Here is a 71,117-nt window from a genome sequence, read left to right on the forward strand (position 1 = left end):
GAAAAATCAGCTCAATTGAGAGGTTAATTGAGCAGGGACGAAATTATCATTTATTAAAAGCTTAGGGCAAAAATAGTAATAAACATCATGCACTAAAACAGTTTTGGACAGCAGCAGTAGGGTAACTTTGAAAAATCACTGTAAATTGTGAAAATCGAATTAGAGGATGAACAAAATATAGAATTAAAGCTTATTGAGTCTAGTTTCTCATAGAAGAAACAATTTAAGCAATGGAATTGTAAATCATGATATATAATAAATTATGAGTCTAGTTTTTGAATTGTAAATCAGAAAAGTAAAAAATTTCTTGAGCTAAAATTGGGCAACAGATTGGTATCTGAGTACGAAAGAAACTTTATTCAGTTGAGTAAATATGCTTGGGAATGGGTACAATCAGAAGCCAAGATGTGCAAGCGGTTTAAAGGACTGAATGAAGATATCAAGTTATTGATTGGAATACTTGAAATTCAGGAGTTTGCTACATTGGCTGAGCGAGCTTATAAAGCAGAGGAAGTAAAGAGAAGAAACAAGCTGAAAGGGAAGCTCGGGTTTTCAGCAAAGGACCGATGGGAAAATTTCAGTCATCTTTTGTTAAAAAGAAATTAAAGAAGTACTCTGATCGATCTACTTTTATGAAGGGCTATTTTGAAAAGGAACGGGGCTTCCAACATATTAACTTAAGATCTCTCATTTTGTTTGTGACTAGTATGGGTAGTGTCGGCAGTCCTAAGCCGAGATGCCAGTACAGTAATATAGCTCATTTTATATAATGCCAGCTGAAAAGTGGGGTAGACCACCTCGACCATCCTGTAATGTCAGTGGTAGCCGAGACGCTACGATAGATACTCCAAGCAAGCCTGAGGCACGAGCACCTGCTAGGACATATGCCATACGTGCCAGAGAAGATGCCTCAGCACCCAATGTTATTACTGGTACATTTTCTTTACTTGACACTGATATTACTGCAATAATATCAGTCCACTCGAACTTTACATCTTTCTACAATAATCAAGTCATCGGAGATGCTATCATAGAAAACCCCTGTACAAATCTTCGATAATAACCAGCTAAACCGAAAAAACTTCTCACTTCAGATACATTCTTCGATGGACCTCAATTACAATAACTGAGATTTTACTCGAATCTACCTTGATGCATTCGGCGGATACGATATGTCCGAGAAAACCCACTTCTTGAAGCCAAAATTCATATTTACTGAATTTAGCATATAACTGCTTCTCTCGCAAAATTTGCAACACAATTCTCAAATGTTTTACTTGTTCTTTTTCATCCTGAGAATAAGCCAGAATATCACCAATGAATACTACCACAAATCTGTCTAAGTACGGTCTGAATATCTCGTTTATCAAATCAATAAATACTGCAGGTACCATAGTTAACCCAAACGGCACAACCAGAAACTCGTAATGCCCGTACCTCGTTCTGAAGGCTGTCTTTGGCATATCTGACTCATTTACCCGTAATTAACAGTAGCTCGATCATCAATCTGAGGCAACGGGTGTTGTGGCATCTTCTCTGGCACAAATGGCATATGAACTAGGAGGTGCTCGCACCTCAGGCCTGCCTGCAGTATCTTTCGTAGCTCCTCGGCTACCATTGAATTTACCTGATGGTTGAGGTGGTTTACCCCTCGAAACTGGATTACTCGGTTTCGATATCTGCTTAGCTTCTTTTTCACCCATTTTTGGACAATCTCTAAAGAAACGATCATATAATCTGCATCGGTAACAAGCCCCACTTTTCAGACGGCATTCTCCAAAATGAGCTTTATTACAGTACTAGCATCTCGGCTTAGGACTGCCGACACTACCCATACTAGTCACAGACGAAATGGGAAATCTTGGGTTAATACGTTGGAAGCCGCGTTCCTTTCCAAAATAGCCCGTCATAAAAATAGATCGATCAAAATACTTCTTTAATTTCTTTCTAACAAAAGATGACTGAAATTTTCCCGTTGATCCTTTGCTGAAAACTCGAGCTTCCCTTGCAGCTTGTTTTTTCTCTTTACTCAATTCCTCTGCTTTATAAGCTCACTCAGCCAGTGTAGCAAACTCCCGGATTTCAAGTATTCCAATCAGTAACTTGATATTTTCATTCAGTCCTTTTTCAAACCGCTTGCACATCTCGACTTCTGATTCTACCCATTCCCGAGCACATTTACTCAACTGAATAAATTTTCTTTCATACTCAGATACCGATCCGTTGCCCAATTTCATCTCAAGAAATTTTTTTCATTTTTGATCAAGAAACCTCTGGCTGATATATTTCTTTTTAAATTCATTCTGAAAGAACTCCCAGGTAATCCCTTTTTTCAGAACTACCGAAGCTTTAGTGTTCCACCAATGATAAGCTGTATCTTTTAGCAATGATGCTGCACATTTTAAACACTCTTCAGGTGTGCAAGATAATTCCTAGAAAACCCGAGTAGTATTCTCTAACCAGAATTTAGCCTGTTAGGGATCATCATCAACTACTGCTTGGAATTCTTCGGCCCCATATTTTCGGATTTTATCAACCGAAACTTTTCCTTTTCTAGCAGATTCAGTACCTTTACCCTGTGGAATCTTGGGAACTGGTGGAGGAGCATGAGGGGGAGCTTGAGCTTGCTGCACTACAAGGTTAGTTCTTAAGTATTAACTAAACCATTAATTCATCATTTGAAAGAAGGCCAATTTAGCCTTTTCACCTTGGTCCTCTGTCTCGTACCTTCTACTACTAGTAACTTCGACTTCCCTGTGTGCCCGTTCTGGAGCAGGAGCATGACTTTCGGCTTCCTCAAGTTGAGCTCGGTCGGCAGGCATTTACTATAAGAAAAATACAATTTAAACGGTTAGGAGATATCACACTATCAATAATAATTTAAATGCCATGTATATCTAATCCCGTATTTACTACGTCGGTCTGTAAACTGACTAAACCGTAGCTTTGATACCAGTAAATGTAACACTCCTACCCGTAGTGTCGCTGGAATAGGGTACAAGGCATTACGAGAGTTTACCGAAATAATTTTCTGTCATTACGAGTTAAATATTATTCATTTACTGAAACATGTTATGACGTCCCATAGATGAGCCTCCGAAACCCAAAACATACATCGGGATCTGTAACGGGCTAATTTTTAGTGGTGTCAGAAACAATATTTTTGAGATTACTAAAACCGACAAGTAAGATTGAATAAGATAGTAATTTAATATTTATGAGTCAAGTAAAAATTTAGAAAAATTTGTGAATTAGTGAATTTAGTGAATTAAAAGAATTTATTTGGTCAAACGGGTCAAAAACGAGGTATCGAGACCTTAAATTTGAAAACCTAGCCATAAATATTTTTAGGAATATTTATGGAGTGTTATTAAGTTAGTATTAAAGTTTGGTTGAAAAATTTTAATGTTTGGGTAGTCAATTAAATAAAAAATACTAAATTGTAACAAATGTAAAATTTGCTGGAAGGATTAAATAGCTCAAGTGTTAAAAGAAAGATGATTTAAAGGGAAATTAAGCCTAAAAGTGAATAGGCTGGACGGCAAGGGCAAGAAAATCAGCAGAAAAATAAGGGAAATAAGGGCAAAGTTGGAAATTTCAAAATTTTAACATATAAAATAATGACAAAATTGAAAAATCTAGAGATCTTTTCATATTTTATCAGCCAAAACGCCATAGGAGGTCTGGATAAAGCTGGTTTTTTCATTTATTTACATGATGTGAGTTTAATTCTTGCCTTTTCTTGATAATTTTTATATTTTTATGACTTTTACAATTAGGTCCACTTATAGAATTCATTAGTTTTTAATTTGGTGGGTGAAACTGGAAGCTACCCTAGCTGAGTAGGGGAAGTTTGTGATGAATTATTATGAAATTGATGTTCTAATTTCATATTAAGGTGGTTCTATTAAGTGATTTTGATAGAAAATGGTATTTAGGACATAATTGTGAAAACGTTATGAATTAGAGGTTGGAGTTGAAATTCAGAAGATCAAAGGTTTTGAAATAGTTTATAATGATAAAATAAAGTTTTAATTGAGAAAATTAGTTCAATTGATGGGTGAATTGAGCAGGGACTAAGTTGTAAAAATTGTAAAATTTAGGATCAAAGTGCAGTTTCAAAAATTGAAGAGGATAAATTATGAATCAAAATATAAATGAAATAAATGCTAATGTGTGATAATATTTTACATTATAGATCAAGAATCCAAAGAAGAACGAGGAAAAGAAAAAGTTGTAGAATAGTCTTTAAATTTCAATATCTTCTACAAATTAGCCAGGTAAGTTCATATGATTGAATTTACATGTTTATTTGTGAATGATTGAATGATATAATGTGTTATTTTATATGACTTTGATATAGGATTGTGAAAATTATGTTAAAATGAAAGAATAAAGGTGGAAATTCAAATTAGGAAAAATGTAGGATTGAGTATGTTCGTATAGTGGCATGTGATGAATTGACGGATAAGACCATGGTTGATCCATGGCAAAGTGTGAAACATAAGGTATAATATTAACCATACTGAGTTATAAAACGTAGGTATGGTATCATCCATACCGAGTTGTGAAACATAGGTATGGTATTAATCATATTGAGTTGCGAAACGTAGGTATGGTTAATCGGATCATCACAACAAAGCTCACTATCCAGATCAATTCCGGTAGCTTTTGTTTTATGTTTAAAGATTTATATGACATGTATAGAGTTTAAATGAAATGAAGTAAAGATGTTATAAACTAGTTAACAATATTTTGCACTAAGATAGTTTTTGGTTAGTAGCAATAGTTCAAATTTGAAAATTCACCATAAATTAAGGAAATCTAATTAGAGGTTGAATAAGATATGAAATTAGTTCCTATTGAATCTAGTTTCACATAGAAGAAACGATGTAAGCAAAAGACTTTCATATTATGAGATACTTGAATTTTTGTGAGACAAGATCAGAGTGATTTCGAGCTCCCCTGTTCTAAATTTGGAAAATGATTAAAACTTTTACAAAAATAGTTATGGGTTATAATTTATATGCTTAAAATCCTTAATGAGTCCAGTTTTAAAATAAATAAACAAGAATATCACCCGAATTCCTTACTATAAGATAAATAATTTTTAGTTAAGAAAGGTCAAAACTGTTAAACAGCAAAACATGGGTAACTATGAAGAATAAACAGTACTTTTTTGCTAATCTATAAATTCTAAAATTTTTATGGTAGAAATATATATGAGTCTAGTTTCAAATTCTTTTTACGGATCTTAATTTAGAATTTTTTATCTTAAGCTATAAATAATTTAGTGACTATGACTCGAGTGGACAGATTTGATGTAAATATAAGTAAAAAATGGAATTTATGTGTAATTATTCCGTAAACTTTGGTAACATTTTGTAACCCTGTTCCGGCGATGGATGTCGGTTAGGGGTGTTACAATTATTGGTATCAAAGTTTTGGTTTAGTCGATTCTCGGAACGAATGTGATTCTAGACACTTTACACATCACATTCATTCCAAGAATCGACTAATTCGAAGCTCTAATACCAGTAAATGTAACACCCTTAACCCACATCCTTCACTGTAACATGACCCACATCCATCACCGTAACAGGGTTACAAGATGTTACTAAAGTTTACGGAATAATTACACATAAATTCAATTATTTACTTATATTCAAATCAAAGTTGTCCACTCGAGTCATAATCACTAAATTATTTATATATTAAGCTAAAAATTTCTAAATTAAGATCCGTAAAAAGAATTTGAAACTAGACTCATATATATTTCTACCATAAAATTATCAGAATTTATGGAGTAGCCAAAGAGTACAGTTTATTCTTCACAGTTACCACTGTCCTGTTGTTTGACAGTTTTGACATTTCTGTACTAAAAATTAATTATCTCATAATACGGAATTCGAATGATGTTCCCGTTTATTTATTTTGAAACTAGACTCATTAAGTATTTTAAGCATATAAATTATAACCTTTAACTATTTTTTGTAAAATTTTTAATGATTCTCCAAATTCAGAACAGGGGAGCTCGAAATTACTCTGACCGTGTCTCACAAAAATCCAAGTATCTCATAACATGAAAGTCTTTTGTGTACACCGTTTCTTCTATGTGAAACTAGATTCAATAGGAATTAATTCCATATCTTATTTCAACCTCTAATTCGATTTTCATAATTTCTGGTGAATTTTCAAAATCAAACTACTTCTACTAACCAAAAACTATTTTAGTGCAAAATATTGTTAACTAGTTGATAACATCTTTACTTCATTTCATTTAAACTCTATACATGCCATATAAATCTTTAAACATAAAACAAAAGCTACAGTAATTGATTTGGATAGTGAGCTTTGTTGTGATGATCCGATCTACCAACTTCCCTTTAATAAAAATATCAAACACAAACAAGTAAGCTTACTGATGCTTAATAAGTTCATAGGTTTAGTAATGCTTACCAAGCATAATATTTCCAAACAATAACAAAACATTTGTTGAAGTTCCCTGCCATTCACAGCCACTGTTATAATACTTCACATAGTTGAGCTCAACATTAACAACTACTCAATCACTTTTATTTGGTTCACTCCTATTGTATTACATATTATTAAATTAGAAAACGGCTTACGATATTGAGGACATCGTTGCTCAGTGCCACGATTCAGAACTCAGTATGATTTTCCTCATCGAAATGCCATACCTACATTTCACAACTCGGTATGGGAAATGTCATACCTACGATTCTTAACTAAGTATGGATAATATCATACCTGTGTTTCACAACTCAGTATGGTTGATACCATACCTATGTTTCACAACTCAGTATGGTTAATACTATACCTTACGTTTCACACTTTTCCATGGATCAACCATGGTCTTATCCGTCAATTCATCACATGTCACGATACGAACGTACTCAATCCTGCGTTTTTCCTAATTTGAATTTCCACATTTATTCTTTCATTTTAACATAATTTTCACAATCCCACAGTAAATTCATATATAATAACACATTATATCATTCAATCATTCACAAATAGACATGTAAATTCAACCATATGAACTTACCCGGCTGATTTGTAGAAGATTGAAATTTAGGAACTATTCTGGAACTTTTTCTTTTCCTCGTTCTTCTTTGGGTTCTTGATATGATGTAAAAATATGAAAAACTAGCTTTCTCTAGACCTCCTATAGCGTTTTGGCTGAGAAAATATGAAGAGATCTCTAGATTTTTCAAATTTGTCCTTATTTTATATGTTAAAATTGTAAAATTTCTAATTTTGCCCTTATTTCCCTTATTTTTCTGCTGATTTTCTTGCCCTTGTCGTCCAACAAATTCACTTTTAGGCTTAATTTCCCTTTAAATCCTCTTTCTTTTAACACTTAAGCTATTTAATCCTTCTAGCAAATTTTGCATTTGTTATAATTTAGTCTTTTTTATTTAATTGACTACCTAAACGTTAAAATTTCTCAACAACTTTAATACTAACTTAATGAATCTCCATAAATATTTCTAAAAATATTTATGGCTCGGTTTTAAAATCCGAGGTCTCGATACCTCATTTTTGACCCATTTGACTTAATAAATTCTTTTAATTCACCAATTCACCAATTCTTCTAAATTCTTACTTGACTCATAAATATTAAATTACTATCTTATTCAATCTTACTTGTTAGATTTAGTGATCTCAAATCATCGTTTCTGAAACTACTGAAAATTAGGCCGTTACAGGTTGATAGTGTGATATGTCTCTGACCGAATCCGACCTCCGAGCTCTTAATACTACAAAATAGGGAAAAAGGAAACAGGGTAAGCACTTTGTGCCTAGTAAGCTCATGTAACAAGAATTCATTTAAGAAGAATTATACTTACCTAATATTTTCAATACAATACAATAAATATTCATACATCTATTCAATTTATCATTTACCTATTACATATAAGCTCAACCAAAATATTAATCAAATAGCATCATATGAGTTCAATACAAAGATTAATGATTGATGAGATCATCAATTCCATGTTTTCTATTACCTTTATTCTTTCTCATATTTATCCCGTTGAATTTCTTGAAATTTTGATCGATTTTCAGAGGTACACTTTTAGTGTACAAATTCTGGGTCCGTCAATTCATATTCATGTACGCACATTTCCATTTCAGAGAGCACACTCCCGCAAACCTCATTCTTACAGTGAGATTACCACTCCAGACTAAATCGCCTGTAATATAAACTCATAGAGTATTGTCAAGATTACCAGTCGAGGCTAAATCCCCTACAACGAAAATATCAGGATAGGATCACCCGTCCAGGCTAGATCCTTTTTACTGTCAATTGATTTTTAGAGATCTATCGAATTTTCCTTCTAGTCAACCGGGATTTCTTCCCTTTTTTATCAAATATTTTAATGTTTCATCAATTTTCATATAATGAACATTCAAATCATATTCACATCAATAACATACATTTCAAGAATTTAAGAATATAATTCAAGTTACACGAACTTACCCCGATACTTGTTTGTATACAAAAATCTACTAATCTCGAACTTTTTCCTTTCCTTGATGTAGCTTCGTATTTGAATTTTTTGGATCTAAATAAATAAATTTAGTTATCAATTTAATAAATTTCATGTTCATATGTAACATTCTATACAATTCCACTATTATTTATAATTCATTCAAAACTATCTACTTGAGTCGTAGTCACTAAATTATTTATATCTCAAGATACAAAATTCCAAATTAAAAAAAGCTTGATGTTTCTGAAACTATACTCAAATACCTTTCTACCATAAAATTTTCAGAAATTTTGGTTCAGCCAATAAGTACAGTAAAATCTTCAAACTTACCCCTATTCTGCTGTCTGACAGCTTCAACCTTTCTTTGCTAAAAATTAACTATCTCTTAGTAAAAAAAATTGATGATGTTTCCGTTTGTTTCTATTGAAAATAGAATCATTAATAATTTAAACATATAAATTTTAACCCTTAATTATTTTTCTCCAATTTTTTTATGATTTTCCAAATTCAAAACAGGGGAACCCGAATTCATTCTGGCATTGTCTCACAAAATTTATTATATCTCATAATTTACAATTCCATTGCTTGCACCATTTCTTCTATGAGAAACTAGACTCAATAAGCTTTAATTTTATATTTTGTTGATTCTATAATTCAATTTCGACAATTTATGGTGATTTTTTAAAGTTAGCCTACTGCTGCTGTCCAAAACTATTTTAGTGCAAGATGTTTATTACCATTTTTCCCCTAATATTTCAATAAATGATAATTTCATCCCTGCTCAATTAACCTCTTAATTGAGCTGATTTTTCTCAATTATCACTTTATTCTATCACTTTAAACTACTTTATAACCTTTGGGAATCAGGATTTCAGCACTAAACTTTATTTCCAAGCTTTTTCACAATTAGGTCTTAAAAATCAATTTCTATTAAAATTACCTAATAAAATCATCTCATAAACAATTTAAAGCTTCAATTTCATGTTATTTCGTCATAAACTTACAGAACTCAACTATAGTGACTTTCAATTTCATTCATGAAATCAAAAACTAATGAATTTATTATTAAGAGGTAGTTGTAAAAGTCTTAAAAACACAAAAATTACAAAAAAAATGAAATGATTAACTCACTTGGTGCAAAAATTATGAAATATCAGCTTAAAGAACCCCTTCTATGGCGTTTTGGCTTATGAGAATGAAGAGAAATCACAAAAAATCTAGATAATTCCATATTACTCATTATTTTATTTATTTAATTATGCAACATTTCAATTTTGCCCTTAAATCATCCATTTTCTTGCTGATTTCATGCCCTTGCCGCCCAGCCCAAATAAATTTGGGTCTAATTTCCTTTTAAATCCTTTCTCATTAGACACTTAAGCTATTTAATCATCTCAGCCACTTTTACACCTTTTTCAATTTAGTCTTTTTCATTTAATTGACTATCTAAACATTAAAATTTCCTAACAAAATTTTAATACCACATTACTAACATTTCATAAATATTTATAAAAATATTTTTGACTCGGTTTTACGAGATCGAGGTCTCGATACCTTGTTTTTATCAAATTTCTTTTATAATTTCTTTTTTCTAACTAACCACTAAATCGGTAAAATTTTTCTATCGATATTTTCTTACGATTTTCCTATCATATCAATATTCATACGAAAATATTAAAATAAATTTCTCTTTAAATAGGATTTGTGGTTACAAAACCACTGTTCTGATAACCTTGAATTTAGGCCATTACAATATAAGTTTAATTTTAAAAACATAATTATTGATACAAGATTGAATTTTAATAAATAATATTTTAAAATTATTTTAAAATATAAATATTTTAATATTACATGGTGTGAAATTATATTTTTATATATAATTTTTATAATGTAAACACATTAGAAACTTGACGACCTTATAGTATGTAATACTAGATTGTAAACCCATGCGTAATTTTAAATATTTGTTAAGATATATAAAATTATTTCTTCAAGGAATTTAAATAAGTTTTGTAATATTTGGCAAATAATACTAAAAAATATCAATGTAGATGTTTAATTTTATAATTTTTTTAATTTCATAATATAATGTTTATTAAAAGAAACATAATTTTTTAATATATAAAAATAAAATTTAAGTAAAAAGTTAAAGTCTAAAGTGTGCAATACTTGAAAATAAAAGAAAATTAAGATTTATTTATTATTTACATTAATCGTTTTTTAAAAACAATTTAACTATTGTTATATTATTTTTTAAAATAATAAATTTAAAATTAAATAAATTCGAAATACCTTTAAAATTATTATAATATTAATTAAAAATATATTTAATTTGTTTTATTCTAGCTAACCATGTAATGAATATAAAATTACAAACAGTAGCAATTAGATTGTAATGCTATTGGAATGAAAAATTTTAATTGCTATAAATATGCATATCAATAATATTTTTTAAATATATTAATTACTAAGAAAGTAACATTAATTTTATTATAGGTTCTTATTATATCTGTTTTTTTTTCATACAATGACTAGAATTACTTATAGTTTCTTCCTAACCCTTAAATAAGAGGATAATCACTTTAACACACTCAAAATCATGTCCTCTTATACTCAAAACAATGCTTCCTAAAATCCGAAATCGACTCTACTCCAATAGACTCGTACCTATTTCTCTCCAACATATTAAAACGAGAAGCACTACAATCAGACCTACTTCAGTGTTATCTTTGTACTCAGCCCAATAAGGTGATTTCCAAATGGATCGAAATCGTTGTAAGCTAAAACCCAGACTAGTCTCAAAGCCAGCCCAAGATAATAGTCCAACCATATTGACTAATTGTAATTGGACGACAAATCCACTTTCTGTAGTATTGACTTTGGTATTTCTTTACTTCCAGAGTCACTATTAAATGGTGAAAGGGAAATTTACCAACCATTGTTTGGCCATATATGATAGGTTTGGCCATATATGATAATATACCTTCCCTTTTATTGTTCTATTTCACAGTCACCCAACTTAATTTTGATAATGTCAGCCGCCAATATTGTACAAAAGCTTCACATGTTTTGTCCTTCTCATTGCTGTAAGTAACCCAACTCCCACTACATTTACTAAAATACGCTTATTTTAATCTTTATACCTATTCTTATATATTTTAATTAAAATTTTTCAAATTTTTTTATGTAATTTTCAAGTTAGTCAGATTAAAGATAAGAAACAAAATGAAAACATAAAAGATTAATTTTTGATTAAAATCAAAAAATTAATTAAATTGGTTCAATCAATTTAGTTGATTTTGATTTAAATTCGTGCAGTTTTTTAGTTATGGGTTTGATTTTGGTAGTTATTTTTATTAGTTATTAATTTTCAAATTAATCTGATCAAAAGAATCAACTTAATTTAATATATTTTCAATTATTTATAATATATAAAATAAATATATATTATTTAAGTCCAATAACTAAAATCAATTAAGTTGATATTTAAGTTTTAATTTGATTGAATCAATTTTTATAAATTATAATCACTTAAATCGAATTAATAAAAAAAACTATTAAACCAACCGAAAAACCCAAATGCTGTGTAATACGGGGAAGCTAAGAAACCGAGTGCTGTAGTAGTTTGAGATTGTCTAAAACGAAGGCAGCTCATAGTTTGGAGTTTAGACCGATTGGCGCCTTTGCAAGCCAAAGCACTGCTCTTTTTTACCTTGCCTCCCACAATACCATGCGCTTAATGCAACGTACTCGTATTAGAAACTAGTCACGCTCTTCATGCGAGACTGTAGTTCTAAAAAGGATGGGAAAAAAAGGTAAATCAAAAGCTGGGTGCAAGATTGTGTACGGAATCGACCAGTAATATGTGACTATGACTAGTGTTACAACCAATCTAATACTTAAAACATTGTGTGCAAAATCATAGTTATGAATGAGAACAAAATGTTTTCTAATTTTATACATAATTTAATATTGGATTATTTGAAAATATTCAACCCACAAAATGGTATTCAAATCACAAATGATAACCTTAATTAATGCATTTGACATAGAAACTACTAAGCATTAGATTAAATTAAAGATATACTTGGCTAATCTGGATTCGATTGGGACCCCTCCCTTCAACATGGAAATACACCTTTATTCAACATTTGCACACCGCATTTTCAAGACAAATAAAGCTGCTTGTCAATCAGAAATTTTTTTTACAACACTTCACGACTAAAGCAACATAAATTGTCTTCTGCATTTTTAAAAAAATAAAGAAAAATAAAATCTGAAAATATAGTTTTCCAAATTATGAAAATTTAAGATAGACAATTGAGACTTTTGAAATTAGTCTTCATAGTCATTAGAGGTATAGATGAGTCCAGTCTGGCCGCCGAAAACTCGTTTGAAAATATTTTTAAATTAAAATTTATTTTTGGACCAATTAGGCTCACTTAAAAAATTAATTTTATTATTAAAAATTTCATAAAATATTTTAAAAATATTTTAAATGCTATTTTATATATTTTAATAATTAAATTTTAATTTTAAAATATTTAAATTATTTAAATTAAATTCAATAAAAATCTTTATTTAAACCTGACTTAACCTATCAGACCAAGTTGACTACCTAAACCTTAAACAGATCAAATTGTCATTATTGAGAATATTTATCGACTAAAAAAATCAAATCTAAATTTATCATTCACGAGCCACAAATTTAAATATTTTAATACTGAAGTAACTACAAACAAATGTCACGAGTCGCGAATTTTCTAGCCTCATAACACATACCTTAACTTTTTATTTATAAAATTGCTTGATATTGAATTTTTACTTTACCCAAAAAAAAAAAATTCTATACACAACGAGTTCGAGCTGAGTATATAAATTGTGCAAATGAAGTTAATGAAGCAAATTTTGACAAAAAAATTAATTAAATTCAAACCAGGATTCAAGTAATAACAAATTAAGTTGAAGCTTTCCACGTTCCAATTTGATTTGAGTGAATCATAACCCTAAAAAAACCTAAATGATCCTACACAAGAAGACGAGAATAAAAAAGGCAATCAAGTAATCAATTAAATTAAACCTTATCAAGTGCTCCTCTTGATGGAAGCTCAAATGAACAGAGAAATAACTCTTCCTTTCAGGTAAAGGAAGAATGGCAGTGCCTTCAACAAATAAATCAAGCATTGCATTTGGGAACTCTGCCAACCATTATAAGCAATCAACACATTAGAAAATTTGTAACCAAAACAAAATTTTTTTTACCGTAATTGTAACTCTTTCAGCAAGCTGAAATGAAGAGCACTTGAAACAAACTCTCTCTTATAAAGGGCTACCAGTCTGAACAGCAATTTATAATCTTATCGCTTATAACTTATGAGAATAAAATAAATATTTTTTCATAATTCCCATTTTTCTTTACATATTTTCATCATGCCTCAAAAAAACATTTTGAGGTCTCAATGGGGCATACCCTACAAAGCTCCTAAATTTCCAAATTCCTCAACACCATTATCATCCCCTGCAAGTATGTTCTCCACTATTTCAGTACCAGACATAAGGATATAACCCCCCCCCCCCCAAAAAAAAAAGTAAAAAGAAAAACAGCATTAAAGGCTACCTTTGTATCTGATAATGTTTTAAGGATCTAAAAGCAGGTCTATTTCTGCAGTTTAAGAAATTGCAGTTAGCAGCTAATAAATTCCTAAAACAATTAAAGTTGAAATAAAAATTTTTGATCAAGTGAAAGAACCTTGTTAGGAGCAGCATCAACGATACGGTAAGCTTCAGGCGTCAAGCCAACTAGCCATAACCCAGGAAAAACATTCTAAAGCATCCTCACAAGCAAAAACAAAGTTAAATTTTATGAAATGATGAAAAATATAAATTAAAACTTAGAAATATTTGCTTACATCAAGCTGTTTCTCGATGTTCTTGGGCCTTTTTTTGGGCCTTCTAGCGGGCCTTGCTCCTGTCAAGGCAAAGATATCTTCTTCAATTTCATCCTTCGATATAGCTATACGAAACTTTCTTTTCTCTTTCTTTTCTACAACCCCTCCATTTTCAGCCGAAACCCTTGATCTAGTTGACTTCGGGGCCGCTGTTTCAGTAATCTTTTCTGGCGGCACCGTTGTCGCTGCCGCCGCGGACGTCTCCACCATCACCATCTTCCTCGGCCTCAAATTCCAAGGTCGCTGTACTGCAACCTCCTCCCCTTCTTCGTCGGGCTTATTTTTTTGCGGCTCTAACGTTTCTTCTGCTCTTTGCTTTTGCTTTGCTTCTTTTTCTCCTTGGTCTAGTTTGATGGGTATCAGCGGAGGACAAAAGCTTAAGCGGTGAATGCGGGTAGAGCGTGATCCAACACGTTTCGGACGCAAACTGTTGTAGCCGGAATCGTATTCAGGTGAACGGCAGCGGTTTAAGTTGTGCAAGGGCCGTGACTTTATAGTTGCAGTTTCCATCGTAACAATAAAACGAAAAAAGAAACGTATGAAAAGAAACAACTTTACATAAAACGACGAGGCTTCCTAAACTCTAATACACTGACAGCAGCACGAAGCACACACGGTGGGGCGAGTGGCGGAGCAAACGCAGAGCATCGAAACAAGACGAAAATATCACATACGTTTGTTGAAAAATAAAGAGTATCATTTGCGTAGGTTATTTATAAGAAAGCGGGATCGCCCAGGGGATTTTACGTTATTACGAATTTGGCCTTTATCTTTTCTATATTCACATTTGTGTACCGGAAGGAAAATTAGTTTAATTATAGTTTTAGTCCCTTTATTGTATTGAAATCTGCTCTTCTTCTATGATATCATTAGCTGTTACACAAAATAATAACATGAATTTTTTTATTCGATCACGTAAAAATTTAATAAATTATATTTAATTAATAATAAATTTTCATATAAATTGGATGTTAATATTATTTTTTAAAGTTACGTCATCACTTTAATAAAATCATTTAATGGTATTATCAATTAAACCCATTAATAAATTATAAAAAAATCAAATTATGTAAATTAAAATAAAACAGCGTACTAAAATCATAATTAAACCAAAAGAAAATTCTATATTGTTGTTCTTTTTAACGGCATCATGACTTTTGACCTTAAACTGAGTACACATGTTAAGATCTCAATAAAAACAATAATTTTTTAAAATTAATATTGTTTCGTCGTTTTTTAAAAAAAATTAATCGCTAAATATGTTTTTTTCTAAATCTAACTATCAATTAAAAAAAAAATCAAGCACAAGCTAGGTGATAAGGAGGAAACATCTAAACTTGAGGTCTAGAGGCTTGTCCGGGACACCAAGTCTTATTTATTTCCTTTTTTATTCTATGACTATCTCTAATAATAATAGAAAGTAAAGCAAACAATAAAGTTAATGGAACATCAGAAACAGAAGAGGGTGCACGAGGACCCGAGCTAAGCTATGAGCCACCTTAAAATCCAAACAATGAATAAATTATTCAATTGAGGTTTAAAAAAATGACAGTTTTGAAATAGTTACCTAAACTTAAAATTATTATTTATAGTAGAGTGCAAGCAATTTACAAATAATCAGATTCAACGACGATAGAGTCAAAATTTAAATGTCGAAGCCAAGACAATGTCACTCTAACAACAAAGATATTCACCAAACGAGGCTACAGCTGAATGTTAACAAAGTGATATCGACACTTAATAAAATGACTCTTATTGTTTCGAAGTAAAACAATAAAAGAAGTGAAACCAACTTGCAGAAATGTCGCTGCATACACATTACACTTGATCGAACCAGGTGGAGGCTATGTTTATTTGTTATTTTCAAATATTACTAAAAAAAAATCAGTTAATAGATTTTACGATTATCATTTGCATTAAAATAAAAATTTGAATTTCAAAAAAAAAATGCCACTATAGATTATCCAATTAGTGAACATAGACTAAATTTATAACTTCACACATAATACAAGATTAATGACATAATTTTATCAAACAAATTTAACTATTACCAGTTGTCAGGACTAAAATTTTAAAATTTGAAAAATATAGGTGCTAAAATTGATTAAATTAAAGTACAAGTATAAAATCTATAATTTAGACAAAGTACAGGTCTAATAGCAGAAATTGACATGAACAAAAAGTACTGAGCTTGGGCTGCCTGGCCCTTCCGACTCGACCCGAAAACGCCGATTTCGCTTGCATTTTAATTTCAAATTTCGGTACATATTAATAGTAAAATAAAATAAATAAAATTTCTATCCCTATTTTTGTTTTCTAATTTTAAATTGCAGCTCAATTAGCCCAGCCCTAAGCCCTTAAAGGCTTGAAAACACTCTCAAACTTTACTCACTTTTTCCCAGGCAAATCCGTCACCAGAACTGAGAACTAAATGGAGAAACCGGAAATCAACGGTCCTCTTTTCCGTTCGAGCTCAATAAGCAATGGCGGCACCTTTAGGTCACCAACTCCCGTTCTTTCTCTTCAACCCAACTTCAGTAGCCAAGCCGTTCAGGTACTCTTCCCTAACTGTCTACTGCAAAAACCCTAGCGCCTTTACGTTTTTTTGGGTTTGACTTCTTAATTTTATTTTTGCTGCTTTGTATTGTTACTGTAATAAGGAAACTAAGCTCACATTTGCTTGCATAGAATCGGGCTTTACGAGCCCCTTTTTGTGTGTGCAAATACTAGGGTTTTAGGTTCAATTAAGTGGATTTATTCTTCAAAAAAAAGTTGGAAGTGAATATATAGCTGATTATTCAATGTTAGAATAAATTATAAATTTATTATATAGCTTGATAGTACTGTTTATTGGAGATTTTTAGTATGGGAAATTATATAAGTTTTTAATTTAAATTTCAGGAAGCTTTGGAACACTTGGCATCTATCGACCTTAGTGAGTTATTCAATGAGGCGAAAATTGAGTACTGTCGAGCAACTAGAGACTTAAGAAGCTGTAGTCGTTATGTACAGTATGCGTTGAACTCATGTGGACATGCTTCTCTTTGTGCGGAATGTACTCAACGCTGTGATCTTTGTCCAATTTGTAGAACCCCATTGATAAAAAGTGGTAACAGTAGACTTCGTCTTCGCCTTTTTGATGAATGCATAGATGCTGGCCTCATCTCTAGAAGATGTGATGAGAGGTTTCAAGATAAAGAAGATAGAGATAATCAACTCACTCCTGATGTTCAACGACTTTATTCGTTTTTTGATGTAGCCTTGGAGAATAACTTGGTTTCGTTGGTCTGTCATTGTATCCTTTGGCTATTTTACTTTTTGGGCACCTTTTAGCCTTGTAGGGATTTGCTCATATTTTAATAACATATCCTGAATACCGCTGCCTTGGTTGTGCTTTAGAAAGTCATGCTTCCTTTAACAGAAAACAACAGATGTTACAGATATATGTATGGATGAAACTGCTGTTTCCAGTGATGTTGTCACTGCTTTGTTGCTGGATGAGAAGGTTGTTAAGGATTGGGTCAAGCGGACATTTAAAAACATGGCAACAGAACTTCAGCGTATATGTATCCTTGAAAATTTATGAAATGCTCTGAGAGCTATGCTATTTTAGTAATTTGTATATACAATGCTTGTTGGGTGTTCCGTAACTGTTTTTATCAGATTATCTTGAGATAGAAGAGATGAAAAATCGGTTGGGTTTGCTTCTAAAATTTTCTGTACGTCTGACCAGTTTATCCAGTGTACTTGAAGTTTTGGAGTCTTCTTTCAAGGGCCGTCTTTCAGCACAGCTTCATGACTTGCACCACCTTCAAGAGAGTATATTGAAGACAAAGCAGGTTTGATTCAGTTAAGCGAATGGTTCATCATATTTTAGCATAATTTAAGAGCAATGTGATTTTGGCAAAGTCTCAGAACCTGCAATCATGAAAAGCAGCTGAGTAAAGATTAATAGCAGTTTGAGTTCAGAATTTGTGAGAAATTAATGGCTGTCATTTGATCATTGCTCTTATTTGAACTTCTTATGACAATGTTGCTATGTCCACCTTTTGTCTTATAGTACTGTACATTATTGTATCATTAATTTCAGACTCATTTTGACCTTTCACCGCGCAAAATAAACAAAATATAGAATTTTAAATATGTAATGCAATAATCACCATTTTCCACAATATTTGTTTTATTTTTCAGCATCTTGAGATCACAATATGGTGTATAAGGCACCACTTCTTGGAACAAGTGAGGTCTCGTCATGCTGATTTCACATCCTGGCGTAATCATGTCCGTGAAAGGAAATCAGCTGCAGTCGTGCGGGCGTGGCCTCCGGCTGATGTGTTAGATCTCTCAACCAACTCCACTGGACAGGAAGCTTCTCTTTTCATTGAGGATGCACTAGAAAATCTTGACATATACGAGGAGATAGGAGAAGAGTCAGATTTTGCATTTTTGAAGAAGAATGGCGCCTTGTCCTTTCTTCAGTCTAAAATAGGGGGAATTGCAGGATATTATCCATTTGAAAGTCTTCGAGTTGCTGTGGATATCCTCTTTCTACGTGGTGGTTCTGATTTGGTGGTTGCCAAGCAAGCGATTGTATCCTTCTCTTTCTAACTTGATTTTCCTTAAAGGTTTTTCTGCTGATTGGACTTTTTTTTCTTTTTTTATTGGGCACACTCCTTTAGGTTTTCTTAACTGAGATGTAGTTTGTGTATTACCTGTTTGATCGGCATTGGAGTAGGCCTAAGGAAGAATGGAGGGACATTGTTGATGACTTTGCAGCCTCCTTTGGCATCAACAGGCATTCCTTACTTGAGTCATTCATTTTCTGTCTTCTGGATGACCACTCAGATGAAGCTTTACTGGTAATTTCTGTATCTGTTCTTATAAAAGTTTGTTTAGGTCTAAGTTCCCACACTTACTTGCTGTGTGCGGATTTCAGATTAATTTTATAAATGTTTCCTAGGATGTTTGACCGTTAACTTCTCTGCCACTCACTACCTCATTAAATGGAGTAGTGTGATGATTACTATTGCTATTAAATTATGCTGTGGGTCTAGATTGGTAGGACTGTCCACCTTGCTTAAGAAAGTTTTGTTGAATCATATTGCTAAACAATTATAATTCTAACATGCATGCCTAAGTTTTGATGGAAATTGTACCTGTACTCATAAGACTTGTATATTGCAAAATGTTCTTACTTGCTATGCAGTGGATTTTACTGTCCATGGTAGGTTCTATTTTCACCCAGAATAAAAGGTTGTTTCTTTTTTTAATTGTGAGTGCTAACTTCTAATATATTAATATCTGAGTGAACTAATATAGTTCCTCTTAACTCCTCTTTGCTAAACCCAAAAGAAATGTTTGGAGTTTAAAGTACCCAAATGAATTATTTACCATATCATCGTGGTCCGTTTCTTGTGTGGAACCACCATACTTGTTTAATTTCAGGATGACAGTGAAACTATTGTCTGCCCTTCCAGGTTTGCTACTCACTTCTAATATAGTTCTGCATTTTGATTATTTTTTACAATCATATTTCTCAGGAATCTTGTCAACTTCTCCCTGAGATCTCTGGCCCAGAAACTCATCCAAAGATTGCACAAGTTCTGTTAGAAAGGCAGAATCCTAAGGCAGCGCAAATGGTGATACGCTGGTCTGGTTGTGATGGCGGATCACAGTTGGTTTCACTCAGTGAGGCTGTTACTATTGTTCGGGTGAAAGTGGAGTGTGGGCTTTTGACAGAAGCATTTACATATCAGCGAATGCTCTGTGCAAAAGTCCGGGAAAAGAAGTTCAAGTATGAACTTAGTGGCGATGCATTTGATGACTTGAAAGGTCAAAGCAGGTCCTGGATGGACTGGTTAGAAGCATTGGTCACCGAATTTTGTTGTTTATGTATTAGGAGGAATATGGTTGATCGAATAATTGAGTTACCGTGGAATGGTGAAGAGGAGAAATATATCCACAAATGCCTGTTAGATTGTGCCAGTGATGACCCGACAACTAGTATTGGAAGTCTCCTTGTTGTATTCTATCTTCAGGTAATGTATGGAGCTACGAGGATCAATGAAAGGATATCATCTTGTCTTATGTTATTTTAACTCGATATCCAGATACCATTGCATTAAATGGTAGAACATTTAGGTTTGGGCTTATGGTTACCGTATACAGTTGAGTACTTTGCCTATGTATAGGCCTTAAATTGTTATTGTGATTCTCATTTTTACTGTCAGATGCTCTATAATTCTCAATTTTGGGTTGATCCAATGGGTTCTAGCATCACTTTTAGGAGTATTTCCCTTCTAGGTTAAGTAGATGATTCTTTCCATGTATTAGTGTATTACCAGAGTTTATTTACTTGCTTTCTGTTACTAATCCAGCGGTATCGATATGTTGAGGCATATCAAGTCAATGTTAAAATTTGGAGCTTGGAAGAAGACTTCATTTCAACTCATTCTGGCGATGAAGAATTTCTAGAAGCTCTATCAAGAATGGAATCACATCGTCAGAGGAGAAAAAAATTGGTTGTAAGTCTGTTTCACTTCGACAGTCATTGTTGCTGCTATAAAAGAAATTACATTCTATCATTTCATCATTTCTTTACTGTTCTTGGTGAAGTTTGAAGGTTACTTGTAATAAGTAGATTTTATAACGTATCTACTAACTTGCTTACTCCATCTTCAATAGGATAAAGGCATAGAATTGCTTCCCGAAGTCCTACAACAACAAGTAAAGACTGGAACATTGCCTGATATAGTAGTTGCTTCTGGTCAAGAGGATGAAATGCCAACAAGATCTGGTTCTCCAAAATCAGCAAGTTTGTTGGTTCCGTCCACTTCTAATTCTGTTGTTCTACGGCCAGACCATATGGTGACTCCTTTGAGACCACCCGTTTCTGAAATTCCTAGAATATTGGATGGGTATGTCAACAATTCTCGTGTTGAAGCTGGTAACCATGGATCTACATCAATACTCCAGGGGAGATTATTTGCAGATGCAGGAGTATCAAATGTTGAAATTGGCAAAAACTTCAATTTTGATAACATCTCAGGTCCTGGAATTCACCGTGTAAATCCCACATATGCTACACCGTTAAAAGGCATCAATCAGAGTTCATCAAGAGAGCTTTCAAACAGACACCTACGACAAAAACAATCTGATAAAATCATTTCAGAGGGTGAGCAAAATGGGTTTGTTAGCCAAGTTCACAATCCAAGTCCTCCTTATTCCCGAAGAGTGACGGCTAATCCTGCTTCTACACCTAGCAGTAACTTTGGATTGTTTAAAGGTGCCGCAAATAACTTAACTTCAAATATTTCTGGTAAGAGGGGTCAATCAGATAGAGATGACGTGGGGTGGAATGTACCTCCTACTGAAGACGTAATGGATGTCTCTTGGAGGTAAAGATTTTGATTACTACTCTCATTCTCTTACTCTTGCAATCTCCCATGTTGTTCTTTGAATGATTCTATACGTCCTTTTAGCATCAGGTGGGGTTCCTACATCATTTTGTCACTTTGTTTTCTGGATATTTGCAGCCATGGGGAGAGATCTTTTGAGGACAGAAATGCACATGTGGGGCTAAGATGGAGATCTGATGAAACGAGCGATGATGAAGAACAGTGCCCCGACAGAACCATGGAAGTTGGTGCAACCCCTGTAAGGGGACATAGAAGGAGGAGATTCACGAGAAGATGAAAGAACCTCATTGGCCATGTATTTCACCATTCTGTTACCTGATTCTCGTTCTTCCCATACCTAAAGCGACCCGATCCCTATAATTTTTTTTTTTGGGGGGGGGGGTGGAGGGGGGGAGACTAGTATCGCTTGTGTTGCAACTGCCACCCTTTTTATTTGAGAACAAGGTACAGCTCTTCTCTTGTCTAGAAGTCATGAATATAAAAAATTCCGAGGGCAGGTAATGAACCGTACTTTGTCTTCTTGATATGAAGTTTGAGAAACGAAAGGTCTTTGATAATTTAAATGCATCAATTAATGAAGGATGAACCATAATTTTTGTATTCTTTTCAAGACTTCTTGTTCCTTCCCGTATCAAGATAATTGAATGTTACTATCTAGCCAATGTTGAATGTCAGATAATTGCAACAGAACGTAGAGTTATTATATTGCAGTTGGATTTAACTAGTTGTCAACCAATTACATCCACAGTCAAAGATTATTATTATTTGTCTATAGTTTGAAGGGAATGAAACTCATTTAACATTGAACATGATGAATGTTAAAGGTTAAAACATTGGATTTTATTTGCATTGTAAAGTATTGGGGGTTGCTATTTGAAAAACAAATAGAAAATAGTTTTAACAGATAAATATGATTTAATACCTTATGATGTAAATTATCGTGTATTAAGGTTGTTTATATTTATATCATTGATAGGGAAGAAAAGGTGATACTTGGCAGCTAGTCAAGTCTATAAACTTGGTATTAAAAATTAAAGATGCTGCCGTTGATTGTAAGATAAGTAAAAGTTCACCGACTAGTATGTTTAACTGCATTATTTTTTCAATTACAAGTAATTTTAAGAGTTGTATAAAATAACATATATGATTAAATTATTAAAAAATAAAATAAAATATAGCTATAAAGAATTAAAAATCTTATAAGAAATTTCGGTTTTCTTAAAATTTTAATTTTTTAAATGCTTTTTTTTCAAAAATACTTTTAAAAAATCTCAAAAAAACTAAGGGAAATCGTATTATATGCAGAAATAAGATAACTGTGTGGTTGAAATAGGATAATGACCGTACATCTGTTGAGGGTAATCACGTGGACTCATTGCATTCATGTCCTTTATCTCAACAGTTGGCAGCATTTTTACACATGCCATCAAGCTTGAGACCGACAAACAAAGATATCCAACGCCATTTTCTCATGCTTTTTGTTTTTATTTCTTTCCTTTGCCTGCTTTTGTTCTTTTTAATAATCTAAAGCATTATCATCTTCACCAAAACTTTGGGTCAAAATTATTTTTCTCCTTTTAACTTGCTAGTTAATGTTTTATATTTCATTTTGAATTGTGATTAAAATAAATTATTTTGTCAAAATTTCAAATCTATATTAAATTATTATGAAACCCAATAAAAACAATATTTTAGTACAATAAATATAATTGCTGGATAAAAACCAAAAGGAAAAAAAAGGTTAAACGTTATCAAATCTTCATGAACCAAAAAAAAAAAAAGTCTAAGACACGTATAATTTGTCATTAACATCTAATTTTGGTTATATGAGCCATAGACTAATAATCTGACCCACTAAAAAGATTGCTAGTACAATATATATTTCTTCCTTCTGCTGGGTCCGTTTTAAATGGAAAAAATAATTTCTAAAATGTTTGTGATTTTGGATGAAGTGGATAAAGCTTTGTATAATAATGTGGCCACAAAGAGAGAGGGATAAAACACAACCAAAAGCTGTGTAATAAATCCATTTATTTTTGGGCGACAACTTATCTTATATGCTATTATACGCTAGAATATAATTTTCAATAACTTTTAGTATTGTTATTATTGCGACAGTATTGGAGCTTATCAATTTTAGAGTATTGATATATATTAATTTAATCAGGATTATAAATAATTTCAAATATATATTAAAATTTCACGTGTACGTATCTAAATATATTTAACCAACCATTCTTTTTTTTTTTGAAAAATTTATTTTATTTCCAATAACATCTCTCGCCGTACACGTATCCTTATAAAGTCTTTCATTTAGCTATGATTTCTCTTCCCATCATTAATGAAGTAATATATAATTCTTCAATTTTGCAGAGTCCTCATTTTTGTAATTTTTATTATTTTATTAATTAGTTAAATTGTTATTTATAATAACATTTTTCATGTTGGATATAATTAAATAGTCAATTTGATAATATAATTTATAATTTTAAGTTATAATAATTTATATTTGGGGCTGCTTAATTGGTTAAGAATTATTTACTTGTCATTTCCTTAGGTTTAGTTTGATAGACCGCACGTTTATTTTCAGTAAAGTTAAAAATAACAGTGGCAGTGAAATTAGTTATTGTAACAATAAAATTAAATACTATAGCAGTGAAATTAGAAACAACAATGACGTGTGTATTTAGATTCAAACACAGTTGTTGCGATGAGGTGAATAAGTAAAAAGACTATGAAAGGCATTACATTAATGCTTATAAATTTTAATTTTTATAAAATTATTAAAAATATTTGAAATTATAATTTTATTTAATAAAATAATCTGTATCACAATATTTTCATAAATATTTTAATTAAATGTTTTATAATCATTTAAAATTATTTCTATAGTTAACAATGCTAAATATTATTTTAGGGAATAAAAAAGCATTATACTTGAATCCATTAAAAAAGTTGATATTAAATAATAATTTGATTATATTTATACTAAAAATAATATTATAGTAATAAAATTAAAAAAGTGAAAGAGATAAAATAAAAATTTCACTACACTAAACTTAGCAATCCAAAAGAATTGTAGCGGTGTAGTTGAACTAAAAAAGTACTCTAAACATATTACACCGGAAGATAAAAATGCATCTAAATGTAGCTTAAAATCTTTTTTTTTTCTGTAATAGTGCATTATTAGTGAAAATTTTAGTAAGGTTGAAATGTTGTTTTGTCTTTTAAAGAATATATTATTTCTATCATGCCTTAAAGGAAACGTGCCATAAAAATTAAGTCTGCCTCATATCATCAAAATAAGAAATAAAAAGATTGGTTAGAGAATATATTTTTATATATAATTTCAGACACCAAAAAATTTGGTGTAAAATACAAAATTGCCAAAATAATTACAAAACACTATCATAATAGTATTTAATATATAAATTTATATAATATATTTTTTAACCCCATACTCGGTGTGACAAATTCTAGAAATAAAAAGATAAAACTCATATTGAAGGCAAAGTCCCCACAACAGTGGCATGATTATATCAATCACACCTATTTGACCAAAGGAACGGCTAAAGATCCTTGATATTCCTTACACCCGCGCAACACCGGATCATTTCATTTCCTCTATAATAAAAACATGATAATATCATCGTATGGATATTGTCTGTCTTTCCATTTTTCTCTCCTATAAATAACACAGCCGCAGTGAGGAACCAAATAACGGGGAAAAAAACCTGGTCCTTTTTATTTGTTTCAAAAGCGAAGCCCTAACTCGCATGCTGTTTGGATCTTAATCGTCAAAGATCCGATTCATATCTATCTCTGATCTGATCCAAAACGAAACCACCCGGCCTTTGAGAAATGACGCGTCGCTGCTCGCATTGCAGCCACAACGGGCACAACTCCAGAACCTGCCCGAATCGTGGTGTCAAGTTGTTCGGAGTTCGGTTGACTGACGGGTTGGTTCGGAAGAGTGCCAGTATGAGTAACTTATCCCAATTCGCCGGGTCGAATTCTGCCGGGCATAACGGAAATGGGTCGGGTTCGCCCGGTGAAGGTCCGGATCACGCCGATGGTTATGCTTCCGAGGATTTTGTCCCTGGATCGTCTTCGAGTCGTGATAGGAAAAAAGGTTTCATTCTTTCAAAGGGTTAATTTGATTCTCTCCTTCTTTTTTTTGCTTATTTTACGTAACTTCATTATTTGTTTTATTGTTGAAGTTTTTACGTGGTGGGTAATTAGATTAAGGATTATGAGTGATGGTATGAGAAAGTTTTCCGACTTCCGAGTCTTTTAAGTATTTGCTTTGACTATATATATATTGCTCCGAGGACTGTGATCTTGTGGGATTTTCACATTTTTAGTTTTTACTTTCATGCTTCTAGGATTACATAGTTCAGGGAGTAAAGGTAAAATTGTTTTTTTATGGTGAATTTTTTTTTTCTTTTGATTGCGGTAAAGTGGGTTGTTGATGAATTAAGAAATGGATCGGATAACTTAAAGCCTTTAATGATGATGTAGAATGTGTAAAGATACTTGAAATTGGTGGACAAGGAAAGATTGTAAGCACTGGGATGGGATGCATATAATCTGAAATATTTAATCCAAAAGATTTGTTGGTTATTTATGATATGAAGTTTACGGGGTTGAATGTCCCCCCTTTCCAAAGGAATGATTATCAGGTTTAGTATCACTGAGTTTTGAACTTAATATAATGTTGACACACATACAAACACATATTTGTGCTTGATGGTTGCTTACATTTTTCTATTTTTGGACGATCCTCTAAAAAAATTGATCATAACCGCAGTTGGCATTAGAAGTCTAGAATTTACAAGGTAAAGTGATGGATAGGTGACTGCTTTCCAGTTATTGATTATCAAAGTGATAGTATAGCAACCTTGTAGTTTCTGCAGTTATTGAATTGAGTTATAATTTGTTTTGCAGGTGTTCCCTGGACTGAAGAGGAGCATCGGATGTTTCTACTTGGATTGCAAAAGCTTGGGAAAGGTGATTGGCGTGGAATCTCTCGCAATTATGTTATATCAAGGACTCCTACTCAAGTGGCTAGCCATGCTCAGAAATATTTCATCAGGCAGTCCAACGTTTCTAGGAGAAAAAGACGTTCCAGCCTTTTTGATATTGTAGCAGATGAAGTTAGTACCCTTCTCTCTATGAATGATACTTCAATTGTCATATATAAACAACAACTTTGACTCCAAAAATTTTTGTTGACCATTTGAATCTCCAGTCACTTTTGATTATTATAAGAAATTGGAGTAGGAATGATTATGAATACGATGAATATATCCTTGAGATTTCAATTTATTGCCTGTGAAGATTTTGTTTCTCTATTGTTGGAATTTATCATTAGTGCACTTGGTTTGCCTACAAATATTGATTTTGAGAATAAATACTTGAGTGTTTTATTTTCCCACACATATCAAATGGAAGGCTGCAGTTGTTCCTGTCTTCTGTGTTGCTCCGACTCTTCATTTTTCTTGAACTCTTGAAGTGTCTATGTGTGATATTTATGTTCCATAGATATTCAGATATCGGATTGGGTTATATGTGATCCTTCAGTGACCATCAGAAAACGTGGAAGAGCTTGGAAAAGGTTGGACATATCTGCTTGGGGATTCAGTCTGAAGATGAGGGTGAGGATGGTGAAGGGTCGAGAGTGGGGAGTTGTCCAGGGGCTTGATTTGGTGGTTTTGGGTCGTGCAGAACTTTGGTTAATTTGGTTAAGTGTTAGTTTGGCTGGGGATTAAACAGTGAAGGACATTGGTTGAGATGGAGGGAGATGAAGGTGAGTTAGAGTTGAAGTAGTGGTGAGGCTGATAGTTGGGGTTAGGCAATAAAGGGTTTTGTTTGTGGTAGATGAAGCTGGTGTTGGTCAGGTGTGTTGGCTAGTAGACGATGGTGCAACTGAATGGGGATTTTGGTTCTGACGCTCACACCCAAGTCTAGTGAGCATAGCTTATTTTAATCTAGTTATTTTGGGGTGTGCGGTTATTGTAACTTGGTTCTTCTAGAGATAATAGGTTTATACCAATTACTTATTATGTCCATATTAGTATTCTTCAGTGGATTGGTTTCTGGATGCAATTTGTCTAATTGATCATTTTCCTCATCACTTTCTTGCAGTCGGGTGACACACCAATGGTATCACCGGATTTGTTCACTGCAAACCACCCACTGGATGAAACGCAGAGCACTGACCAGTTGCCTATTCCTCCTCCATTGGATGAAGAAGACGAATCAATGGATTCCAACAACTCAAATGATGGGGAATCAGTTCCTCATCCAACATCGGAGATCTCTGAACCCTGTTACCCAGTAGTATATCCTGCTTACTTCCCACCATTCTATCCATTTTCATTTCCATATTGGATGGGTTACAACACAGAACCAACCAAGACCGACACGCATGAAGTGGTGAAGCCAACAGCAGTACATTCAAAGAGCCCGATCAACGTGGATGAGCTGGTGGGCATGTCGAAACTGAGCTTGGGAGAATCTATCGGTGATAATGGCCCATCCTCACTTTCATTGAAACTTGATGGTTCATCCAGACAGTCTGCATTCCATGCCAATCCATCGTCACGTAATTCAAGTGGGAGTCCAATCCATGCAGTTTAGGCGCCCACCTTTATGTTCAACTACTACCTTAGGGTTAGCTCAGGGTCTGTGAGCAGTACAGGTTATTGTTAATAGAAGAATAATCATGTGCAGTATGTTCTTTTTTCTTTTTGTTTAGATATACATTTGTAGCATTTTGTCAGAAATTTATTTGAATCTTTTAACTGTTTTCGTAATGATTTGCTTTATATTTTACGCTGTATCCTCTCAGCTGCATTTCGAGAATCACATCCAGAGGCGAACTTAGGAATACACCAACAGCAATATATAGACCCTCGTTCTTTGTTACCAACGGTTCTTGCGACAGTATTGCAAGTAGCAGCATTCTTAGCTGTAGGAATTTTTTAGCACTATTCTGGACAGCATCTGTTGACATCATTTTTTATAACTTAAAATTTTGGGCACACAGCTTGGGAAAGCTGTGGAACTAATTTTGGGAATATCTTTGTTAAGCCTTGGAAGATTAATATGATTTTTGTGTTTCTCTCACTTTTGGAATGCTTTGCGGAGGTTCGTCAGATATGTTTACTTCTGCTAAAATCAAATAAACCTACTTCACTTAATCGCTCAACTATCAAAATTAATTCAGTTAAAATTTTTAATTTGATTCAAAAGCAGATATATATTAATTCTTTTTGCAGTGCATGGGTTAATTGTATTTAATATTAAATATATTTTTAATTGATTATCTTAATTTAAAAATAATAATGCATAATACTAATTTTTTGGATAAATATTTGATTTTGCACAGTAATTTAAAAAATATTTTTTGAAACTATTTTTAACTATTTAAAAATATTTAATGTAATTAATTTTTAAAACTGTTCTAAAATTATGTTTCTGGAAAAAAAAACATTTTTAATATGATTTTGGAAAAAAGATGTTTATTAAAAGTGACAATGTAAAATAAAATATATATTTAAATTAATTTTATAAAAATCCTTATAGAAAAAATTAAAAAATATTTATTAACATAATTAAAATTTAAAAAATAAGGAAAACGTTCTTTTTTTTTTACTTTGTAAAATATTACCTAATTTTAAATATTAAATTTGATGAGGTGACAAGTATTGAAAGTGTGAAAATATTAAAAATTGTGAATAACTTTAATTATAAAAAATATGAAGGATTTAATTGTATAATTTAAAAATTATACATAATTTTAATGTTAAAATATTACAAATTTTACTCTAAACATTGAGATTGAATTTTGAAGGGAAAATGTTATTTAAGGGTTAATTATAAAATATAATAATTATAAATAACCTAAATATGAAAAAAGAATCTCATTAGTCTACTTTCTTTGTTTGCTCTTAAAACTTACTATAATATGTATATTTATTAATTTTTTTATTTTTGAATTTATTCAAAACTATTTAATTAGTATATGATTTTTTTTAATTTAGTCATGAACTGATATTTTGTCACACATATTACTCAAATTTGTGAACGACATTAATTTTTAAAGATTAACGTATAGTTTGACCTATGAAATTGTCTGATAACATTAAATTGGTACTTAAATTTATTTAAAAAAACAACTAATTAATGCATGAATTTATTCAAAAAAAAATTATATTTTTAAAATTTATGTCCATCCTAAGATTAACCTTCCGTGTTGTTAGTGAAAAAGCCTAGATATCTATAAGCCGAATATATAGAATATATCTATAAGCTCAATATGTATAAACCAAATGGGCTTTATATCTATTGATATGATAGGTCAAAGCAAAAAAAATATTATGAAAAATAATGTTAATGTAATGTTTTTTTTTTGTTATTGTCATGAATATTATTTTTAATGTAACTAGCAGGTCTCCCGTGCTTCGCTCTTAATGAAATGATAAAATAAAATATATAATTATGAAATAATACCAATTGATACTCAATAATCGCTAGGGTTTTTTATTAAGTTTTTATTTAATTAACTCGAGTATTGTTATCAATATAAGAGAACATAAGTACGAGCGTGCTAAAACGTATTATTTTCTTATTTATAGATTGAGAAATAACTAAGGATAATTTTAAACATTATGTAAAAAATAACGAATATAATAATGAGATGGTTAAAAGAAACATAATTAATAATTCTTGTCATTCCAACTATTTATCGCTTTCATCACTAGGGACGAAGTCAAATATTTATTTTTTGAGAGAGTTTAATTATAATTTTTTTAAAGGGTTAAAATATAATTTTATTATTATATTAACTTATAATTTTTAAAATACTGTACACTTTTTCCATGAAATATGCTTTGATTTTATTCTCCACAATCTCTCTGTGACACTTTATTTTAAACAAAATAATTCCCTATATTTTAGCCCAATTTGAAAATCTCTTTTGTAGTTTGCATCAGCTGGGTTTTTTTTTTAGTTTAAATTTTTGTCTTAAATAATATGATAGTTTTGTTTTTTCCTTATTATGAGCATATAGAATGAAAAAATAGTAATAATATAATTAATTTAATATATGATCTATAGCTAAGTTTTTAATAATAATAATAACAAAAGTAAAGTTCAGTTCTAGATCACTTCAAAATATACTGTGTGTGACCAATTAAAAATTTACACATAAACAGAAATTTTTATTTAAGTAAAAAATTTATAAATATTTGAAAACAAATCAACATGTAATTATAATCATAAAACATAATTGAAAACCTAATTTAATTTATAAACGTAAGATATGAAAGAACCTATAAGCAGGAGTGAAACTAAAATTTGTTTTTAAGAGGGGCTGAAATTAAATTGTAATTTTTACGATAGTAAATCGTAAAATTGTAATTTCACTTATTTTAATAGTCTATATATTTATAACTTTTAAATGATTAAATCAAAATTTACCATTTTTAGGAAGGGCCAAAACGTAATTTTATCTTTACTAATTTAAAATTTTAAAAATTTTAAAGAGTCTAAATGAAAATTTTTCTACTTTAAAGGAGTCGGGACCCCTACCAACTCCTAGTTAAGCCACTATCTATAAGAAATGACAATTAAAATACATAAAAATGAAAATAAGCTATAAATATGATGCCTAACGTAAGGATTGATATAAATTATAGTAAAAATCGATTTTAAATAGTATAGTAATTATAGTAAATATTGATTTTAAAAAATTATATTAGTCAACATTAAACTCTAGTGTGTAACTCCTATTTTCGGACAAATTAAAGAAGAAACAGAATAGACGTCATGATAAAGAGGAGCACGACGTCGCGACGAGGCGATATGTCATGTCACTATGTGGTGACATATATTCAACTTAAGTCAGATTTATTTTCCTAGTTAAACTCTGTTATCTTTTCCCAATTAAATTCTGATTAGTCTAGAAATATTTTAGTCATATTAGCACTTTAATATTACTCTATTTAAAGGGTATTTGTAACATTGTTTAGAGGACTGACAGAATATCTCTTAGGTGAGATTTTATAAAGAGTTTTAGTGTGAGTTTTTGAGAGTTTTGTATTCGGATTTTTGGGTTTTGCTCATTTAAGTTATTTTCTTCATCTTTACTATTCATTTATTTTCTCATTAAATGAAGTTTCTTTTACCTGTGGTTTTTATTATCTTCAAAAGAATTTTTCACGTAAATATTTGTGCATTTGATTTTCTCTAATTTACTTGTTCATTGCTTATACGAGTTGATCCCCAACATAAACATTGTATATATATTTAGCTGGGTTAGCCGTAATTTAACTATAAATATAAATTTAATATATATATAAATAAATTTTACTTGAACTGCAATTTCAATAAATATATAATGTAATATTTTTTTGGATTAGCAACTAATTTTACTGGTAAATTTTAATATATATATATATATATATGAATTTAATATAAATTTAATATATAATTTTACTATAAATAAACTTGGTATATTAAATAAGCTGTAACTTATATATATTAAATTTATATTTATAAATAAATTTTATTATCAAATTAACTATTTAATTATGTTTAACACTCAAAAAAATTTAAAATATTTTTAAATACAATATAAAAATTAAAATTAAAACTAATTTGGTTAAAAAATGTTTAAAATAAAAATTTTGTATACATTTTTAAAACATTTTAAAACTTAAAAAATGATTTTAATTCTTTAAATTTTTTTATATTTAACACTCAAAAAAAATTAAATACAATATTTTTCAAAAGTTTTATGCATTTAAAAGTTTCAAAATTTGAGATACTATTTTTTAATTTACAAATTTACAAATTTCAGAATATTATTTATAATATTTTCTAATAAGAAATGTTTTAAACAACTAAATAAAAAATTTCTTGTCAAAATTTAAATAAATTTAAAGAATTTTTATAACTGTAACTATTAAATTTTTTTGATCTTTATTTAAATAAAACAGTGGATTTATACGGGAAGAAAACAAGAGAAAAAAAAATCAGTATAACTATAAAATAAAATAAAAACGAAATAATAATAATAAAATAATTAAAATCTGATAATTTTAAAAAATAAAGAGTGCTAGTAAGATCGCGAACCTTACAAACACTGATTTCGAATTGAAGATACCTACCAACATTTATAGGAAGTTGTTGAACCAAAGCCAGTATGTTATTATTTATTTTTGGAAAATTGTCAACGTTTAAAGGGCAGATGCCCGTACATTAAGTTGGACCAATTGATTGGTACCATATGTTTCCTCTCCTACCACAATTGACAGCTTACTGACTTTTGTATTCGTGATTAAAAAGAAAATTGAATCAAGGAAATTATTTTATTAAGTTAATATTATAAATTATTTTTTATGGAATTTTAAATAGTAGAAAAATATTTTATTTTTATGTTATAATTATAAATTTTAAATAGATAAAGTCATAGTAATTTTGAATTAGATTTGTATTCATAATAAATCATAATTATATTACAATTATATATTAATTAAATTAAGATTATTTACTAGCATTGCATGCACATTTTCTTTCAACATCTAAAGAAAATCCAATATTATTTATAATGTATTATACGCAACTTATTAATTACTAAAAAAATAAAAAAATTAAAATTAAATAGCAAAAAGTTATGGCTAATTTACTAAAATGCCCTTAAACTATTATACATTATTTAAATAAGCCTTTATGCTATTTTTATAGTTAAATAAGCCCTTAACCTATAATTTTTACTCATGAAAGCCCTTAATTTTAATATTGAACTAAAAATATTTTGAATTTTTAAATTAATTTATATTTTATGTTAATGTGAATTTTATGAGAATAATTTATTCAATAAAAATAAAATAATTTTTTAAAATTTCTTGAAAGTGTTTATATACATAACACAATAACTCTTTTGAAATTTTGATTACTTATTTAAGTTTTATGTTGATATTAAAATCGATAAGAAATTAAGAGTTTGAAGTTAATAAAATTACTTTAATATTAAAATTAAAGGCATTTATGGGTAAAAAATATAAAATAAAGTTTATTTAACTACAAACAATAATAGAAGAGTTTGTTTAAATAAAATGTAACAGTTTAAGAGTTTTTTAATATATTAACCAAAATATTGATCTAAAATTATTCAGTTTTTTAACCTTGTACGATTACTTTGATTATGATCAAATTTTATTATTATCAAATATTCAATATATTTTAATTTTCTTCAAATAATGATTAACTATTGAATGAAAATAAAAATATAACGAGGTAAATTTACATATAACCACGTGATTTATCATAAAAAATTATTTAGTAACGATTTTATTTTTAAAAAATTTCTTAAGGAAGTAGTAATTTAAAATATTTAGTTCTTATATAAAAACATAATCATTTTACTAAATATTATATCTAATATTTTTTTTACTGAATTACCTCATCCATAATCAAGTTTTAATTCAATTATTAAATTATTAAAATATTTTATTTTAGTAAGATAATAAATATTAATTTAAAATGATTTTTGTATCATATATGATCTCAGATTTACCTTTTGAACTAAAGCTCTACCTAGTGTGTCATAGCAAGAAAATTCGTGATTTTATGCTGAAATCGATAAGCTATTTTTCTGATTAGCCAAGACATCGGAGTCCACCAATCAAGGTACGGTCATTTAATAAGCCAGCTAAGCAAGTCTGCACATACGAGCTAAAGGATGACTTCGTAAATATACTATAAGCAAGAGATAATTGCTAAAATTTAAAATTGTAATTTATTTATTTATTTTCGTTGATACTTGTGCCATATTGTTTTTGAGATTAAATAAAAAATTAATGCTATATTAAATTTAATAGAGTAAACTATCAAAATAGTTATTTAGTTTAAAATATTTTGTTTTAGTTATTTATGTTATTATTTTATTACGAAATGGTAATTCTGCAGTTAAGATCTGTTACCTCTCAAACGGTAGTTCGACGTGGCATTTAAAATTGATTTTAAATACCAATATAGATGTCCAGCTAAAGGTGTGCATGGGTTAGGCCGGGCCAGCTCGCTACGCCTGAGCTTGGCTTGGCCCGAAAAATGAGTTTAAAATTTTGCCAAAGCTTGACCTAGATAAAAATGTTAAAACTCGGGCTTGAACTGGCCTGCCCGTATTAAATTTTATATTATTATTTTTATATAATTTTAAAATATATATACAAAATACATAAAAATACTAAAAATATAAAAATAAATATTTTTCAACAAAATTGAAAATAAATTTTAAAAAATATGTATACTTAAATAATACTAAAATTGATGCAACTTAACAAATAAATATCTCTAAAATAATAACAAAATTAACAATAAAATAAGTTTTATACAATATCCAAACAATAATGATAATAAAATAGGGATAATACAATAAGAAAATAATATTAAAAAATATATTTTTGTCTTTTAGTGAATTCGAGATGAGCCATGGCCAAAAATGCCTTAACTGAGGATCAATTTTTTTTTAAATGAGCCTTATTTTTTGTCTAAATTCATTTTTTCAGGCTTATATTTTTGCACAAACCCTCCTACATTTCAGGCTGGCTTTCGGGTTAGGGTATATCTTTATAATTTTTAAAAAATTAAATTAAATTATTATATTTTTAAGAAAATCAAAATGTAATTTAATTTTTATTAATTTAAAATTTTAATGAATTTTTTTATTTTAAATATTCAAACTCATACTAACCCTTTAATTTCGCGACTTGCTATCCTAACATAAAAAGTTATAAAATTGTTAATAACACTGATAGGATAACAATGGCAAAATACAAAAAATTCTTGCACGATTAAATGTTTAAATCTGAGAGCTTATGTTTGAAAGGGCTCGAGAACGAAGATCTCAAAATACTCTTAAAAAAACACAAAAAAATAAATAACAAAAAAAATATAGTAGGAGAAATAAAAAAGAAAGTATATTCCAGTCAATTTCTCTATTTTAGATATTATCAAGTGGTAAAAGAATCTACACTTTCCTTTTTTCCTTCGACATAAATCCAATTTCCAGTTTTCACGTATCTTTTCTTTTTAATTTCTTAATATTTCACTAAAATAAAATAAAAACAAAAACAAAGAAATATTTGAGAAGGAAAAGAATGCAACGTCAATATTAACTAAATTTAACTAAAATAAAACCCGCCGCTCTTTGTCTTTGTATATTATGGTGAAGCGCCCAACCGATCTCAGAGGCGTTTCTATAAGGTCATTCCTATCTAGTTTCGTTGTTCCTTTTTAGCTTTCTTTTTTTCTTTTCGCATTGTGTTTTTTTTCTCATTATTTATAACCAAATCTGAAATTACAGAATACGAATTCTCTTGCTTTTTTTTTTTGAATTTTCAATTTGGATCGAGAAAAAAATGGAGGCATTGGATTACCACGCGGAAGAAAGGCGCAAGGCGGAGTTCGATTTGGAAGAGATGAAGATCGTTTGGGCTGGTTCTCGTCAAAACTATGAAATCTCGGATCGAATGGCTCGTCTCGTCGCTAGCGATCCGGTGATTTATTTTCTTTACTCGCCTCTTTTTTTTTTTGGCTTTATATGATGAATGCAACGTTTATGTTTTAAGAAATTTGGTTTTTTTTTCCTATAACTTGAAACCATGTGAAATTTAAAAATTTTTAGTTTCTTTATTTTAATGATTTTTTCTGCTCTTTTATTGCTAAATTTTTGTTGCTTTTTCCTCTTTTGATTCACATGTCAGTTTCCTCTGTGTTTGGTTTCGAGGATGGAACTGAAATGCTTATTAAATTTTAACGGAATTTCTAATATCAGAAACATATTATCGTTTTACCGTTTGTTAATTCGTTTCTGAGCTATTTTTCTTTCTGTTTGATTCGCGAGAATATGTAGGAAAACAATCGAGCTAAAGTTTGGCTTCTTGTTGTCAATTGGATTAAAAAGATACTGTTTACAATAATCTTTTATAGTTTACACTCATACGGCGCGTTTTTAGGTCTTTCTTTGAAGTAATGCGTTTACTGTTTGTTTCTCACGAAGCTGTTAGAGCGAAATTCTAGATTACTAAATTTTCCCTCCTTCAGTGACCTAAACTAAAGGATTAGATTCGGTTTTCTTTTCTGGAATTTTAATGTTATTCTTTAATAATTTAAGTAATCATGTTGCTATCTTCTTAAGGTCTTTCGAAAGGATAACAGAACTATGCTAAGCAGGAAGGACTTGTTTAAAGATACTTTGAGAAAAGCTGCGCATGCATGGAAGCGGATAATTGAGCTTCGTCTCTCTGGTTTGTTTTCAGCTGGTTTTCTCTTCCTCTAAATTGATTTTCCCCTCAGTTATCTGATTTATATTAAAATCTTCTTGTAACAGAAGAAGAGGCCCATATGCTAAGGTCTTATGTGGATCAGCCTGCTTTCACAGATCTTCACTGGGTAGTTCTGTTTTTCTTTTCCTGTTTCTGTGCTCACAGCTACTGAATATGCATTTTAAATGCTAAGCGTCTTATAAATGTTTATACCTGCTAATGTGTATTCCCTTTATAGGGAATGTTTATACCTGCAATTAAAGGACAAGGAACCGAGGAACAGCATGAGAAGTGGTTGCCAATGGCATATAAGATGCAAATAATTGGATGCTATGCACAAACTGAACTTGGTCATGGCTCCAATGTCCAAGGGCTTGAGACCACTGCAACATTTGATCCTCAGACTGATGAATTTGTCATTCATAGTCCAACATTGACTTCAAGCAAAGTGAGTAATATGTTTAACAACCCTCTAACCAATTCTTTCTTTCACATTGATTAGTTACATCACTCTAGCAATATATCAGGAGAGGTTCTTCAATTGTTTTCTCAATGCTTTTTGGCTAAGACTCCCTTTACTCCTCTCTCTTCCTCTTCTTGTGTGCAATGCGTTGTTTTCTTATTGGAACCCTATATTATTTGTAAAAGGTTTTAATCTTATATTGATCTTCCTGTATTTTCTTGACTTAACGCTCTCTAATCAGCTTTTTGTCATTACTAGTGGTGGCCTGGTGGATTGGGTAAAGTATCCACACATGCTGTGGTCTATGCACGTCTTATAACAGGTGTTCAAGACCATGGAGTGCATGGTAAGTTCTAAACTTATTATGTTATTTAGTTGGTATTCCAGATATTAATTCAGGAATTCATGTTTTCAGGTTTTATTGTCCAGCTGCGTAGTTTGGATGATCACTCACCTCTTCCAGGCATAACAGTAGGTGATATTGGAATGAAATTTGGAAGTGGGGCATATAACAGCATGGACAATGGTCTTCTGAGATTTGATCATGTGCGCATTCCAAGGAACCAAATGCTAATGCGGTTTGTTCTCTAACCATGCCTCTATACGTCTTTGTCTCTTTTGACTTCTTCTTTTTTTCTGAAGGCTAATATATCATTTGTCATTTGATGTTTCTCTGGTTACCCATTCTCTGGAGAGAATTTGAGGAAACTTATAATTTTAGAATTGCATAGTGCGAAGCATCTTCTCAAGAAGTTTTCTTGGATAATTCCTACAATGAGCAGTTGTCTCAGTGAAGTTAGAAAGATGCGAAATTTTCTGCTACTTCTCTTAACCCTATAGAAGTTTTAGACTGCTCAGAAAAATTCTTTCCTCAATAAAAGAAGACCACCCAAAAGAAGCCAATTATAACTGAGTTGAAGTGCCACTCTTATAGCGTCATTTTCATGGACAAACAAGTTGACAGTTCTGAAGTTTGCTTTTCCTTTTCCTCCCCAAATGTCTCAGTGTTTCACAGGTTACAAGAGAAGGGAAATTTGTGCAATCTGATGTGCCTCGCCAGCTGGTTTATGGCACTATGGTCTATGTCCGACAAACAATTGTATCTGATGCTTCTTGTGCTTTAGCTAGGGCAGTTTGTATTGCAACAAGGTACAGTGCTGTTCGTAGACAATTTGGTTCCCAGAATGGCGGTCCAGAGACCCAGGTACCATATGTTGGATCTTATACACATATGCATGTTGTTTCAAGTATGGGTTGCTGTTATACATGGCTACCTTCTATGATCACTTGTAATGGATTGTTCTTTCCCGTAGAAACTTCCAAATAAATGTGATGAAGAATCTCTGATTTGCTGCTGCTGTATTTTGAGAATTAATTTTTCATACGCTGAAACTGATGCATCTTTTTTTTTTTTTCATTTATTTTGTTTCAGGTGATTGACTATAAAACTCAGCAAAGCAGACTCTTTCCTTTGCTTGCTTCTGCCTATGCTTTCAGATTTGTTGGTGAGTGGCTGAAATGGCTATACGCTGATGTGACACAAAGATTGCAAGCGAATGATTTCTCCACATTACCCGAGGCTCATGCATGTACTGCAGGGTTAAAATCTATGACTACTTCTGTAACTGCAGTATGTTCCTTTTACCAACCTTCACCACTCTTGTAATTTATTGATTATTTTTCTGTAGCTTTAATAACTTTTATTGTTGGCTAGTTAACATTACTTGTATCACCATTTTGATGGCATAAACAGTCTGTCTGTATGTTCAAAAATTTGTGCATTCATTACAGAATAACATTCAATGACTCAATTATACCTAAGGGTTCTTTTTATTTTATTTTTTTTTTTTTTTGGGGGGGGGGGAATGCTTTTAGCTTGAACAAAATAAATATGGTTGCAGGATGCTATTGAAGAATGCCGGAAATTATGTGGTGGTCATGGTTATCTCTCTAACAGTGGGCTCCCTGAGTTATTTGCAGTTTATATACCTACCTGTACCTATGAAGGAGACAATGTTGTGCTGCTCTTACAGGTATGTGAAATGTGAAATAGAATCAATCTTTATTTTGACACCTTTCATCATCTTCATTTTTTTATGGTAGGGGATGAATTCCAATATTCTAACAGAGACTTGATCTGAGTATAGAATAGTATATCTTGCAATCTGTTTTTTAGAATCTTTGACTTCAGTTTCATGTTAGCTAGTACTTCTTGTGTTTCATGGTATTTTATAAAGATTTGGATGAATCTATAGTAAAGAACAAAAAAGGGATATCACAACTGAAAATAGGGAATGAATTCTAAAATTCTTTGATTTTGTGTCGATAATGATTCTGGATGCCATTTAATGAAAATGTAACTGGAATGTTTCTGTAGGTTGCAAGATTTCTAATGAAAACCGTTTCCCAGCTGGGGTCAGGGAAGAAGCCTGTTGGAACAACAGCTTACATGGGACGAGCAGAACACCTCATGCAGTGCCGCTGTGAAGTTGAAAGGGGTATCTTTTATATGTTTTTGTTCTCTTGAACTTGTCTGCAACTTATAATTTCATGTCTCAGAAGATTGAAAACATTTGTTTTTACAAACATTAATTAGGATTCGTCTTATCTCTATCAGTAAATTGGCCACTCATTGTTGCTTTCTTAACAGTTTTTGATCTTTTTTTCCATTCTATTTACAAACTATTGCCAAGTTCTGTGTATACATAGTGCCAGTCTTATATTAGTTTGTACTTACTGACAATTACTATCTGTTTAGGTAAATAAAAATACTTCATTCCTTGTATTGACTCACAGCTGAAGATTGGCTAAAGCCAAGTGTAATATTGGAGGCATTTGAAGCGAGGGCTTTTAGGATGTCTATTGCCTGCGCAAAAAACCTTAGCAAATTTTCAAACCCAGAAGACGGTACGTCCTTTGTACCTTGATTAAAGAAAAAGCATTCTCTTTTATCAGTATCTTTCATTGACATGTGACTCAATCAAGTTCTCTCTTGCATGGTTCGCTGTTGTATGGTTACACTTTCAATCTTATCAGAAAATTTTGGCATACTGTGAGTCATATAATTTAAAACTTTGGATGAATTTTTCAATGAACATCATCTTCTTATGATTGTAAACAAATAGTTAAATGCTGTCAGTCTAAGGCTGTGCAGTAGCCTCTCTTTTGAAATCGTTGATGTCCATATGTTTGACGTGCTTGCACTTTTTCTTCGTTTGTCTTCAGGTTTTTCTGAACTTTCGCCTGATTTGCTTGAGGCTGCAATTGCTCATTGTCAATTAATTGTTGTTTCCAAGTAAGCCTCTCCAGTCTTTTCCTCTCTTTTTTCCCTTTCAGAGTGTGGGGGACCGAAAATTAATACCAAGGCACAATTTTAATTTTCTATGTTTTAAAAATTGAAAAACACCTTTGGTAAATAGAAATAAAAATTTGTACCAGAGCCAAATCATCTAAAATTAAAAACCCTTGTTTTCATTATTTTCACTTTTTATAAAGCATCATTTTTAAAGATTTCCACCAAACATGTTTTCTTCGATGTTTTTCATTTTCTAAGAAAAGGAAAACAAAAATGGCCTTTGTTTCTTGAAATCAAAGGGAGCCTAAATTTCTCACTGCTGATTGGTTTTTTGGATGGAAGGAGCTGAAATATACGCGCTCGTCAAATTTTAAATTTCATGGCATTTTTAAAGGAATTACTGACCAAAGTTGAAGGAGATCCCACTTATTGTTGGATGCTACTTTTTGTTTTCCGAAAATGTTCTCTAAGATAGTTCCTTGTGTTTTTTCAGGTACATTGAGAAACTGCAACAAGACATACCAGGGAAAGGAGTGAAAAGACAGTTGGAGATTCTCTGTAATGTATATGCTTTGCATCTTTTACACAAACATCTCGGTGATTTTGTCACGACCAGCTGCATTACCCCGAAGCAAGGTGCACTAGCAAATGAACAGCTGAGATTGTTGTACTCCCAGGTTTGTTTCAATAATGCAATTTAGTTAATAGGGTGCTCAGCATGAAAAGCCTGCTGCAAATCCGCCAGTTCTCATCTCATTTTCTTCTCAGGTCCGTCCAAATGCCATTACCCTTGTAGATGCATTCAATTACACCGACCACTACCTTGGCTCGGTCCTCGGTTGCTATAATGGAAACGTCTATCAAAGGCTCTATGAGGAAGCATGGAAGGATCCTTTGAACGATACAGTCGTGCCAGATGGTTACCTTGAATATGTTCGGCCAATATTGAAGCAACATATTCGCACTGCAAGACTCTAACAAATAACCAAAGCACCGTGCCATTTTGAACCATATATTAAGGTCATTAATGAATAAAGTGAAGAGATATCTACCACCTCAAAGGTCAGGTATCGCTGCTCTAGACTTCTAGTATCTCCAATCTCTTGGATGATGGCATTAGTTATTTACTTAAAAATCGTGGTGTGATAAATTTAAGGATATACTTTTAGTAAGCTGATTTATTTATTTTGTATTCTTGGGATTTAAAAAGCAAACTTCAATTTAATTTATAAACATTTTTTAGAAGTGCGATCATCTAGCTATAATATATAATTCAAGAAATTCAAAGTACTATTAATATCGTATTATATATCATGTGGTATATAATACGTATATACACAAAAGTTATATCCATTTATACTTTTTATGCTAATATAAAATTTGAATATCATATCAAATGTATAAATTGAAGTATAAATTAAAGGAGTTTATATCAATAGGGTTTGAATTTTGGTAATTGGGTGCCAAACAAAGTGTTCAACCACTATTTTCTTATGTTGTTGCCAAACTTTATGTGTTGCAATTTACTTTTCAATTGCCCAATATATCATTTATAGATAAATATTATGAAAACAATTTGATTAAAGTAAAAATAAACAAAAAAGTTGATAGGGTGAAAAGAAACTGCCAACCGGAAGATAGGTTGGTACTCAAATAATTGAAACTATTTAGAGATTTTTTATTTTTTATTTTGGATAACAGATACAGAGGAAGAAAAAACTAGATAGATAAATAGAAAACTAGAGGTAGGGTCATGGTTAATTCTGGCCAGAAACTTTGATGCTTCCCTTTTCGTCCACTTTTCATTATAAAAGTAATGACGTCAAATACATTTAATCTCTCAGTGCAATTGAGTTTGCTTCCCTCAAGAATCCTTCCGATGAATTTGTCTTTGGTCTGAAAGATGAAATACGAGACTTTTAGTTCCAATAAATTTGTGAGGACGAAGCAGAGGTTCCTAGTGATACCGTTATTCCGGTGAAAACCTCATCTATGCATACAAATTGCCTTGTTAGTGTGGATAATATAACTCTCAAGACTTAATTTCAGGTCCATAAATGTGACGAGTATATATTATCTCAAGACCCGATAATAAGATTAAAGCTCAAGCAAATCAAACCAAGGTTCGATTAAAATCAGCATGCAAGAATGAATCTTTTCGAGGAAATGAGGAATGATACATGCATGGAATAAATGAAATGTATTAAAGTCAATTCAACCAAGCTATAAATTTTCAAGCTGAAAAGAATAGTCAATTTACGACAAATTTTTGGGTGACATTTGACATATTTGGATTAAGATGTCTTCATAATATTCGAAGATCCATCTCTTAGTTTCAAAACACACTTCAAATCACTCGATTTCGAGTTCGGCAACTTAAGTTATGATCGTTTTAGTAAAGGGGTTGTAGATTCTTTTTGTTTTTAAAGCTTTTATACGCCACATTCTATTTTTTTCCATTTATTTCTTTATTTTATTATTTATTGTTCTAAAATTTAATTTATTGTTCTATTTTATTTATCTTAGTTTTTTGTTTTAATTATTTTATTTGACTTGAATTTGATAATGTTTCAGGTTGTGTTAAAATTTAATTTTTTTTTAATATTTAAAGCCCTAAATTAAATCTACGACTTAAACAAATTTTATCATCCTATTCTGCATTCATTTGTATTAATTGAGTGTTTGATTCTTAATTGAGATGGTTTGTTTAAAAAGTGCACAACTTCCATAGTTATAATTAAATATATTCGTAAAATGACAAATTGATACTGTGGCTACTATCTTCATGTTATGGCTTGATTCTTTGGTTGGTAATGATGCTATTGATTAACTTTAGTCATCGCTAAAATAATTAAATTTGAAATTAAAATTTTTTTTAGAAGAGTCAAAATTCAATTATAAATTTTGAAGTGAGCTAAAAACATAATTGCAACATTATATTAGTGTAAAAGTTTATATTTTTTAAGGGATTAAACTCTTCTTTTTTTTTGAGAGGGTATAATTTAATTTTAAATTTTGAGATGGATTGAAATACAATTTTACCAATAAATTAACTTAAAAATTTATATTTATAGAATTAAAAGACAAATTTTTATATTTTTTTTAGAGGTAAAACCCTTGCATACCCCATCTAATTTCACCCCGGATCATAAATTTAAAATAGATATTATTTCATCTATAGAGATGGGTTATAATTTTTTTTTAAGGATCATCTTGCAGGTGCGAGATGATTTCACATTCTTATTTAATAATTATAAAAATAAAATTCTTAAAATAATACAATTTCAATAAAGAATTCATTGGATAATTGAATTATTATAAGAAAGAAACAACATAAATTTCAAACTGAGGTATCAGTCAGCTTTAACTTTATTAGAGCTAAGAAATCTTACCTACGTTTATTTCTTTTCTTTGATTGGCAGAGATTTAAAAAAAAAAAGAAAGAAAAACCCAACAAATAGCCGTATTAATTCAAATCGGCAACGCAATAGCTCTACGGTACCACCGAAGAAAGTTCTGCCGAAATTCGGTCTTATCCATCATTTCTCCATCAAAAATCCTCTCCCCCTTAAAAACGCGCCACATTTGCTTCTCCTTTTTATTTAAATTAGAAAAGTTAAAAACACCCCCCTCTCTCTCTCTCATAAAGCTTAAGGCCAAAACCCTTCCTCTCTCTTTTTCTTCCCCCCTGCGTCTCTCTTTCCGAGCAAAGCAAAAACCCTAGTCTCTTTTTCTTTTTTAATTTTGCCGTAAAATTTAATAATGCTCCCTCACTCGTACGCCGTCGATTCCCTTTCACGATCCCAAGACCTGGCCTCTGCAATCCTCGCCTCCACCACTCCCTCCCAAATCTCCGCCACCTGCGCCTCAATCGATTTCTTCCTACAATCGCATTCACCTGACCAATCCCGCCATTTCTTCTCCATCACCTTCCCTGTCCTAATCTGCAAACTCTTCGGCTTCGATGACGCCTCGTCACTGCCTCCTCCGCCACCGTCTCAAAAGCCCCCGTCCAATGGCTGGGTCGAACTTGCCTCTCAATCTAGCCTCCCAGATTTATCCTCCAAAATCTTCTCCCTCCTTTCCCCAAACGGAACCTTGATGAACTCAATTTCAGCTGTTGATCGACATTCCCTTGTCAAATACGTTTTCCCTGTTGAACGCCTCCCCGAGTGGGTCCGCTTCATGTTGTCTAACGAAAAATATTTCCGGGTTATATCCGATTTGTGCCCTTTCTTTAAAGGTAAAGTCAAGGAAGATGCTGTTCAGGGCTCTTTATGTCAAATTCAATTGAATGTTTTCGAATACTACCTGTTTTGGTTCGCTTATTACCCCGTTTGTAAAGGGAACAGCGAAAACTTGGACTCGAATTCTGTAAAAAGAAGCAGTAAGTTTAGGTTAGAGAATTGGACACGCTCAATTCGGGGGTTTTCAGGGTCAAGTAAGCGTGAAATGGAGCAAAAATTTGAGGGTAATCTTTATATACAGCTTTTATATGCTTATCTTCGTGCATTTGTGCCTATATTTGATTTGGGTGCTCACCAACCCTATCGTAGTTCGATTTTGAATTACTCTTTGAAGTGTGATGGTTCTGTTATAGTTCGTGCTGAGTTATTGGTAAACGTTTTTGTGCATTATTGGTTGGTTGATAATGATTTTTCGCCACTACCTGTTAATGTATGCAAATCCTTTGGTGTGTCGTTTCCGTTTAGGTCAATGTTGGGGGAGATCCCACCAACAAGCGGGCTGGGTGAGGTGGTGAAGTTGTTTGTGAAGTACTTGAATTTAAGCTCAGTGATGAGTACAGATGGGTTTGACAATATTGAGTGTAATGAAAGTCCAAGATGGAGAGTTTCTGGTGGTTTTGACAGTGCGGACTTGGTTTCCTTGTCGCCTAGTGTGTGTTCGGTTGGTTCTTGGAACTCTTGGATACAAAGGCCATTGTATAGGTTTATACTGAGAACATTCTTGTTTTCTCCTGTGGGAACTTCAATGAAGAATACATCTCAGGTGTTCTCTGTATGGGTTAGTTATATGGAGCCTTGGACAATCAGCTTGGATGATTTTGCAGAGCTTGATGTGGTTATCAATGGATCAAGTAAAGATGTGAGGAATCACGAAACAGAGTCTCAAAATTCTGGATATTCGCCTGTACGGCAAGCCTTTGTGCTGTCTAATTTTCTATACTACAGTTCACTGTTTATGCATTTTATTGGGTTTGCACACAAGTTCCTTCATACAGATCCAGAAGTAATTGCCCAGATGGTACTGAAGGTTTGCTTCTTAACTGTAGCTATTCTGGCATTGTTTAAGTAAATGTATATTACTTCTGATTTAAATATGATGGTCTAGCCATATATATATAAGGTTGGTTGAAGCCAAAAATTCTGGTTGCAGTCTGATAATCCTAACTAGTCTACCCTATGGTTATGAGGTTATTTAAAAGTCTGAGTTTCTGAAAGGACATCTTTTTTTCCTTCCTTCACATTGTGAAATGCTGGTGTATGGAGCTCTCTAGTAGGCAACTCAATTTGGGTTGCTGTGGTGGGGTGCTTTGGTTGGTCTGACCTAGGAGATTAAGCCTAGATTTTGAATTGTTCTATAAGCTAAGCCCAAAATTGTATGTGTTTTAGAAGAGTTATGGCAAGTGACTTCTAGAGGAAGATATTTCTTTTGATGGCCTTACAATAAAAGTTTGTCTAGGCATTCTAGAAGCCTGTTCATGGTTTTAGGGTACAGATTCCCTCTCATTTTCAATCGTGGTTGAGTATCATCTTATAGGCTTCCAACACTGTGTTCTTAAGGTGTAGTAACAAGAGAAGTATTAAGCTGAATGCTGAAATAAGGCGGATAACACTGTGCACTTGGTAGTGGTAATTGGTATATGTACCTAGCCTTTCTTATGATTTAAGGTAGAATACTCTCTTCTATTTTTCTTCTAAGAATTTTCTCATTCTTTATCTTATTTTACAGGTTATAAGTTTGTTGACATCCTCTAAAGAGCTGGTTGATCTTATAAAGAATGTAGATGTTGTTTTTCATTCTAAACAAGCTGTATCAAGCAAATCAGCACTCAATAGCTTGTATAGAATTGTTCCTTCAATTCGTGAACAATTGAAGGTAGATTATGAACTGAATCTCTATACTCGTTTCCTTTCGCTTATCTGTTTAAGCAAATAAGGCTCCAAATCTAGAAGTTTCATTTTTTTAAATTCATTTATCAGTTTGCAATATTTTCTAAGGTGGGTTCATTGGGCAGTCCCATATTTGTTGAGACTGAGCATATATGCGCAATTGTCTGTCTCAGCATCACATTTCATTTCACCATTTCTGTTATTGGTGACATCAGGATTGGGAGGATGGATTATGTGAAAGTGATGCTGATGGATCTTTCTTGCATGAAAACTGGAACAAAGATCTAAAACTCTTTAGTGATGGGGAAGATGGGGGACAACGACTACTTCAGGTTTTTATAACTTTTAACATTTGTGATTGCACTTTATGTAATCTATAGCAATACATGTTGTCATCTGTTGACAATGATTTTGTTGGTGTAGTTGTTTATATTGCGTTCAGAAGCTGAGTTGCAAGGTGGTGATATTGCACACGCACACAGCCTGCAGATCATAGATTCATTAAAAGAAAAAGTGAGCTACTTGTTTGGTGGCTCTACGATGAAGCCAATTCCAATTTCACCTGAACTGAGACAGCCTCAACACACCCGTGATGAGCTCTTCAAGCCCAGAAGAGTTGGCAACCAAACATCAGCTAATGTCACATACAAGGGTGACTGGATGAAACGCCCCATCTCCGATGTTGAGGTTGCATGGCTTGCTAAGTTGCTTATTTGGTTATCCAGTTGGTTGAATGAAAGCCTTGGCCTAGACCGCCCAGAAGATAATGATGTGGGTTCTAAGTGGTTCTATGTGAACATCCCAGGTGATGCAGTAAACCTGAACGGATCAGGTGAGATCGTGAAAACTCTGGTTTGCTTAATTGGTTCTTGGCTTTTAATGATGGGAACAACAACAACGAGATTAATGAGAAAACACGGTTTAAGGATAAATCTTAGGGTGTTGGCTTCCAAGAAGGTGGTGATGGTGTTGCTCATATTTGTTGTATTTAGTGCATTGAAGAAAGCTTGTGGATTGTTCCATTGATAGTGTAAATAAATCAAACATACGAATAGGGAGGAAATGGTTCTCAGTTTTTTTGGATTTGATCCCCTAAAGCAAAAGCAACGTGTGAAGCAAAGAAAGAAATTTTGCAAACCCCTTTTCTCTTTTCTTTTGAACTCCATACAGATCTCTGCCATTACTTTTTTTTTTGTCTATTATTTCCTATTTCATTGGCTTATTATATACTTCTTTTTGGTACAAAGTTACATATTGGGGGAGTTGCTATTTATATTTTATAAACTTAAGAAAACATTAAGTACAAGCAGGACTGGTTTTTAATTTCGCATCGAGATATTAAACAGAGTGCCCTTGATTATTAAAAACACACGATACTTTTTCGCGAAGTTATACGTAATGTTGTTTTCAGATATATGAGGGATAAACCCATCTTCCTTTCCAATTATTACTCTATCATTCATCTCCAACAATAAGAAAACAAGCCATTAATATGCAACACAAAAAAGCTTCATATGACAGAGCTAGCTAGCCAGGTGGTTGACACAGTATTGGTTTAGGATTTGAAGCGTCAAAATCAATTTTCCTTTTTCTGTCTACGGATGATCTTGATGAATGTGTTTTCGAAAAACAATGATATTAATGGATGAGATTGCAACAAAAATCAATGAAATAAAGGAAGAAAAAATAACTTAGAATTTCCTTGATCAAAACTTTAAAGAACGAAAAAGCTTCGATCTATTAAGAAAAACAGTATCGTCAGATTTGTTTGAAACTTTTTCCAATTAGCTTGTGAAGAATTCATTGAATTATGAGTCTCACTGTTTTCAGCTACAGACCCTGAATTTTTCTCCAAATTGGGAGAAATAGCTTCAATTTTAGTTAGTTGATATATTTCACTCTTAATTGTAGATAAACGAAACTACTCTTAATAGGACAAAATACAAGGAGATGGTGCTATCAAATATAAGTTTAGTGCTTTTCTTGCTTTTCCTTTTTACTGATTCTTGTCTCTTTTCTCATTTAAAAATAAAATGAAACAAAATTGAAGAAGAGTTGGGGGTTGATGAAGAAACTCTTGATATTTAAAGTCATTGTTATGTTTATCAATGAAAAAAAAGGCAAAACACATGTCAATAAAAATAATCTCATGGAAGGCATATGCCAATCTGAAAAATAATTGATGATCCTGTATAGAAGCATTTCATATATTTTCAAAAATGAAAATAAATTTTATCACAGCCCATAAATCCGTTCCAAGCCCCTAAAAATAATGCTTTCCCTAAATTGAATTGAAACTTATATAAAAAGGGTGCAAGAAAGACCAAACGTGAACAAAATAGTGTTGTCTTTTATTGGTTTTTTACTAAAAAAGTATAAAAAAATTAAAAAATTCGAAAATAATACACCTAAAAAATTAATTACAAAAATGGTATGGTCAGGGTGGTCATGCCATTCTGACAAGCGGCACCACCCTAACGTAACGGCCTCAACAGTAAAAAAAAAATTGAAAAAGAAAAAAAAACACTGAAAACGAAAAAAAAAAAAAGGGTCATGTTGGTGCCAGAGGCGGCACCAGTGTTACCTCTGGCAGAGGCGGCACCAGTTGTGTGGGTCCCACCGGCGGCACCTAAGCACTATAAAACTAAGCAGAGCCAGCAACTCCGGGAGCAAGAATCAGCAGCAAGGAGAAGAAAATAAAGGGAAAGAAAGGAGAAGAGAAGGAAGAAAAAGAAGAAGGAAAAAAGAAGTATAATTTTTTTTAAATAATGAATTTTTATATTGTTAATGTGTTTTTACTGTTATTATTATTGTTGATTTTTATTATTTTTTGTTGTTAGTTATTAATATTGTTAGTAAAAAATCATTGTTATTATTGTTAGTAAAAAACCACAATTATTATTAGTTATTATTATTGTAAAAAAAACCTAAAAAAGCCTATTTATGTTATGTAAATAATGTATTATTTTGTTTTATGTGTTTTAGGTAGGTTTTTTACCCTTATTATTTAAAAATAAAATAAAATAGCGAAATAAGTTGTTTGAAGGATTAAGTACCATTTTTGGCACTTTTGGCACTTAATCTTTCAAACAACTTATTTTGGTATTTTATTTTATTTTTTATATTATTAGGGTAAAAAACTCGTTTTAGGTTGATTAGATAATGTTTATGAAATTTATTTGGCATGTTATAGATATTGTTAGAAATGGCAACATATTTGGTATTACCTGATGAAATAACAACTTCAGCACGAAGGGAGAAAGTTGATAAGATAATGAGAGAAGTGTAAAATTACAGAATGAAACCAGAAGAAGACATTGTTCAACACATTATGACAGTAAATAAAAAGATGCAAGAAGTGTTGTGGAAAGGTCCTAAAATGATTAGGAAGAATAAAGTTCAATACTTAACCCTTAGAGGGACATTAATAGAACGGGAACATCAAATTGTTTTAGACCAACTTTGGAAGAAATTGGTACCACGAACCTATTGGAATCTAATTATATGCTTCGTAAAGTTTATAATTTCTTATGGAGCAAGGAAAATAGCAAGACAAAGTATAGGTTCACGAAAGTTGACTGGGAAGCAAAATGTGATTGACATACCATGGATGGATAAATTAGATGTTAGGAAATTACCAAGAGAATTTCTAATTTCAATACCCGTTATAAAAATTGAAGAGGAAGAAGATCCCGAGGAATTCCCAAATTGGATTGTAGAAGATGAATATGAAGAGAATCAAGAATATCTAAATTGGATTGTACAGTATTTCCCATAGGAAGATACAGGGTCGGAGATGGAAGAAAACATAGAACTGAATTTAAATGGTCAAATGTAAAGATAAATGTTGATTATGTATAAAATGAGAACTGAAAAACTATGAGCTTATGAATGAAAAAAATTGCATATTGAGTAATTAAATTTTTTATTTAAGTAGTTTATTTGGTGTTTGAAATTATTTTGAGAAAGTTTGTTTATTTTTTAACAGATTGAGCATTGAAGATGGATAATCAGTTTTTCGTATGCGTTTATTTCGATGGAATTATCTTGACAACAACCATTGGATGCATATTTGAATGTCGGCAACAAATAGCAATGAGATTTAATAGAAATGTCTCGTTGGATGATATGAAGGGAATAATTAACGTAAAAATTGTTAGACGTTGTGGGAGAAGGATCTCGAAACTTTTCTACAAGTTTCCAATTTCGACAGATCCAATCAAATTCACTGAAATGGAACTTGTAGAAGACGAAGACGTGGAGACAATGATCGATCTTTACTGTGGGAATGGGAGTGACAAAAATGCATCGATTCACTTATTTGCTGAGTTAGCCGGTATGGAGGAAAATGAAAATCTCACTGCATATGGTGAAGAACATAGAGCTTAAGAACCGTGCATGGTGGCTCCAATATCGTACGTTGATAGTGAATCGACTATACGTGGGATCGATATCGATATTAATATTACACCCGATATGGATGTGGTTGGTGATGATGGTTACGATAATAGTGATCCTTGTTATCAAGAATTGGATAGTGATAGTGATCCCAATGTGGACAATGTCGCCGATGATATTGATGATGAAGACGTAAATGACAATGGAAACATTAACGCGTCTTCGATCGGGAACCAGATGCGACGTGTTGTGATTCACAATAATCCTGGGCCACATATGTCGCTCATAGACCCCGACGCGGCGCATGTAGCCGAGTTCCCAAAGTACCCTGAAATACTTCTTGCTCACCAACTGGCCGTAAATTCTGATCCTGAGGAGTTATTCGTCGGCCAGAGATTCGAAAGTAAAGAAGAGTGTGTATTTGCTATTAAGCGGTATAGCATGAATATATCAGTAGATTATAAAGTTACAATGTCTAAACCGACATTATATATTGGGGAGTGTTGGAAGTCGGCGGGAGGCTGCAATTGGCGGGTACGAGCTGCATTTATTCAAAATTCGCAGATGTGGGAGATACTTAAATTTGTTGGGCCTCACACATGCACATCAACACGTATGACAAAAGATCATCGAAAACTTGATTCTAAAACTATCTGTACGTGTATCATGTCAATAGTGAAGGACATGCCGACCATTAAAGTTTCGGTACTGTTTGTCGAAATACAAGCACGATTTCAGTATCGAGTGTCATATCGAAAGGCATGGATAGCAAAACAGATGGAAATGGAGCAATTGTATGGGGATTTCGATGCGTCGTAAAACGAGCTACAGAGATGGATAGCCGTTATGCGGGAGTACGTACTAGGGACCGTCATTGAGCTACAGACACGACCTTATTACGGCGCAGATGACCAACTACAGTCGGGAAAACGAATTTTCCATCGGATGTTCTGGACATTCGATCCATGTGTGCCCGCATTTCCCCACTGCAAGCCATTTGTGCAAGTGGATGAGACTTGGCTATATGGAAAATATACACAGATCTTACTTATTGCGGTTGCTCAAGATGGCAACAGGAACGTGCTCCCGATAGCATTTGTCATTGTAGATAAGGAGAACATGGAATCGTGGGAATTCTTCCTTACCAACTTGCGGAGGTATGTTATTAGCAACGATAATATTTGCATTATCTCTGATAGAGGGAAATGATTAATTGCCGTCATCAGACGTTCCAGTGTACCATATAGATATGTTTACTGCATCCGTCACATCGCAGCTAACTTCATTAGAGATTATAAAAATGCAAACTGGAAAAGACAATTTGTGAAAATAGGTAAACGATTGCCTTATCTTTTCAATATAAGTTTTTAGGGCAATACTGTAACTTAACTTTTCTTAATACATATACAGCGTACGAGCTAGAGCCACACATTTTTCGCCAAAGAATGACTCGACTTGAGAGTGACATGGATGGTCAAACAAATACATTTTTCCGACAGTGGTTGAGTACTATGGAGCCGTGGCAATGGGCTCAAAGTTTTGACGAGGGCTTTCGTTATGGTCAAATGACCACAAACTTAGTGGAGGGGGTCAACGCTGTATTGTTGAAAACACGATATCTTCCGATTTCAACAGTCTTCTCGGCTACATTCTACAGGTTGGCTACCTTGATGCCAAGAATAGGTCAGTAACAAGTTAACCAGATTGAGGCGGGACATGTGTTTGTCGAAGATATTAGGGATGCAAGGGTTGCAAACCGTCGGATGGCGAGGTCGATGAATGTAGAAATATATTCATGACGCCTTGAAACGTTTCGAGTTACGGTGACTATTGGTCGTCGACCCGGTCTACCACTTAGGTCCTATGGAGTTAATCTCTGGAATACGAGATTCCGTAACTTCATTATCCGTGTGCGCATGTCGTTGCAGCGTATGCTAAAGTGAACCTTAATGTTGAACAATTTGTCGATGATGTGTACACGCTCAATCGCATGTTACGTGTATGGGAAAACGAGTTACCTATCCTGCCCGACCTGTCTACATGGGAAGTGCCTCCGATGACTTTCGAACTTATACCAGATAGAGGGCTACGCAGGAATCCGAGAGGTCGTCCGCAATCAACTAGAATCCGTAATGAAATGGACATTAGGGAGAAATCCGACGGTACGCGTTGTGGATTATGCAGGTTAGCTGGTCATAATTGGAGTAAATGCCTGCAGCGAAACTATCATGTCTGACAATCGTCATGATCAGGTAGGAATTGAACTTATGTTGCAATATATTTATTTTATATGGAAAAAATTATATTGCAAATATTCCTCTATTTGTTAAAAATCCATCAAGCTGTTTTCTGGAGTTACAGTTACGAATTTATTTATATCTGGAGCTACGGAACTCCAAATTAAGATCCGCTAATTTTTCTAGAAACTAAGCTCACATATATTTTTACCATAAAATTTTCAGAATTTTTGATTTAGCTAATTAGTACAATTTATTCTTTAAAATTACCCTTGCTTTGCTGTTCCACAGCTCCGACCCTTATTCACTAAAAATAAATTATATTATAGTACGGGATTTGGATAATGTTCTCGTCTATTTTTCCTGAAAATAGACTCATTAAGGATTCTAAGCATATAAATTTTAACTCATAAATATTTTTGTGAAATTTTTAATAATTTTATGAAATCAGAACGGGGGATTCTACAATCATTGTGGCTCTGTCTCACAATAATTCAAATATCTCATAATATGAAATTCTTTTACTTATACCGTTTCTTATATGTGAAACTAGACTTTATAAGCTTTAATTCCATATTTCATCCAGCCTTTAATTAAATTTCTACAATTTTTATTGAATTTTCAAAAATCGGACTACTGTTACTGTCCAAACTATTTTTGTACAATATAATGATATTTATCATAATATCATTTTCAACTAATCATGAACTCACCATTTCATGGATCCCATAGTCAATTACACAATAAAACTTAATATAATCATCATTCAATTCTCATGAAGCACACATAACCAAACATTTTTACCAATTACCTACACTCAATCAACGAATTAGTCACATATACAAACAAGGTAATGGTTGAGTTTACATTTACTCAACTTGCATATATAACTACATATGTATCATCTATTTCATACGTCCATGAAATCTCTATATATACCGGTAATAGTATGTTCCAATTTAATTAATGTTCTAATTAGATTAATGTTGTAATGTATTTAAAGTTTGTTCCAATTTATATTACAAGACTAAGTTTGATACAAGTTTTAGTGTTTTAATGTTCAAAAATGTCCAAATTAATCTAATTTACGTTATGGTCAAATTTTGTTCCACGTTTCAAAGTTTCAATTAATCTAATTAAATATATACAAAAAAATACAAACTTTTTAATATCAAAACCGAAGAAACCCCTAAAATTGATTGTTCGATGGTATGGTCCTAGGGGTATATTTCTGCGGAGGTCGACGTTCACGTTGTGGGTGATCGCGACGACCAACATCCTCTTTAGTCGCAGGTGAAGGTGTCTGATACATAGAAGAAAAATCATATGGCTCGAATGGCATCGATGAACTTGAGCCGGGAGGAGTGCCATGCTGCAGTGGCTACAACCCAGTAGGAGTGGAGTATTGCAGTGGATACGGGCTGGGGGGTAGTGCTATAATGCGGTGGATATGGGCCGGGAAAGGTGCTATGCTGCGATGGGTACGACCCAAACATATCAAATCCGTAATGGTATCCGCCCCCCGATGATCCCGGGAAATTGTCATTGCCCGCCAAATCCGGATGATAAGAAGTATCAGCCGAATGTGAATGCGATAACGAGCCCAGGAAATAGTCATTGCCTGCCAAATCCGGATGATAAGAAGTATCAGTCAAATGTGAATGCGATCGCTCGGACTCGGCCTCCGGCTATACCTCAGGCTCCGCTCTGGGTCATGCTCGGCATCTGGCTGTGGATCGGGCTCTATATCGGCCATTAGCTTGTATGCCCCAGATCGCTGCACGTACGAGGGGACTATAGTCGACTGCCTACCAAGTAAATATGGCTTCCCCATACTAAAGTACCATTGTATGAACTCTAACGATGGGCGCAAATCGGAAGACATATCCATCTGAGGTATTCGAGCCATCCGACTCTCCCACACCGCAATATATCTCCGGTGCGTAACCCTCCAATGCTGTCCATGTCTCCCTCTCTTGTTCTTACCGTGAACCTCCTCCCCCACCTGTATTGGCCGATCCGGGATGTACTGGAAGCAACCAAACTGTCGTAGTACTCGATCCCCGTGGTACCACTCGACTATATTGAAACTAATAATTGGTGCGTTAGTGCACCACAAATGAGAATCAACGTAGGCAGACGAGGGTATAATAGCTGCAATTTATGGTCTACGGTATGGCATCCATATAAATTGCACGATTAATACCATGATTAAAATTTAACACGGTTGGAGTAAGATATACAAAGTAATTACATGTCACGAATATTTGAATAGCTTACCCCTTCCCCGGCATGTTGTTCAATCACAGACGATATATCGGGACAGTGTACGACCTTCTGATACCCGGATAAATACTTCATCTACGAAAACAACTTTCAAGTAAATATAGTATCATTAGAATAGTATCATTATAAAGAAATTGTCAATTACTAACAAGTTAAATTTTATCACCTGTTTACTAGCGGATATATGTATGGTTGGTGACTAACCGATGCCAAGAATTGCATCCGATAAAGAGCCCATGATTGCAACAATATAAGGCATCCGCCCATGTCTACAGCATTAGGCTTTGTCGTCCGACAAAGCTCATGATACAACATAGTTAGAACTGCGAAACCCCAACTATAGGAGCGAACACTACGCAGATCAGCTAATAGAGGTAAATACTGGATATGAACCTTGTTGTTGTTCGAATTGGGCATCAATATACCCCTTATGATATGCACAATGTATGTTCGACCTGCGCACACCAACTCTTCTTCGGTGGTATTATCTGATAAATGCTGAAAATTGGCTTTTAGCCATGTAAATTTCAACTCCGAAAAAGTAGACTCAGCATCGCCGGGCGAGGCTCCTTATAGGCTATAACAAAGTGCAGTCGGCTCAACTATCGCACTTACGCCCGTGAAGGCATCCCCGTCGATTGGGAGCCCAAACTGTAATGCAACATCCTCTAGAGTGACTGTGCACTTCCCACATGGCAAATGAAAAGTGTGGGTCTCCGATCGCCAACGCTCGACCAATGCGGATATTAAATAGTACCGCAAATCAAACGTCCGGGTCAATGTTGCTGACCCGAATCCAGCTAACTCTAAGTAGGGCATCAGTCGTGCATCCGGGGAATATCCTACACCATTTACCCGGCCCCTTAATATGCGGTACGAGTCCTGACAGTGTTAAATTACAAAAAATAGTTATAATAACATAATTTATTTTCTTAAATTACGTAGATCTTTTTTTAATGGAACCCTTGCTTAACAAATAACAATATATTACCGTATTATTAACTGTGTCACATGTGTGAGAAAGTTTCGTATTGATCAATGAAGCCATTGCGATGCCTGCAATTCAAAATAAATTTCGGTTATTAATTTTAGTGTTTGATAGATTTTAAATATTTATTAGAATAACTTATAAAAAAAAATAGCAAACAATTTTTTCGACAACATATTTTTTTTGCTATACTACATTAAAAAATTAAATATATCAAACTTAAATGCAAATATTATTATTATTTTAAAATGATAATAAGTAAAATATTTTCGTATATTTTTTTTATATTATTTTAGCAAAAAATGTTTCAAATGTATTATGTAAGTGTTTTTTTATATTAATTTAATAAATAACCCTGATTTTGGCACTTTCTTCGTATTTTTTTATTTTCGTATCTTATTTTTTAAAATATATTATTGTTGTATTTTATTTCTTTATATTATTTTAGTACATAATGTTTCAAATGTATTATTTAAGTGTTTTTTATTTTTTTTAATAAATAACCCTGATTTTAGCATTTTATTCGTATTTTTTTCATATCTTATTTTTTAAAATATATTATTTTCGTATTTTATTTCTTTATATTATTTTAGTACATAATATTTCAAATGTATTATTTAAGTATTTTTTATATTTTTTTAATAAATAACCCTGATTTTAGCACTTTATTCGTATTTTTTTCATATATTATTTTTTTCATATATTATTTTTGTATTTTATTTTTTTATTTTATTTTAGCAAAAAATATTTCAAATGTATTATGTAAGTGTTTTTTTATATTAATTTAATAAATAACCCTGATTTTGACACTTTCTTCGTATTTTTATTTTCGTATCTTATTTTTTAAAATATATTATTTTCGTATTTTATTTCTTCATATTATTTTAGTACATAATGTTTCAAATGTATTATTTAAGTATTTTTTATATTTTTTCAATAAATAACCCTGATTTTAGCACTTTATTCTTACTTTTTTCGTATATTATTTTTTAAAATATATTATTTTCGTATTTTATGTTTTTATATTATTTTAGCAAAAAATGTTTCAAATGTACTACTTAAGTGTTTCTTTATATTAATATAATAAATAAACCTGATTTTGACACTTTCTTCGTAATTTTTTTTATTTTCGTATCTTATTTTTTAAAATATATTATTTTCGTATTTTATTTCTTTATATTATTTTAGTACTTAATGTTTCAAATGTATTATTTAAATGTTTTTTATATTTTTTTAATAAATAACCCTAATTTTAGCACTTTATTCATATTTTTCGTATATTATTTATTAAAATATATTATTTTCGTATTTTGTTTTAGCATAAAATCTTTCAAATGTATTATTTAAATTTTTTTATATTAATTTAATAAATAACCCTGACTTTGGCACCTTGTTCGTATTTTTTAATTTTCGAATTTTATTTTTTAAAATATACTATTTTCATATTTTATTTTTTATATTATTTTAACAAAAAATCGTCAGCACCACTTTTCCCAAAAAAAGTTTTTTCATATTTTATTTCTTCTCGTATTTTATTTTGTCATTAATATATTTTTAATATTTTATTTTTATACTATTTTTTGTAAAAAGTTTAAAACCCCCATCACATAAAAAATAATCAGAATATAATAAGTCAAATAAATTTAAAAAATCTTTTTAAACAACCTAAAACACACTTAACAAATAAATTACATAAAATAATAACAATAAAACATTATTTACACATAAATGCTTATTACTTCAATGAAAATATAAAATAAATACGAACATACCTTAATATCTATTATTAACCAAATAACACATTGCAAAGAAATAAAAATAAAAATTATATCTGATTTAAATCTAAATCAATCTGTTATAATTACTAAAACAAATAATTTAAACTAACATTAATTACTAAAATTTATAAAAAAAATTATCTTTTTTTTCCCTTCTTTTTCCTTCCCTCTTCTTCTTCTTCTTCTCCTTCACTTTTTGTTTTTCTTTTTTCTTTTTTCTTCTCTCAACTGCCGGCCTCCTTCTCCTTCTCCTTCTCCCCTTCTTTTTCTTTCTTCTTCTTCTCTTCTTCTCCTTCTTTTCTTTTTCTCCTTCTTCTTTGTTCCCGAAAATGAAGTTTGGGGACCATATATTATGGTCCCCCAAACAAAAAAACAAAACCCCTCTGCATGAGGGGTCAAATCGGCTGAAAAGCACCTGGCACCGGTACCGCCTCTGCCAGAGGCAACACTGGTGCCCCCTCTAGAACCAACATGACCCATTTTTTATTTTTTTTTGTTTTCAGTTTTTTTTTTCTTTTTCAATTTTTTTTTACGGTTGAGGCCGTCACGTCAGGGTGGTGCCGCCTGTCAGAGTGGCGTGACCACCCTGACCATACCATTTTCGTAATTAATTTTTTAGGTGTATTATTTTCGAATTTTTTAATTTTTTATATATTTTTAGTAAAAAACCCTGTCTTTTATCCTTAAAAAAAGAAAAGAAAAGAAAAAACGACGGGTAAAAATTGAGATTAAGTGGGGATTCTTTTTAACTACTGGTGTAGATGGCATTCCGGGAAACCATGTCTAAAATAGTTATTTGAATTTAATCTAATTGAATTTGTCAATTTATTTTTAGAACTTGAATTTTTTTACTATTTATATTAAATTTAAGTAATTTTATTCGAATCTAATTAATTAAATTATCGGTGGAATATTTGAATGTGTTAAACATTCCCGACTTAATAATTTCAAATAATATTTTAAGTGAAAATTTATAATGTAAATTATGAATTTAAAAATCCAAATCTATTATATGCAAAAATAAAATAAATTTGTATGAAAAATTTGAGTCCATAAAAATAAAATTATTAGAGGATTACTATTTATAGATACTACAAATAGTAATTAAAATATTGTTAAAATCTAATATAAAAAAATTGAAGATTCATAAATATTCTAATTTGACAAATAAGCATTGGATGCAATGATAAAACATACAGTATTTTAAAAAAGGAAGTATAAATTCAAACTTTAGAGATAACATTGTTGAGAGAAATAGTCACGAACCTCGAACATAAACTGTAAATTAAGAGGGACAACTACGACCTCAAACCCGTGACTATGGCCTATGAGAAGCTTCTCTTGCTGCACTTTTCCCATCTTTCCTTTTTTTTTTTGAAGATTTTTCTCCTCTATCTTAAAATGTCTTTGTATTATTATTTTCAATTTATTTTTCAAGTATGTATTTTCAACCCCGCAACTATTTTTTTTGTTAATTTTGTCTAATTGCTTAATGTAAAAAGATGTAATAGTGTAATATATATTGGTACTTCTTACATAATTGGATAGTTTTTTTTTTCCTTCATACTTTAAAAATAAAAGAAGAAGAGAAAGTGTAATATTTGTCGACTACAAAAAAATATTTTACATCATTAGATATTTCAAAAAATCACATTAAAATACTTATAGAATTAACGAAAAAGAATCAATAAAATACATAATTCGAAAAGTAAAAAAACTAAGATTTAATTATAACAGAAGAATTAAATTAGTCAAAAATGTATAGTACAGGGATCTACATTAAATTTTACCAAATAAAATCAAAAAATTGACTTTAACAATTCCGGAACACGTCGAGATTTGAAACATTGCCAATAATATGACGCCATGTCATCAAAAGATGCAATAATGACCGGATCAAAATTTAAATGACTAAAAAGCCACTAAGCAACATTCTCTATCCGCCGAGTTCATCCGGCAACAACAGAAATCATCGAGGCTAATTTCGTAACTTAAATCTCCACGTATTTCATCTTAGATCGCCTGCTTCGATAAAGAACAAACGCATAGAAAACAAAATTTCTTCTATTTTTTTTTTTTAATTTACTTTCCCCTCATGAGTGATTAAAGTGTAGAGAATTCGGATTAAATCTCGAAATCGAAGAATTCAATTTCAAATTCGAGATCTCGTCCATGGCTGCCCCTTTTTTTTCCACTCCTTTTCAACCCTACGTGTATCAGGTAACGTTCTTAAGCAATGTTTCTTTTTGCTCTCAGCCTTTTAGTGATTTTTTGCTTGTTTCATGAGAAAACTAAGGTAAAAAGATTGACAAGCTGGCGTGAAATTTTAATGGAATTTAGGCTTTACTTTTGCAGTTTATATGTTAGGATTTACTCGCATTGTTGAAGCTTTGTAAATTTTGGGGTTTCTTTAATTAGAGCTGACTTTAATTCAATTTCTCTTGAAATTGATCCGTTTATAACCGAGTTATATACAAATTTGTATAGACTGCAGTAACCAAAGTGTTAGCTAGCTTGTTTGCCTAATTGGGGAAACAGTTTCCGAATGAAACTAGAATTTTAATGTTGTGTAGTTTGGATGTCTGAGCATGTATATTTATATCCGCAATAATCTCTTGTTGATACAAAATCATGTAGAGTCCGCAAGATGCTGTGACCCCATTTCAAATATTGGGGGGTGAAGCTCAAATAGTTCAGGTACTTCCGAGGTTTTATCAAGAAATTTTCTTCTAATTTTAGCCTATGATCTCGTACCTACATTGTAAAACTCTTTTTTTTTTCTTTTAATCTTGGTAATGGTTCTTTCATTTACCAGATAATGTTGAAGCCACAAGAAAAGGTTATTGCAAAACCTGGTATGTTATTTTTCTTTTGTTGTATCCCTTGGTTGGGTTAATGCTGCTATAGTCTTGTGTTTTAATATAGGTATGTGGTCTTCATGCTTTCATGATGCTGGCCGTTGTCGTAGTTTAAGTATTTTGGGATTATACACTAATGTCTCATGGTAAATTCATGAATGATGAGGCTTTCTAGATATTGTGTTAAGTAAATTCCTGGTTGCTAGGCTAGGAGTTTAGCTCTATATTCTACAATTTGAAATGCTACAGTTTCTATTGCCAAGAACATATTGTAGTACAAGTAGTGGCTAGAAGTGTCAAAGTTGAATATAATGGATAAGTTACTTTACTATCAATTGAACTATCTAGTTGTATCCTATTGGTTTTGCCTATAATTACGATCACATTAGATCCTCTGCTGAAGATCAGTAAGGAGTACTGCTTGATCAATAAGATGATTGGCTTGCTGCATTTGTTAGTTATTGTTTGTTATCATGTAAACTTCAATTCATGCAAAGTTGATGTGGACTATAACAAAATGCAGGTTCCATGTGCTTCATGTCTGGGTCCATTGAGATGGAAAATACTTATGTCCCTGAAAATGAGGTAGGCATGTGGCAGTGGCTCTTTGGCAAGAGCATAACTAGTATTGCTCTTCGCAATAATGGTCCAAATGATGGATTTCTTGGCATTGCTGCACCTTCTCTTGCAAGGGTTCTTCCGGTTTGCATTTCAAACTCAATAATTATCTACTTATTTATAGTGCATGTCATGTCTGAGTACTTCATGATCCCAAAATGGTTGTTTTGTTAATGCTAACTGTGAGCTACATGTTGCTACTGGTTCATGTTTATCTTGACAGATTGATTTAGCAATGTTTGGTGGGGTGCTTTTATGTCAGGTAGCTGACTTGTTCAAGGGAATTCATTTTTGTTGCAAAATTAGCTTGTTTTTTATTGCACTAGTTGGTGTCTTGATGCCATATTGTAAATTTGTTTTGTAGCCAGATGCATTTCTTTGCTCTATCAATGATGTGAAGGTCAATAATACAGTTGATCAGCGGCCACGGAATGTTGTAACTGGTGTAGAGGTGACATAATGATAAATTAATTTTCTTCTCATTTTTCCTTCATCTCTTGGATGCTTATGCAAGCTGTACTTGAAGATCGAGTTATTATCCTGTCCACCACCAGTGGAATAAAAAAAATTCCAGAAGCAGAGTTAGGACATTGACATGTGTCCTTTTTATTATTTTTAAAAACTTTTAAATTTATTTTAGGGGCACATGCTAATGTCCTGAACCTGCTTGTGGAATATTTGTATTCCACTGGCAGTGGACGGAATAATTACCCCTCAAATATCTTTTTCAGATATATTTCAGATTTGGTTCCTTTGGTTTAGTTCACAGTTTTTTTAAGCTGTTTTTATCCGTGTATTTGATGGATGTGCTATTGGCATAACAGGGGTTTCTGAGACAGAGGTTAACTGGCCAGGGGCTTGCATTTATCCTTGCTGGTGGATCTGGTATGTAGCTTTTCTTTCGTACGTCCTTTAGTCGTCTTTTGAGTTTCTTGAGTTCAAAAGATAGCACATTAGAGGTCATGAAAGAGCATGTTCTATTTTTCTTATGATCTTTTTGTTTTCGCCTTCCTTTCCTGGAAAGTCAAAAGAAAAAGAAAAGGACAAAGAAGTCTTTTCCTATTGTTTAGCCAATCATTGATAACATATTCCTTTTACTAGTTACAGCAAAATTTTGACTTTATAGATTTATACACCTAGGTAAGCTGACCATTGGGATTCTGTGGGCTTCTTTCTTTTGCTAGTTGTGCAGAAAAATCTTGAGGTGGGGGAGGTATTGGCAGTTGATATCTCCTGCATTGCGGCACTTACTTCTTCCATCGATGTTCAAATCAAATACAATGGTCCGATAAGAAGAGCAGTCTTTGGGGTAAGATGCTTTCAGTTAGTTCTTTTCTCTGATACGGAAGTAGTTTTGTGGGGGTACTGGTGCATGTATGTTGTTCTTTTTACAATTGTGTGCCTGTATAAGCATTTTTTATTTTATTTCAGCCAACAATTTTGTTATTGTTAACAGTATTCCTTAGGGTAGCGTTTGGAAACTAAGATTTTAGAATTTGGATTTGAATTTCAAAATAGTGTAAATTAAGTAGTAAACTATTTAGAAATGTCGCACTCATGATAAAATTTCAAATCCATGGATTTGTTAGATGCCTATTTAGTAATGAATTTCAAATTCTTAAAATTATTTTGGATTTGAGAAATCCATGATTTTATACTTTTCTAATATACATTATATTGAATCTTAACTAATTTATCCGTAACATATGCATTTCATTCTTACAATTTACATTATAAATGAAATTCAAATTCTCAAATCCATGTTCCCGAACAGAGCATAGAAAAATTAGCGATTACATATTGTTAATCTTTGACAAATTATGACGTGAAATTATAAGATTGTCATCTGGTAGCTGCCACTGTTGTCAATAAAAGTCAGATCTTCTGATTCTCTATTATGAGCACACTGAATGGCACTTGGTTGATTACTCTACTTGTTCTTAGGACTTTGTTCAATGCCTGTGACTGGGATGTTCGCATATGGCCTTGTAACTTTCTTTTGTTCTTTCTGCAGGGTGACAATTTGGTTACAGCCATTCTAACAGGACCAGGAATTGTTTTCATCCAGAGTTTGCCATTTCATCGTTTTTCACAGCGAATTGCAAGGTAAAATCTGGTTGCACCATCCACAATAGCCACTTGCTGTATCATAAGTTCACTTTCCATATCCTTTTGTACTCCATCTTGACCATCCACAAGGTTTTAACAGGATGAATAAATTGTGGTTTTGGTTTTGCAGGGCGGTTACATCTCCGAACATGAGAGAAAATCCCAAGTTTTTCGTTCAGATAGCCATTTTCTTTTTTCTAGCTTATGTGGTGATTGTATCTTCTTTGATATTGACCGATGTGTGAAATTGTCTTCTTTAATTTTTATTGACCAACTTATCACACCCCCAACCCTTTTTGTTCTTTATTAAACTTAGATTACGTAGATCACAGTGTTTGCTTGTTGGAAAGAAATGTAAACTCTTTTGTTTCATGAGTGAAAATGCTAATTTTATCTCTCTTTTTTATATTAATAATGTATACGGACTAAAGTTAAATTGAACTGTATTATGAGTTAATTTTGGACTATGTCCTTGTATTCTAATTTTAGTGAAATTTTTACATAAACCATGGGTGGATGACATTTCAAAACTAGAAGGATTCACCTTCGGCCATCACTGGCATAACTGGGATAACTCTGCAAATAGATTATCAGATGGGCCTCTATATTGGAAAATGTTCGTTTTAGTTTTATTTTTCAGCAGTTTCTTTTGTTCCTTCCAAATCTCTTTTGCTATTGGACGTTGGAACTGAATCAAGATGGTCAATTCCACTTCGATACTGTATGTATAAGCTGGAATGCTTCATTCTAGTAGTAAACCAGACAATTTTGGATTTTGTTTTGATTGTATCTACCAACTAATAGCAAAGAATAATTAAATAGATTTAGATTTTAATTATGTTTTTAAATTTTTTGAATTTTATATTATTTATTTTAGGTGTTGAATGATGAATTATTATATTCATAATATTGACTTTAATATTTACTATAATTAGCATAATGATTAAAAATTTATTTTGATTTATTGTGGAATGTTTCATACACTTGTCAATCCAATTAACCTTTTTGTAGACTAAACAAATGAGTATTATTAAATATTTCACTAAAATATGTCGTAAGTTTATGTATTTTTCGTAATTTTAGAATTTAGTCTTTGTATTATTTTTTTTAGAATTTAGTTTATCTACTTTTTAAATTTCAAATTTTAAGTCCAATTATTAACGCTATTAAAATTATTTTGTTAAATACAAATTCATTACGACGTCATTATTTTAGTTACATGATTATTAAGTAAGTATTTTTTTTATTTTAAAATGTCATACCAGTAAATTTAATAAAAAAAATTAACAGTGTTAAGAATTAGACCTAAATTTTAAAATCTAAAAAGTAGAGGGACTAAATCTCTTAAAATAAAAATATATGAATTAAATTTTAAAACTATGAAAAGTGCATAAAACATATTTTAACCTAAATATTTTTTATGATTTGCAAATAAAGTTTCATCATCTTAAGCATGTAGGTAGTTAGGTTTGAGATTTTAAATGCTCATGTTTGAGTTCCGTAATATGAAAATTATATATGATTAATTTCTTAGTTTTTATTCAAATGAAAATTTACACATTTATATAATTTGAGACTCGAATCTAAAATTTTAAAATTCCTAAAATTTTAATCTTACCATTAAATCAAGGCATTTAATTTTTAATGATTGGACAAATTACTTCATCGTAATATCTTTATTAATACTAATATTTTTATAAATTTTCACGAGTGTACAATATGTTAGATATAAATTTTTATTGTCATCAAATTATTTAAACTTTCGAGATTAATAATTTTCAGACATCCTCAAATAATCAATCATTTAAGTGTATGATTTTCGCGTGCTTCTATACATACATTATTAGTTTGATCTTGAATGACTTTCTTGATAAACTCCTTGATTTAAATAAACATTTCAAAGTCGGTCAACAACTTTGGTTTGACCATTTTTTTGAAGGATGTAATATTGAATTGTGTTGGTAGGAGTTTGGTTGCACCAACTTATACATTTAATTGAATCTCATGAAAACGTTTTGTTGAGATTTGCTGCAACAAGAAGAGTCATTTGTTTCACCAGAACAGTAGTCATATATTTATATTATTGTCGAGATTCTTCACAACTGACATCACAAATTTGGTGAATTTGATGTCTGCAGAAAAGAAATGAAATGCAAAGATTATTTTGCTATGCATGCTAAAAATTTGAACATAAATTTTGAAATAAATATCTGACTTGAAAATTTTAAAGACAATTTTTTTTCCTAAACTTTTAAAGAATTTGTTTTTTTATGGAATCTAAAGATTGTTTAATTTTGATATTGGATGGATGTGATTTGTTTTAAATGTCGTGATGCTTTACTTTTATGGGATTTGGAGAGATGCTTGCTTGATAACTTAATTCAATCTGAATTCAAGATTCTTTTAAGACTTTATTTTGAAAATGATTTTAGAAAGAGTTTAGATTTGAGTATCTTTAAGACTTGATCTTGGATGGTTAAATTTACTTCAAAAATTATGGAGACTTAACTTTAAGAACAAGTTTTATCTATTTTGTGTTGATGCAATTGAATCATGAATCAAAAAACAATTTTTTTCAAAAGTGGTCAAAGTAGTTTTCATTCTTCGGGATATTTTCATGTTGTGTAATTTTTTGAGATTTTTTAAAGAACTCTTAGTATTTAATACATTCTCTTCAAGGCTTAATTTTTAAAATTTTAAATTTAGTTTTGAAGTTGTGAATAAATAAGATGATTTATAGTGAACTCTTTTATAGTAGCAACTATTTAGATAAAAAAATTATTATCAACTATAAATTAATCATTTGAGTGTTTTATAAAGATTAAACTTTTTTATTTATTATTCATTTATATTAATTTAAATTAAATAGAGATGAAATAATAATTTATTACAATTACATAAATAATTTGGGTATAATTGAAATTTTAACTATTAATATTCACTCTTCTTTATCACATTCATCGTAATTTTCTTTTTAAAAACAAATTTTGATCTCAACTTTTTAAAATTTAGTGAAATCATTATTATTTATTGGAAGAAAAAGTGAAGATCCTTAAAATTATGCCACTAATTTAAATGCGTTAGTGGCAATCCATGTATATTAGCAGAGTATACACAGTTTATTAAAAATTTTGAAAAAGTTGATAAATATTAAAAAAAATTGCCTAGTTAAAATTTTAACACTTTATCAAATTTTTTATTGAAAAAGATTAATTTAATTAATTTTTGGAAAGGTGATGATGAAAGTGAAAAATAGTCAAAATGACATTCAGAACATTGTAACATTAATTTATTTTAATTTAATTAGTGATAATATAAAATTTTGTTATTCATTAATTAATTAATTAAGTTAATGTAATAATAAAACAAGATGCAATATCATTATTTCAACACACGATAACTTTAACTAATTTCGTGGAAAATTGTTTTTGATCAGCACGGCGGCATTGCACCGCACGTGTAGGCCATATGGCGGTCCAGTATAGATAATTTTTATTTTATTTTTGTTGAAGGTCCAGATTCGGTTATATCTTTTCGATAACCTCTTCCCAAATTCCTATTTCCCCTTTTCTGAAACCCTTTACCCAATCTCATAGCCCTAGAGATTCACGATTATCGCTAATCCTTTAAACCTCTCCAATCTCTAATCGGGTTTCTGCAAGCTTCTAATTTTCTTTTTCTTCACTATTTCGGCGCATCAGAATCTCAAGCTTCGAAGCTTCCCGGAGTTTATGTTTGAAGATCCATCCATTGTTGGATTATTTTCTGAAGATTTATTTTTGGTCGCGTTTTTACAAGATCTGAATCGGGCGGATTGATTGATTCAGAGCGATTCTTTAGTACAATAATCGGTAATCGAAGAGTTCGTGTGAATTTGATGATCTAAGAGCAAAGGGGCTTTTTCATTATTCCCTACGATTTACCCTAAACTTCTGGTTTTGCTGAAAGATTCGATTTATTGGAACACTTCATGGAGTTACTGTCAGAGTTGATATCTTGAAGACAGAGCGCGGGATTTTGCATCTAAGAAGGAGCGAGGAGTTTGGTTCGGTTTCTCTTAGAATAAGGAAAAAAAAAAGATTTGTACTGTTTATATTTGTTCTTTTTTCAAGTGAATATCAGGCCTAATATTGTTTTGAAGGCCAATAAATAATTTCATATTTTCTTTTCTGTGTTTTTTAATCATTACAACAATTTTTTTAAGAGGAAAGAAACGTAAAAAAATGGCTGTTTATTACAAATTTAAAAGTGCAAGAGATTTTGATTCAATTTCCATGGATGGTCCGTTTATAAGTGTTGGTACTTTGAAAGAAAAAATATTTGAATCAAAGCACTTGGGCAGGGGTACGGACTTCGACCTCGTTGTCACTAATGCACAAACTAATGAAGGTTGGTCTTTGTCAATGCTTTGGATTTCTTGTTTTTCATTAAATCTAGCATAAAAATATCAGTTAGGAGTATGACCGAATCTTCCGTTCTATTGGAATTCTCCTCGGGGTCTATTTTGTTTCTTGACTGGATATTAAGATTGTACTTTAGTAATTGTATTCGTTCATGAAATAGTTTGTTTGTAGTATTTTATAGACTCGTTTTCTTTTTCAATTTCAGAATATCTTGATGAAGCAATGTTAATCCCAAAAAACACTTCTGTATTAATTCGCCGCGTTCCTGGAAAGCCTCGCATGCCCATTGTTGCTGCTCAAGAGTACTATCTCAATCCTTTAGAATACATAACCACTCAAATATTTTAATTTAGTGACCTTGTTAAGAAAGCAAGTATGGAAGGTTCAGTTACCTGCATGAAGTTGATGCTTTGTGTGTTCAGATTAGTTCCGACTTTTAGTGGCTACTATTGTGAGAGAACACCTGATTCTAGGTTTGCGCTTTATTCTTCACAGGCCTAAGGTGGGAAATCAGATTGAGAATGCTCAACCAGAAAAGAGTAACTTACTGGATGCTGATTCATCTGTACCCAAATATGTAATCTTCACTTTGACATATTTTCCTTGATGAAAATTGGCTTGTCTTTCTGCTAACGTTTTTTTGCCTTTGACAAATGTTGAGTTTATCAGAAAAGAGAAAAATATAGAAACCTAATGGAAGGCTTGTATTTTTATTTGTAGCCTGAAGACTCTGAATGGGATGAATTTGGGAACGATTTGTATTCAATCCCTGAAACGCTGCCCGTGCAGTCAAGTAATCCACTTCTTGATGCTCCCCCTACCAATAAAGCTGATGAGGACAGCAAGATTAAGGCTCTAATAGATACACCTGCCTTGGATTGGCAGCGGTGAGTTGAGTGCAGTTTTCTTTCTTTCTTTTTATTTTATTTTATTTCTTGTATTGGTGCAATTTTCAATCTTAATTATCTCGATTTGCAGCCAAGGTGCTGATGGCTTTGGACCTGGTAGAGGCTTTGGTAGGGGTATGGGTGAAAGGATGGGCGGGCGTGGTTTTGGTGATTCTCTTATGCCCTTTTTAGCTTCATTACATTCTTTATCATGGTGGTGATGGTTGGGGGGGGGTGTCTTGATGGGTAGGGTCATGAGTTTCTGTATAGGATGTTCATTTAATGTTAAATGTGTTGGTTATTTAAGCTTAATCTTTTTCTGCTGCTTATTATTGTGGTATAAATGTGCCTTGTGCCTTTGCTTGTTAGTGACCTATGTAGGTTAACTGAAGTTGGAACTTCCACTTTTTTGGTGGAATAACATATAACAATTTTTTGTATAAACTTGTTTCTGCTTGGAAGAGAGTCGTTCGTTCTCATTTAGATCAGTAGTTTTTGAAATTTTGTGGGACATTTCGTTGCTGTAACCATTCTTCTGAATAGTGTTCTGAGCTGAGATTTATTTGTTTCTCATTGAGGTCAATTAGGATTGGAGCGCAAAACACCTCCTCAGGGCTATGTTTGTCACCGTTGCAAGGTGCCTGGTATGTTGAATTTACATTCTTTCTTTCTTTCTTTATTTATTTGCTTTTTGATCACTTTTTAGTGAACCTGTGGTTACTATGGAATTTGTGATGCAGGGCATTTTATTCAGCACTGCCCTACAAATGGTGATCCAAACTATGATATTAAAAGGGTGAAACCTCCAACTGGCATTCCAAAGTCAATGCTAATGGCAACTCCAGATGGCTCATATGCATTGCCAAGTGGAGCAGTTGCAGTTTTGAAGCCCAACGAGTAACTATTTTGTCTTATTAGTGTGGTTTTTTCTTCTGCTTGTAGGCAATTTTATTTGCCATGCTTGAAAACTAATTTTTGATTTCCAACAGGGCTGCTTTTGAGAAAGAAATTGAGGGCTTACCTTCCACTCGTTCTGTTGGTGACCTTCCACCGGAACTCCATTGCCCATTGTGCAAAGAAGTAATGAAAGATGCTGTTCTAACTAGCAAATGTTGTTTTAAGAGTTTTTGTGATAAATGTGAGTTTTGTTGCTTCATTTTCCATGCATCTTTGGTTCTTTTCCCTGTCAAATGGTTTTGTATGTGCGTGTTGAAGCTCACTTTAACAAAATGTAACTCAGGTATAAGGGACCACATTATCTCAAAGTCAATGTGCGTATGTGGGGCGACCAACATACTCGCTGATGATCTTCTGCCAAATAAGACCTTAAGAGATACAATCAATCGTATACTGGAGTCTGGTAACAGCAGTGCTGACAATGCTGGAAGCACTTTTCAAGTTCAAGGTTCATCATTTTGATCTACTCAAATGAATTCACAT

General features: G+C 31.8%; 7 protein-coding genes across 9 annotated transcripts in view; 6 read left to right on the forward strand and 1 right to left on the reverse strand.

Moving 5' to 3' along the window:
* Positions 1-13,479: 13,479 nt before the first annotated feature.
* On the reverse strand, positions 13,480-14,980 carry LOC107886059 (uncharacterized). Its single transcript, XM_041083449.1, has 4 exons — positions 14,432-14,980; positions 14,272-14,346; positions 14,140-14,184; positions 13,480-14,040 (listed from the first exon to the last, which is right to left on the reverse strand). The coding sequence occupies exons 1-3, from the start codon at positions 14,978-14,980 to the stop codon at positions 14,179-14,181; spliced, it is 630 nt and encodes a 209-aa protein (XP_040939383.1). The 3' UTR covers positions 13,480-14,040; positions 14,140-14,178.
* A 1,813-nt stretch (positions 14,981-16,793) lies between these two features.
* LOC107887567 (E3 ubiquitin-protein ligase HOS1) lies at positions 16,794-22,491 on the forward strand. The gene is made up of 10 exons (XM_041083450.1): positions 16,794-17,024; positions 17,372-17,765; positions 17,902-18,036; positions 18,134-18,309; positions 18,662-19,060; positions 19,171-19,329; positions 20,011-20,508; positions 20,848-20,994; positions 21,155-21,867; positions 22,006-22,491. The coding sequence occupies exons 1-10, from the start codon at positions 16,902-16,904 to the stop codon at positions 22,163-22,165; spliced, it is 2,904 nt and encodes a 967-aa protein (XP_040939384.1). The 5' UTR covers positions 16,794-16,901; the 3' UTR covers positions 22,166-22,491.
* Positions 22,492-25,519: 3,028 nt separating this feature from the next.
* LOC107886060 (transcription factor KUA1) lies at positions 25,520-28,706 on the forward strand. 2 transcript variants are annotated; one of them, XM_016809866.2, is made up of 3 exons: positions 25,520-26,020; positions 26,836-27,044; positions 28,036-28,706. In XM_016809866.2, exons 1-3 carry the CDS (start codon positions 25,750-25,752, stop codon positions 28,528-28,530), a joined length of 975 nt encoding a protein of 324 aa, XP_016665355.1. In that variant the 5' UTR covers positions 25,520-25,749; the 3' UTR covers positions 28,531-28,706. The 2 variants fall into 2 exon arrangements, with proteins under 2 accessions (XP_016665355.1, XP_016665354.1); XM_016809865.2 differs by having other exon boundaries at positions 25,549-26,038.
* Positions 28,707-36,020: 7,314 nt separating this feature from the next.
* On the forward strand, positions 36,021-42,226 carry LOC121202788 (peroxisomal acyl-coenzyme A oxidase 1). Its single transcript, XM_016809867.2, has 15 exons — positions 36,021-36,162; positions 36,263-36,455; positions 37,097-37,205; positions 37,289-37,350; positions 37,462-37,671; positions 37,945-38,032; positions 38,102-38,264; positions 38,692-38,890; positions 39,119-39,316; positions 39,588-39,719; positions 40,064-40,184; positions 40,483-40,593; positions 40,912-40,981; positions 41,475-41,658; positions 41,750-42,226. Exons 1-15 carry the CDS (start codon positions 36,122-36,124, stop codon positions 41,957-41,959), a joined length of 2,091 nt encoding a protein of 696 aa, XP_016665356.2. The 5' UTR covers positions 36,021-36,121; the 3' UTR covers positions 41,960-42,226.
* A 2,257-nt stretch (positions 42,227-44,483) lies between these two features.
* On the forward strand, positions 44,484-48,365 carry LOC121211126 (uncharacterized). Its single transcript, XM_041083451.1, has 4 exons — positions 44,484-46,255; positions 46,955-47,101; positions 47,331-47,447; positions 47,539-48,365. The coding sequence occupies exons 1-4, from the start codon at positions 44,744-44,746 to the stop codon at positions 48,139-48,141; spliced, it is 2,379 nt and encodes a 792-aa protein (XP_040939385.1). The 5' UTR covers positions 44,484-44,743; the 3' UTR covers positions 48,142-48,365.
* Positions 48,366-60,741: 12,376 nt separating this feature from the next.
* Positions 60,742-64,782, forward strand: LOC107886063 (uncharacterized). Its single transcript, XM_016809869.2, has 10 exons — positions 60,742-61,022; positions 61,440-61,499; positions 61,618-61,657; positions 62,184-62,362; positions 62,502-62,540; positions 62,643-62,729; positions 63,103-63,163; positions 63,463-63,587; positions 64,293-64,384; positions 64,518-64,782. Exons 1-10 carry the CDS (start codon positions 60,975-60,977, stop codon positions 64,630-64,632), a joined length of 846 nt encoding a protein of 281 aa, XP_016665358.1. The 5' UTR covers positions 60,742-60,974; the 3' UTR covers positions 64,633-64,782.
* A 3,025-nt stretch (positions 64,783-67,807) lies between these two features.
* The window catches only part of LOC121211127 (E3 ubiquitin ligase PQT3-like), a 6,576-nt gene continuing 3,266 nt past the window's right edge, over positions 67,808-71,117 (forward strand). The window contains exons 1-9 of one of the 2 annotated variants that reach the window (XM_041083452.1): positions 67,808-68,776; positions 68,996-69,092; positions 69,286-69,367; positions 69,511-69,677; positions 69,769-69,845; positions 70,256-70,321; positions 70,418-70,574; positions 70,667-70,815; positions 70,918-71,082. In XM_041083452.1, the coding sequence (XP_040939386.1) occupies positions 68,611-68,776; positions 68,996-69,092; positions 69,286-69,367; positions 69,511-69,677; positions 69,769-69,845; positions 70,256-70,321; positions 70,418-70,574; positions 70,667-70,815; positions 70,918-71,082 (1,126 nt within the window). In that variant the 5' untranslated portion in view covers positions 67,808-68,610. The remainder of the gene's footprint in view (positions 68,777-68,995; positions 69,093-69,285; positions 69,368-69,510; positions 69,678-69,768; positions 69,846-70,255; positions 70,322-70,417; positions 70,575-70,666; positions 70,816-70,917; positions 71,083-71,117) is intronic. The other variant, XM_041083453.1, reaches the window with a different exon arrangement.

Source organism: Gossypium hirsutum, chromosome A12 (genome assembly GCF_007990345.1).
Source record: "Gossypium hirsutum isolate 1008001.06 chromosome A12, Gossypium_hirsutum_v2.1, whole genome shotgun sequence".
NCBI classification, from domain to species: domain Eukaryota; kingdom Viridiplantae; phylum Streptophyta; class Magnoliopsida; order Malvales; family Malvaceae; genus Gossypium; species Gossypium hirsutum.

Bases quoted from the DNA above. Each gene is read 5' to 3' on its own strand.
- LOC107886059 (XM_041083449.1), bottom strand. From the start codon at position 14,980: ATGGAAACTGCAACTATAAAGTCACGGCCCTTGCACAACTTAAACCGC. The intron at 14,347-14,431 runs GTAAGCAAATAT...AGGATGCTTTAG, and splicing joins ACATCGAGAAACAGCTTGAT to AATGTTTTTCCTGGGTTATG.
- LOC107887567 (XM_041083450.1), top strand. From the start codon at position 16,902: ATGGAGAAACCGGAAATCAACGGTCCTCTTTTCCGTTCGAGCTCAATA. The intron at 18,310-18,661 runs GTTTGATTCAGT...TTTATTTTTCAG, and splicing joins GTATATTGAAGACAAAGCAG to CATCTTGAGATCACAATATG. The intron at 20,995-21,154 runs GTAAGTCTGTTT...CATCTTCAATAG, and splicing joins AGAGGAGAAAAAAATTGGTT to GATAAAGGCATAGAATTGCT.
- LOC107886060 (XM_016809865.2), top strand. From the start codon at position 25,750: ATGACGCGTCGCTGCTCGCATTGCAGCCACAACGGGCACAACTCCAGA. The intron at 26,039-26,835 runs GTTAATTTGATT...TTTGTTTTGCAG, and splicing joins AGGTTTCATTCTTTCAAAGG to GTGTTCCCTGGACTGAAGAG. The intron at 27,045-28,035 runs GTTAGTACCCTT...ACTTTCTTGCAG, and splicing joins TTGATATTGTAGCAGATGAA to TCGGGTGACACACCAATGGT.
- LOC121202788 (XM_016809867.2), top strand. From the start codon at position 36,122: ATGGTGAAGCGCCCAACCGATCTCAGAGGCGTTTCTATAAG. The intron at 37,206-37,288 runs GTTTGTTTTCAG...TTCTTGTAACAG, and splicing joins AATTGAGCTTCGTCTCTCTG to AAGAAGAGGCCCATATGCTA. The intron at 41,659-41,749 runs GTTTGTTTCAAT...TTTTCTTCTCAG, and splicing joins TGAGATTGTTGTACTCCCAG to GTCCGTCCAAATGCCATTAC.
- LOC121211126 (XM_041083451.1), top strand. From the start codon at position 44,744: ATGCTCCCTCACTCGTACGCCGTCGATTCCCTTTCACGATCCCAAGAC. The intron at 46,256-46,954 runs GTTTGCTTCTTA...CTTATTTTACAG, and splicing joins TTGCCCAGATGGTACTGAAG to GTTATAAGTTTGTTGACATC. The intron at 47,448-47,538 runs GTTTTTATAACT...TTGTTGGTGTAG, and splicing joins GGGGACAACGACTACTTCAG to TTGTTTATATTGCGTTCAGA.
- LOC107886063 (XM_016809869.2), top strand. From the start codon at position 60,975: ATGGCTGCCCCTTTTTTTTCCACTCCTTTTCAACCCTACGTGTATCAG. The intron at 62,541-62,642 runs GTAGCTGACTTG...TTTGTTTTGTAG, and splicing joins GTGGGGTGCTTTTATGTCAG to CCAGATGCATTTCTTTGCTC. The intron at 63,164-63,462 runs GTATGTAGCTTT...TTCTTTTGCTAG, and splicing joins TATCCTTGCTGGTGGATCTG to TTGTGCAGAAAAATCTTGAG.